At 34.9% G+C, this 53,322-nt stretch overlaps 2 protein-coding genes across 3 annotated transcripts; both read left to right on the top strand.

Annotated features, from left to right (window-relative positions):
* Positions 1–7,011: 7,011 nt before the first annotated feature.
* On the top strand, positions 7,012–16,209 carry LOC112289710 (E3 ubiquitin-protein ligase BRE1-like 2). Its single transcript, XM_024535184.3, has 19 exons — positions 7,012–7,850; positions 8,650–8,811; positions 9,172–9,259; positions 9,629–9,868; positions 10,386–10,553; positions 10,854–11,062; positions 11,356–11,439; positions 11,645–11,764; positions 11,897–12,083; positions 12,237–12,397; positions 12,728–12,799; positions 13,123–13,199; positions 13,365–13,559; positions 13,957–14,029; positions 14,139–14,225; positions 14,646–14,783; positions 15,069–15,271; positions 15,470–15,635; positions 15,765–16,209. The coding sequence occupies exons 1-19, from the start codon at positions 7,737–7,739 to the stop codon at positions 15,894–15,896; spliced, it is 2,676 nt and encodes an 891-aa protein (XP_024390952.1). The 5' UTR covers positions 7,012–7,736; the 3' UTR covers positions 15,897–16,209.
* Positions 16,210–38,662: 22,453 nt separating this feature from the next.
* Positions 38,663–42,641, top strand: LOC112289742 (uncharacterized). 2 transcript variants are annotated; one of them, XM_024535243.3, is made up of 4 exons: positions 38,775–40,020; positions 40,202–40,511; positions 40,702–40,985; positions 41,133–42,641. In XM_024535243.3, exons 2-4 carry the CDS (start codon positions 40,307–40,309, stop codon positions 41,928–41,930), a joined length of 1,287 nt encoding a protein of 428 aa, XP_024391011.1. In that variant the 5' UTR covers positions 38,775–40,020; positions 40,202–40,306; the 3' UTR covers positions 41,931–42,641. The 2 variants fall into 2 exon arrangements, with proteins under 2 accessions (XP_024391010.1, XP_024391011.1); XM_024535242.3 differs by having other exon boundaries at positions 38,663–40,511.
* The last annotated feature ends 10,681 nt before the right edge of the window (positions 42,642–53,322 follow it).

The following is a 53,322-nucleotide window of genomic DNA, read 5'->3' as shown; positions in this document are numbered from 1 at the left end:
TTATTTTCTCTAAGATAGATCGTAGTTTGGTCTTTCGATATGGATAGCCAAGAGATAGATACTATGCCAGTCAGAGTATCGCAACCGACTAGCTCACGAAGTCGACCCCGAGATGAAGAACTACATGTATCACGACGACGACGGAGGATACCGAGTAACCGATCACTGGTGATCGTATTTGAGATCGAGCCTGCTTACGATGGTCAGCCAAAAGGCGTGTTTGCAGGACAATTTCACAATGAGGACACGGAAGTTCATGCTTGGTCAGAAGTCGAAGGCGTGGGCCACTACCGTTGGCTTCAAAGGTCGATGAACCACTTGCCTCGTGAACAACAGTTGGAGTTCATAGCAGAAGTTATGCGACAGATCTTCATTTTCTTGCGTTGGTACTGATCAACAACATTGCTTCTCAGAGACCTCGAAGCTAAAGGAGGGGGTGATGTTAGGGACATATTCCTTAGAACTTTCTAGAAGAGAAGCCTCTGGAATCTTTTAGAGAGAAGTTTCTAGAAGTTTCTAGAAAGGAAGTCTCTGGAACCTTATAGAAGAGAAGTTTCTAGAAGCTTCTAGAAAGTAAGCCCCTAGAACTTTCTAGAAGCTTCCTAGTTAATAGAAGTAGCTCGAGAAGTTTCTAGAACCTTCTAGAAAAGAAGCCTCTGGAACCTTCAAGAAGCTTCGTAGTTAAAACAAGTAGCTCGAGAAGCTTCATAAGTAGGAGTATATATAGGGATTGAGGCTGAAGAGTTTTTCAGTCTCGACAACACATCTCTTGGAGTTCTAGCTCACCTTTCTGGTGTTGCTCTTGTACTCATCTGTTTAATCTAGTTCTGCCACTTCTTCTTGAACTTCTTGTTAGATTTCAAGTGTGTATTTTGTGTCCGTGACATTGAGTTTTTGCGGAACTTTCAAAGTTATTGATGTTCTTAGTTGGTTTAGATTTTGAGAAATAAATATATATTTATAAATTTAAAGGTTTTTTAAGTTTTGTGGTGTGTATACAAGAAAATTTTGGACAATGTGTTGGTGAGCTATTTATAAATATGTGTGCAAATTTTAAGATCAATTGAACAATTAGATCAAAGTATGTAAAGGCTTTTATAGGTTAAGGTCTCAAAAATTGGAGTTTGAGGGTTAGTGAGTATTTCTAAGATCTTTAGTAATCTATCAATTGAATTGAAGTGAAATTTTTTAATATGAACACTAGACTTGATTTTCAACATTTAAGTAAAATTTAAATGCAATTCAACAATTTAAAAAAGAGATATTGATATTAGGAGTTTAGCATTTAGATTGGAGTATGAGGCTACGTAATATCTGATTGGATTATCTTGCATTTCTCTCAATTGACAAATGTAATTGATTTCATCTTTCTTATACTTGTTTCTATCTAAGATATTAAAAAGTGCACAAATTTTGAATTTATATCAACAATTTGATCATTAGTTGTTGAGATTCTATTTTGCTATAGGATTTGTTAAGAATTTGTTTAAGATCTATGATTTGATTAGGATTTGGTTTAGGATTTGGTAAAAAATAGAATTTTCTTAGAATTTGGTTTAGAACTTATCTAGGATTTATCTAAAATTTAGGATTTTATTAGGATTTCATTAAAATTTAACCTAAGATTTGTTTAAGATTCAATTAAGATTTTAATTAGAATTTGACCTGAGATTTGATTAAAATTTAATTAGTATTTTAATTAGGATTACATTAGGATTTTTATTTTTATTATTTTTTAAAGATTCTTTGTATTTCTTTTGTATTTTTTTTTAAATTTACTTTAATAGGTTAAAGTTTGATTGAGTTATTTTAGATTACTTGAAGTTTATTTAAGGCTCTATTAGACTTGGTAGAATTGTTGTTGCATTGTTACTTATCTTCCACACCTAGATACTTGGTGCATTCTTAAACAAGAATACATGTAATATGACACTGTCATTATTAAAGTTTAATTGAAAATGGGTAGGTTAAGCATTGTATTGTTTATTGCATACACACAATGCAATTAAAAGTAAAGTTTGGTCTTTGATGGAGAAGAAGACATAATTGTAGTTTTTTTGTACTTTCTTGAAGTTGCACTCTACAATAGCAATAGGCATTTGTCAAAAGTTTTTATTTTTTATATCTCAGATATTTGTGCATTGTATTTGAGCTTTATTCAAAGAATTTTTTGAATAATTCGTAAATGAGAGTACATAATGAAGGTAAGTTTATAATGTGACTTGAGAAAAAGAAAAAAAACTTAACAAAACTTGAAAGATTTCAAAAACTATACTCTCTATTCTTTTTAATCATGTTACCAAGCTTTATATAGCAAAATAAATGTATTTTTAGATATTTTAAAAGATTCAAAAATTAATATGTATTAGCATTGCATTGCATTTTAAAATTTCATTGTGCTTTACATTATATAATATTATATAAAAAATTATATAAAAAAAAATTATGTAATTTTTAAAATATACAAAAAATTCATTATACTTTGCATTATGAAATGAATGTATTTATAGAAATTTTAAAGTGAGTGTCTTAAGATGAAATGATTTGAATTTTTATAACTTTTTATTTTAGTAGTTAATTGTTTAAATTTAGGAAGAACATATGAAAAATCAAATGAAAGCTAATTATTGAAAGTCAGTATGACATTATATAATATTTTGGCATTGGAGAGAATTTGAAAGTTATTTGATTTTTAATTTAAGATCTTTTATTTGAGGTATTCAAATTAGCCTCAAGTCTTGTATCTTTTTGTGTTAATTGACTTACACAAGAAGTATAGGATTAGAGGTATTTCAAGGCATTATATGTAGAAGTGATTACAATGAATTTTATTCTTAAAAACTTATAATTTATTATTTTTTTTGTTTCTTTTTTTCTTTTTTACTTCAATTTTTGTATCATCCTTGTAGAATTTATTGCAAGGTAAGGAAATTCATTGTTTTGTCATCGTAAGTAATGGGCTATTATTCAAGAGTTGGGCAATCAACTTTGTTGGAAGTGGACCAATATAAGAGATAACATGCAACTCATTCAATTTGAAGGCACTTTTATTATCATTGGTAATAACATAGTGAAGGTGTAATGAAATAAGGAATTATCTAAAAATACACCAAATAATTGTTGTGAAGCAAGTGTTATTTTTTGGCTTGAATTCAATCAAGTTTACTTGATTAGACTGCGTTTACACCATCTAGATATTACTTTTACAAAGGCAAGCCAATTTCCAAACTTCTACATGTTTCCAAACTACTATAAATTATTCTTTGAGAACCATGAAATCTTAATTGTTTAATACTAAGGTGGATTCAATGGATAAAAAGACTCTCAATATATATATATATATATATATATATATTTATTTTCAATTTTTATAGTTTTATAATTTTATATTTATAATTTTATACCTTTATATTTATAGATTGAATTTATATAATAAAGTGATTTATTAAAGACATCATAATAAATTGCTTCATATCTTTTAAATTTGACTTTAATACATCTTTGAATGTCAACACACTTTTATGATTTTTTAATGTAATTCAATGTTTTTTTGAATATTTCACAAGTAATTCCTTGAAAAAATTAATTACTTTTTTTTGCAGATTATCCATGACAATGGCTACGTTTAGCTATCTTACTTTGTAGCTGAAAGCCTCATTGTTTTTTTTTCTTTTTTCTTTTTTCTTAAAAAAATTTGATAAATATTCATGGGCTCACAAACATATATTTCAAAAAAATACTTCATTTGAACCCTATTTTTTGTGATATAGACATAAAGGACCCTTCTTATCGGCCAAAATAAATAAAATAAATAAAATAAAAAAAAGTCAACAAACAGCTATGCATAACATGTAGAAAAATCTCTAGTTTACTGTATATACAACAAATCATTTTACTAGTTTTGCTAGTATGTGCATGTACATATATATATATATATATATATATACTGATTGCCTTTTTGAAACTTTAAGATGTGTATAATTTCATTTCAAAGAAAATTTTGAATTTGGTACTAAAAATAATCATGTCAGTGAAATGCAAAATATGTTTGACAATTAAAAACCAATATAAAATAAAGCAAAAATATTGTAACATAGTACATTTAGTTTTTTAAAAAACCGAAGAACGTCGTTTGAGGTTAGTGTAATCTACATGTACATTGCTGCAATTATGAATGTTTCAAGCAATATAAAATGGAATGTTACTGCTGAAATCTTTGACTTTTATTAATATCTTTTTCATTCAAGAATGTTTTGACTAGAACGAAATATTTCTTATAAATGATATTGAATAAGAATACCTAAATCTTTAATTCAAAACCAGCATATGTCTTAAATGGGTTCTTTAAGAATTGAAATAATTTTTTATTCCTTAATTTTATATTAAATTTAGAAACGTGTATAGTTTTTGAAATTATAATATTTTTGAATACGATTTAAATCGAGATTATCTTCTTTGAAAGTGAAACATAGATAATCTTTTAAAATTAATACAATTTATTAGATTATATTATATTTTAAAATGCAGGCAAGTTTGGTGCTTGTCATCTAATTACTGAAAGTTATAAATTCATTTAAATACATGATTCAAATATTATCCAACTACTTACAAAAGAAACAACATTAATTATGTGGCAAATTTTTATTTGATAATCTAACCAACAGAATGTTGTATTTAAAATGTTCATTCTTTGCACAGATAATAATACGTTAACTAATTTTGATTTATACAATTTTAAATATGTTTTTTTTTTCAAAATAGCTAATTGTAATCAAGAAATTGATTATACGTGATTTTTATTTATTTATTTATTTATTATTTTGAGTTCATAATATAATAAGAGCATTGTGAAATATAAAAATTTTTGATGAAAGAATTATTGCCATTTCAAATAATTATTTACCTTTAAGCTGTCTTCTTTAACTACAAAAATAGTACAAATTTTGTTCAATAATACACCAAATAAACACACAGATTTATAAATGTTACAATCTAATAAAGTATGATTATATATATATACCAGTTACTCTTGCAAACAGTTAGGATTGAATTTTAAGAGAGGTCAAATAATTCTACATCTTTTACAAATTGTTACAAAATTATAAATCATGTCCTTTTAATATAGAAAATAGACACTTAACCCTTTTGATACCTAATTTGTAGCTTCAGGATGTTTTTGTGCGAACTTGTTTATAGTTTTTAAACTAATAGAATTAAAATGCATATGCTTGATGTTAATCTATATCAATTTTTAAGATGTTGTTATGTAGATTATTCAAAATCTATATGACCAACAAATAATTATAAATTATTAGACATGTAAAAAATCATGTTCAAGTATAAAACATCTTACAAACAATGATGCACATTTTAGTGAACAAAAAGAATTCAAAATTTAAAATACAAGTCTAATATTACATCTTTTAATATGTTAAGCTTCTACAAATAGTTTTAATTAAAATTAATATATGAATAATATTTTGAATTAAATTCAGTAATTATAAAATACAATCATGTCAAATTATTTTATGTTTTACTGAAATTTTAGACAACTGAAAATGTATAATTTAATAAATTTGATATTTTTCATTGTAACAATTAAAATTTAAGTTTGAATGTAATAAACTGTATTTTTTATTATTTTTTTAAATTTTTGTGTGATATACTTTTTTTACCTAAATAAATAGTTATTTACCTTGAAGGTATCATTAATTGATATTTGATTAGTTTTACAGTAATTATTTTGAATCCATGCACAAATTTTCAAAACACCTATACAAATTAACTGTGGCTTAATATTAATGCCCTTTTCAGTAGTGTGTTGATTTTATTTATTTATTTATTTATTTGTATCTATTCCGAAGTCAATAACACATGCTTCTATGGATTTGAAGGAGCATGATTTGGTTTACCTACACAATGTACATTATGCAAGGGTTTGTTTAGGTACAAGTGTTCAGCGATTTGCAAATTTGTTCTACACAATAGTAAAGTAAGCTTTGTTAAAAATCTAATTTTGGTATAAATACTTTGATGGAACTTATAATCTAATTGTTTCTTTCTTCATATCCAAATATTCAAATAAAAAAATATAAATGAAAATTTCTTTCAAACTTTTTTGATTATGGTTGTTGTCACCATTATTGAAGACAGTAAGCAACCTCTCTGTAGATTTTGTATATATTGTACACCACAGCACAATGGAGATTTAAAAAATGAACCTAGCAGAGTGAATTGTAAGAAATTGAACAATATTTTTTACATTATTGACCATTTTGAAAAAAAACTTACATGTAATTACTTAAAAGTTAAAAACTATGCTATGAAGTCATAAAGTTATCTCTATATATATGTATAGGAATTCAAGAATTGTATTTATCACCACAACAATGTTAGTAATGTGAAAAATTAGTGTTTATACTAAATAAATAATAAAATTTAATTGTAAACATTACTGACCTGATTCAAGCTTTTCTGATATTTTTTACACCACCAAGTTCTATTAGTTCACTCAACTATCACCACAGCAAATATAAAAAGTAAAAGATTGCCCAACTAAAATTTAACTCAGCTCAAAGTTACGACACTACTCAAATGGTGCTTCCAGAAGCAACACTAAATATTTTTACTGTGTATCTATAAATGAAGCGAGAAATTATACTACTGAAAACCAACTAATAACTGACCAAGAAACCAATTATTTTCTCTATGACCTTCTTCGTGCACCTCGGAAAAACCAACCGTGAATGTACAGTTTCGTTCATTCATCCATACATGCACCAATCGAAGTTACATCCGCGAGACAACGAAGATTCTCCAGGCCGAAGATATTTATCCATTCGTTTAGAAGGGGGGATTATTCGCTTTTCGGGCAAACTTTTAGGCGAGCACCTTTTTTCAGGGGGGGACTTCGAAAGGAAAGGAAGCGGAAGTCTCTCAAGGGTGGAGAGAGGGGGGGGGGGGGGTACGACAGAAACCATGGCAGGAGGGAGGAGGGGGCCCTGTTGGCGAACTTGGGGCCGCCATAGCCGTCGTGGACCTCTGTTGCATTCTCACCCTCCCTCGTTGCAGCTCCACGCCTTGCGCCACTTTTTCCTCCTTCTTCTCCTCCACCTCCTCCTCTACCACTCCCTCCTCTTCACCTCTTGCTGCTGCTGCTGCTTCCTCTATGCTCATTTCCATAATTCTTCGCCCTTCGTTTCCTTGGAGTGGGCGCGGGTGCAACGGGGAGCTGTGGCGTTAGTGGGATAGCAAGGTGCTTTGCTTTGATGCGTGCTGTGTTTCGAGGCTTGTCGGCGGCGGTGGGAGTTGCGGAGGCCATCGGAGGAGAAGCTGGAGCGTGCATTGATTAGGTTCCGTGGTGTGGTGATCATTTCCCATACTTGGTGTTGGTTTGGGACGGGGTCGTGAACGTGTTTGTTGTTTCTGGAAGGGGCAGGTCGGTTAGGGTTTGTAGCAACATGCGGGTGAAAAGGAGAGTGGTCATCCTTGGGCATGAGCAAAGTGGCGTCCAGGAAGGGGAATTTCGTGCATGAAAATGCGCGTGTAAGGGTATCGTTCGTTTAGAGAGTGTTTGTATGAGGTTGGCGGAGTTTGTGATGGCTTTTGTGCATTAGAGAGGGTTTCTGGCACTCGCAGTGTTGCAGCCGGTCGAGGCGGTCGCTGCTCAGGCTGTGAAGTTGCATTTGACGAAGATAGAGTCTGATAATGTGCCCCAAGACCTGGGCGGGGGCAGCATGGGAAGCACAGAGGAGCTTGAGCGCAAACGGCGCCACCTCAACCACCACCACCATCCTGTATCCCCGCCGCTCAAAAAGCCGGCTATTACTTCCGTCTCAGATGAGAAGAAGGTACTTTTTGTGGATTACGCGACATGCATACAAGGGTATAATCTTAATATTTTCCTTTTTTTTTGGGGGGGGGGGAGAACTCTCACGGTTCTGTTTCGGGTACAATACGCGTACGCCGGTACAATTCTTTACCACCTTTCATAAAGTTGACTAGCGATCTAGCAGAAAGAAATCGAAGGTGAAAATAACACAGCTGCGGTTTACAGAAGGATTTTCTACACCTCCATTCTTTTGGAAAATTATCACTGTTGCTGATTTTTGATTCCTCTGCATAGCGACATTACAGAATGAATTTCAGTTTAAGAATGGCGGGTTAACGCTGAGTGAGTGGGCGCTGATCCAGTTTCAGAGTAGGACGGGTCTGTTGATAGAGAGCCGAGTGAAAAATCTTGAGAGCTTTTTTTCACCATGAACACTTTTAGTTACGTTAAAGACGTGAATCACAAATTTTGTGCACACAAACGATTCAACCCATGATAAGGGACTTGCTACATTCTTCACAGCAGGCGTTGATAATCCTAGTTAGGCACGGCTAACTATATTTGTCAAGCACAGACGAGCATTTTAAGAACTATCTGAGTTTAGGGTTATTTAAAGAACTTCTGATACATGCAGCACCAGGACTTCCACACTTGCCCTAAAAGTGGTGTATATTGATTTACTTAAGATACTCTACGCGTGATGACAATTCTGTATTTATTACAACTTTTAGGTCTAGTACGCTGTTAAATCGGTGTGTGTGTGTGTGGTGAAAGAAAAGAAAAAAAATGAAAAACTTACAAGTTGAAAACTCTTGCAGGCGGATGCAGGAATGCTCCAGTTTCAGAATCAGAAGTTGGCACAGCAGCTGGATCACCAGCGTTCAGAGATTAGTTCTTTGGAGAACAGGTGTTGTCAGTTGAAGGGCAAGCAGGCTTCTTACGACGACACTCTAATCACTGTGAACCGTACATGGAATCTGGTTCGTGCTAATTTTTCTCTCCGTTCCCGACGTTTTAGATGAGTAGTTGCTTATACGAAAGGATTTGTTTGGGTCAAGCATTTGCAGTTCAGCTCTCTCAGTAATGATAGGAGACAAAAAAAGAAAAAAAAGAAAAAGAAAAAGAAAAGGTGCATTTAGCAACACAGCAACGCTCCCCGTAAATGTGGCGAATTCGTGATTATGTTGAATGCATCAATTTTTCATTTCATTATTTCATGCAGCCCGCACATGCTTTCAGGTAAGAAGTAGCAGTTGTGTACTCGAAAGCTAGATTACTTTGAAGATTTTGTCTGCATTTGGAGGTACACTTGTATTGAATACCTGGGAGGTGACCTACAGCTTGAGGACGACTTAGAGTTGCTTGCAGTGCGCGCAAACGCCAACACGAATGGCTTGCGAGTGCTTGAACCTGTGCCGACGAATAAGGGTATACTTTTTTCGAAATCTCATTTTTGTTTGCCTGTGAATGAGAGAAATGCTGTAATCCTTTTTGTTTGCTTGTTATTTATCTTTCGCCGTCATCGTGAAAAACAAGGTTCATCGTTATCCTCGTGACAAATCGCCAGAAAATGGATAGTAGGTTGAAATTGGGAATGTGGAACTGTTTGAAGTGCTTGGAACGCGCCGTGTAGTAATATTTTGTTTATTTGCAGTGACACGTTGGCGATGTACTTCAATTCAGTCTAGTCCTCAACTACAGAAGATTGCTATGATCAATTCAACGGCTTATGTTCAACTAAAGTGTCTTTAAACTAAAGCAATCTCCTGAATCTCACGCGGTCATTGTGTTTTGCAGATAGGGCAGGTCCGGCTGTTCCGCCTGAAGAGACTTTCCTGCAGAGGCTCTTGGATAAAGGGGCTACTGAGAGTAGTAATTGTGAAGGAAGTATTAGTCTGTCTGCAGTGGAGGCTGGGCTAGCTTCTAGAAAGGCTGCGACTATGAAGACCATGAAATATCTCCTGCTAGCTATTGAAACTCAACGGTCAAAGAATGACGAACTTGCAATGTCCTTGCAAAATATTGTGAGTCCTCACGGTAAGTTCGCGTCCGACTCTTGAGCTAGTGGATATGGTGGTTTTTAGAACTCCGATTACCGTGGTTCTAAGTCACTAGTGCTGGACTTTGTAGATGGAGTTTTCGATGTTCTTTGTATTTAGTTAGAATTTTCTTTATTTACATTCAGCATCTCTCCCTGGGGCTTTTTTGCCTTCTTTCTTGCCTAGCCTCTTATTCTACAGGTGAGTTCGGATCCGATTATGTTTCAACACCAAATATCTTATGGTCGTTGCCTGTCTCCTCTCGTGGAAGAAAATCACCCATGCGGATCCTATTTACAGGATACTGTAACTTATTATGTCATATTTTCGGCAGATCTAATAGTCATCGGCATTGCTGTTGGCGGTTGTTCAATTAGTTACTACCTCCTAGGGCGACGAGTTGAGCTAGCTTCTGCTTTAGAAATTTGACTATGAATCTGCCTTTTATGAATATACAATTGCACTTTGAGCAGTGTTGGAAGTTAACTTGCTCTTCGGATTATGATATGTAACAGAAGCAGGACGAATATTGGAGGAATCAAATGATGAGTTACGTATGGAAATAACAAATATACGTGGTGTTATGGATTTATTGCAATTGAATCACAAAGAAATGTCGGCTGAAATTGGGATTGCTCGGGACCTTCAAACCAAAGACCAATCTGACATCAAACGCCTAACTGGTACGTATTTGCTTCATTTGTTCCTGTTGATTAACGAAGTGTTATCATATAACTTTACAACTTCATGGTGGACATCTCTCATGACGATTATCTCTACATATTGGCTTGAGGCTAAGTAGGATCCATAGAGCGTGGATTCTCAAGTAGTAGAACCCCTATATTTCCCTTAATACTGGCTTTTATGGTATCTGGAGCTTCTCAGGATGAAACTTGGAGTTGTACCTCAGTGTCATTGTCTTTGATTACAGTTTTGTTTGTTTCTACCCTAATGTTGTATTGTGCGTAATCTCGGTGATGTAGGGGAACTGGAGGAGACAGCAGCTGATCTGGAAATGTGTCGGCGGAAGCTAGCAACACTTCGCAGTCAAAAGGAAGCTGCAGCTGTTGCACCGCCTACTGTAGGTACACCTAAGCTAGGTGTCAAGAATGAGGTTGGAGATCGAGTTCCAGGCGCAGATAAAGCTTCAAGAGAGGCTCGTGAGCTGGAAGCTGCTTTAGAAGAAACAAAGGTGCAGCTTGTGCTCCTGCTTGTTAGTAGTATTATATTTGTAGCTCATACCTGTAAATCTATATGACAATGCCTATCTTATTCAAGTTAGAGATCTGTTATTGAATGAAATCCCTTTTACTCGTGTAGATTTTCTTAATTTGTCTGCACCATCTCTGTCTTTTTATAGTTTCCTGTTTACTCACGTGTTGATTGTAAGCTGGATGCGTTTAGTAGGCTGCCTTATAGTTGTGTTTTCTATCGCATATAGGATCCTTAGCTAATTGTGGATATGCTGGTGTGTTTTGTATGCAGACATTGGCGTCGATAAGGTTAAATGAGCTACAAGATGCGTTGCAAACGCAACTGAACCTCTCACAGCGGTTGCAACACATGAAGGTAAGTTTGACTTCCTTTGTGCTCTCAGTCTATGGATCCTATATCGTAGTTGGCTTTGGTTTTCCCAGGATTTGAATGCATTGAAATTCATACGATCTAAATTTGCACTGTTCTCTTAGTAGGCATTTTCGCTAATAGTTGTGGACCTATTTGATTTTTCACCTAATCTAACTTTGTCTCCTGGACCTGGTTATGGTCGTTACAGGATGCGCTGCATGATGAGCACAGGATCTTGTCATCTCGTCCCTATTTATTACTCAACGACCAAGCTCAGTTTTTAAAGGGTGAGGTCGAGCGCTATCGAGGTCTGGCCGACAAGCTTCAGGTATTTTCTAGATACGATTCCCTATCTTTGCGATTTCATCACCTAGCAGTTCATATTTCCTACTGTATATTTAATGATCAACGCAGTCCTTTTATGGCATGTCAGCCTCAATGCTAGCTTCAAATTTTGCAGAGTGATCGTGACGCAATGTCCCGAAGAGAGAAAGAGGTTTTATTGAAGGCGGAGGCTGGTGAAGCAGCCCGTAAGGCAAGTGCCATTGCTGATGCAAGAGCTGCAGAAATAGAGACTAAACTTCAAGAGTGCTTGGCAGATCGGGACGTTTTGCAATTCAGATTAGAGGAAGTCGGTCAATCTTCAGGTAGAATAGCTGACATCTATTTTTCTGTGCTTTAAGGCTTGTACGGTGTTGTATTTCTGGACGCTGAACTTGATTTTATGCACTTATTTTCATTGAAAATGGAAAGGCTATACATCCCTTTTGTTCGTAACTTGTCTTCAAATTCGTCTGTAGGAAGGAAAGATTCAGTGCCTGAATTACAGGTGATGATCTCCACATTGCACAAGGAGATGGGCATGATGCAGGCACAATTAAATAAATTCAAGGAAGCCGCTTGCGAGGTTCAGTCTCTTCGTGCAGAGATACACTCCTTGGCTGGTATCCTTGAAAGAAAGGTATGGGACAACCATGTACGTTTGGGTGCATTATAGTAGGAATCTGATTCAGAATTGCCGTTATGGATTATTGAACAAGTCAGTTAGGCGGAAAGAAATGGAGATCACCCTTCTTCCTTTTTTTAAAATAATAATAATAATAATTATTATTATTATTTTCTTCTTCTTCTTCTTCTTCCTCCTCTTTTTAGGTGCGTCGTTCATTTCAAAAGTCCTTGAGCAGAATCGATGTTGTTGTCATGATAGATTTTATGCCAATCGGGCGAACTTCTTCTCAGTCACCTCCGAGTTTCTTTCTTTACCTGATCCTAAATATGTTATGCTTTGCAGACATTGGAATGCACACGCTTGTCAGATCAATATGTCTCCCAAGTTGCTGATTTGATAGCCTTGAAATCTGAGGTTTGTCAGGGACTGGGTGTCGGACATTGTACGACTTGTGATTTTAAACTTGTGTTGTTAAAATGATTGCATGTCTGAGTTATTATTTTGTGTTTCTCTATCTTGCATTGCAAACTATCAAACCTGTTTCTCACTTTCATTTACGATTTAGTTGACAATTTGATGCTGGATGTATGTAATATGTATTTATCTCTCCTACATAGTCTTGCATATTACTTCTCTGCAAATACCTTGACGTTGCATCAGACAAGTAGGGATGGACAGATAGGTCTTTTTTTTGCTTATATTGCACAATTTTCTCTGAATTGTTCAATTCTATGCAGGTGGAAATTTTGAGACAAAGTGATCAAGAACTGCAGCTTATTCTGGAAATGTATGAGAGAGAGTCGACTGGTCCAAGGTGTGTTACAGGATTTATTCAGGCTGGAATTGAAGGGATGCTGGGTTTCATCACAGCCTTGCTACTCTTGTTTTCTCTCTTTTTGAAACATTTATTTTTAGACATCTACTACAAAGTTGCAGGAGCTTAGTGACATGTGAATGATTATTGGGAGTGGGTATGTAGGAATATGATGGAGTTGCAGCAGGATCATAGCAGAACATTAGTGCAAGTTGAGCGCTTGAAGAGAGCACTGGATGAACACAACTTAGAGCTTCGGGTGAAAGCTGCCAACGAGGTCAAGGCTGCATGTGAACAAAGACTTGCAGCTGCTGAAACTGAGATTTCTGAGCATCGGCAGAGGCTAGACGATTCCGAAAGGTTTGTTCTTTGTCCTTCGGATATCAGTTACGACAATGCCGTGTCTTCTTTTCTTTTCTTTTCTTCGTTTATTTTTTTTCGCCCTATTGATGTGGTGTGTGCGGTGTATTGTGTGCTTACTCCTGCTCTGATTATAGCTATGTTGTCCTTGCTGTTGGTTCTCCTTTGACTGTTTCATTATTTGTTTAGAGAAGTTGTTTTATTCAGGTTTAAACAGTGAAGCACACGCTATTTGGAAGTTAGTGTCACATCCTTCGAATCTGGCAGTAACCTCTTTCTTTAAAAGGGTTGCTGTGTTACAGGCTTCCGTGATCAGATGCTTATTGTTGAATACCAGAATATATTCATCTACAATTTGTGGGGATGTGTCGATTCATGAAAATTCTATTTTTTACAGGGTTGTGATGGAACTCAAGGAGACGTTAAAATCCAAGAGTGAGGAAGGGGACACATACATCGCTGAAATTGAGGTTTGTTGGATGTTTCTCATGTTAAAACTCTTCAGAGAATTTGAATTGTTAAGCTCTCCTGATTCTGAATGATTTGGAAATTTACTCCGTGTATTGTTTGACTGAGCAGACTATCGGTCAAGCATACGAGGAGATGCAAACACAAAATTCTCGATTAATTCATCAAATCACTGAACGCGATGATTACAATACCCAGGTATTTTTGGTAGCTATTGTACATTTGAGTTTTTTAGGTGCCATCACCATACTTAGGTATGAGTTTTAAAATGTTAGGCTTTTGGGTGAAATGTAAACGTATGATTTAGGAGATGCAATTTTTTTCGTTTGCGAAGGGTCCAGACGCAGGTGGTTAGGAGAATGCTTGAGGTTGCAGGTAGCACGAGTATACAGATGTCCCTTGCCATTAGGACTGGGCAGGGACTATTAATGCCACCAATGTGGAGCGTGTAGGAAAATATGCGACAGTACTGGGAGTTGTAGGAACGTGTACTTTAGAGTTTAGGGGGCTTTTCCAATTTTGTTATGCGGATTTAAATTTATATGAACGACATCTAAGTTGTTTTTTTTTGTTTTGTTTTGTTTTGTTTTTTTTTTTTTTTTTCCATATAATCACCAGCTTGTGGCAGAGAGTCTGAAGGCTAAACAGCTGCAGGCCTCTCTTCAGTCAGAGAAGCAAATATTGGCTAGTCGTGTGCAGCATGCAAATGCTACTGCTGAGCATCACAAGCAGCGTGTAAGCCGATTAGAAGATCAGGTATGATCTCTCAATGATCCGACCAGATTGTATGTGAAATTTTTTGTAGCAATTAATTCTTGAAATTTTTCTGGGTATGAAGAACCTTAGGTTTTTGAAAAGCTTTCCAGTGATTAGCGACCAGATCTATCTCAGCCAACATTTTATAGCATTTTAATTTTGTCCAAGTTGTATAATACGAAAGTTGTCAGCTGTCAGACGACCGTCACAGTGTGATAAATGTGGTACTAGATGTTTTCAGGTTTGGCTATATTTCAACATGATGGGTTTGGGTGTATTGTGCAGGCCAGATCATACATAGAGCAAATAGGCAAGGTCATGGACAATGGCAGGCAACACACATTATCCATGGAGACTCTCAGACGAAAGACGGCTGAAACTGAGAAAGAACTTCTCTCTGTAAAGACGTCACTAGAAGCTACAAACAAAAGGATTGAAGATCGTGGTCACAAACTCGCTGAAGCTCAACAGCAGCTTGACAAAGAAAGGTGAGTCGTAGCATGTGGTGTCGAGCCACTTATTGCATGTACTAAATATTTATTTGAGCTATGACCTTGTGTTAGACCGGAGCTATTATTGTGGAAAATGTGAGGCGCGTGATATTGTGCAGCCATTTTTTGAATAAAAATCTTGTTAAGAACTCTTACAAAACTAGTAATCTAAAACATTCGTTTCATGCGTTTCAGATTTGAGAAACGAAGGGTTCAGGATGAGCTGGAGGCGCTGAACAATAAGTTGTCACGGTTGCGATCACATCATGAGAGAGGCCCTGCTATAGAAAGGCTTCAGGAGGATATAAAAGAATATAAAGCTATTCTGAAGTGTAGCGTCTGTCATGACCGTGCAAAAGATGTAAGTATTTTTACACCTTTTTCGTGGATAGATCGTAGACTGCAGACACTTTGTTATTTCAATTTGTCAAGACTTGTCGTGCAAAGTTGACTATTTCAAGGTTTGATCCAACTTCTATCCTGATTGCAGGTCGTCATCACAAAATGCTTCCATTTATTTTGCGGCCCCTGTATCCAGAGGAACTTGGAGATCAGACATCGAAAATGTCCTGCTTGCGGGATAGCATTTGGCCAGAGTGATGTTCGAACTGTCAGCATCTAGTAAGAAACTGCCATTTAATTGATATGGTCTAATCGCTGTTGTCTTCATTCCCCTCTCTACTTTGAAGGTGGGTATCATTCATGACGCTCATTTTCAAGGATAGATTTGTACACGCTGTTAGATTAGATTTGAATTTGGAAGAACACACGAATTTGTTACCAGGCCTGTTTCAAGTGAAATATTTCAGTTTCCTTCAACAGGCATGTAAAGTCTTAGTCGTAGGGATGTCGTAGTTTTTTTCAGGTCCTCGGTTTATTTTGTTGTTTCTTTCTGGAATTATAAGACTGGTTCAGTCTGAAATCTTTGATGCTCACTTCTCTCCAGCTTTACCAGGATTTTCCTCTCCTGATCCTTGTAGCAATTTCGAATTTTCCGTATAGTTCTCATCTGGCAGGAAGTGGACAGAGTTGAGAAGGGTTTAAAGGGATTATCAGGGGTTCAAAGCCTACACCTCTTTACACTATGTTCTCATCAGGCAAGGTACATATTTAAGCTCTACCATTGAAAGGTTTACTCTGGCTAGACATTCTGTTAGCGCATCCTAATAGCAGGTAACATGCGAGAATGTCCAGGTCATCGCCAGTGATGGTTCTTGCTGCCACATGGAATCTCACTGGATGAATAGATGATTAGAAGCTGTGGCTGAATATCTTCCGTCTCAAAATCAGGGAACTCTAAGTGCTTCACATCAAAACAAAGGGGTGTGGTACTCAATGTTACAGTACATCATCAACATTGAAACATACCTTAACATTGTACATACTAAATATGCGTTTTTACATAGCATCTTGAGACTTGGATTCCCTGGTAACTATGCATTGGACGCGGCACCCCATTGTCCGTGATGAAGATCACAATGCAATTTCTTAGTGTGATTATGGTCGTGTCGATTTACAACAGCAGTGCTTGTCGGTTCAAACTCAATCTGAGCTTTCACACAGTTAGCCTCCCGGACCCGATCTCATCATCGAGGTGCCACAGTCTGGTCAGATTCTGCAAAGTGGGTGACGCACCCCGGTGCTTTCATGAATCTGTATCCGAAATCTACAGAAGAAATGCCGAAACTTGGTTGAAGACAGCATCCACCTGTGTAATGCATAATTATGCCATGCATTTGTGGAGATGCTTGAAGACCCTTCTAGAACAGATAGAGCTCAACCTCGAGACCCATCTGGTGAGCGTAGAGGCCTTACATGCAGTATCTGGTGGATCATAATCTAAAAGTTTCAAGGCCCCGTTTGCATGCATGAATCTATCGATCCATTCCTCTTCACGCTGCCTCTGACCTTCTCACAGACACCACCTTAATACAAACGAATTCACATGGACTGCACCTTATTCAAAACATGTTTCCTGTCCACTTCTCATTTCAAGAGGGCCAATGTAGAGCTTTCTAGATTCAAGGAGGAAGTGACTGGAGTAAACGACCCGAAAGAACTCAAGGTTTGTTGAAATGCGTGCTGTGACTCTTGAGAACGCGCAGAAGCTTTGTAAGAACAGAGAAGGATACTGCAGAAAGTTGAAGAACAACATCACGAGGTTCCGGAATTGAAAAGTGCGCGCAGTCTATAGAAACTTGTGTTTGTGTCGATGGGGTCTCAAACTTAACATGGTGCCCACATCCATGTATACACAGCGAGATGACACCCACAAGTTTACATTCAATGAGATAATTGTGATTGTCATGAGACAATCAGCTTGAAGGTGAGCTGGGCGTGGGATGTGGATATGGCGTTCCTTCTCCAGATTCGCTTCAGTCAAGCGTGCCGCAAGTGAGTCAGTACATTGTTGCAGTGAAGTATTCGATGCTTACATTCATTACCTGGCTCTACTTTTCGAAAATGGATCAGATTTTGATTGCAGATTCAACGTGACAAAAAGGGATGTTTTTGCAGAAAGACGCGACTTGAACTCGGTTCACCGGTCTCAATAATATTAGTTAAAAGTGTAAATCGTTCACTAGAGGCTTTCAGTGGTTCCCTCTGATGTGATCCATGGACTTGTGTTCGAGTTTCATGTCATGTAGAGTTCACAGAACTAACATTATGTTTTCAAAGCAGTCGTTGGTGACCTAAGTTTAATGACTTGTTGCATTAAATGTGCTTCTTGTGTCCAATTCTTTTAGTGGAGTTTCTATGGCAACTCGTAGTTGTTGAAACAATAATGACAATGAGATCAGGATCACTAGCCAAAGTTGGACGGGGGCATTCAAAACTCCGACTCAATGTCCACCCTATCAACATTCAGCGTTTTGAAAATCTTCGTCAACATTGAAAGCCTGTAATGCTTCACCCCACTCCTGATGGAAACATCAATTGTAGACCACATCCTCAGATTCCTTTTATGGTTAAAATTTTGCCTGACAAGACGACTTTTGGGAAATGATAAACATTACACAGTTGACATTTAAACGACGATTCATCGCAAGATAGTCCAATGGGTTGAGATAACACAAACACACCCACATTCAGAGGTTACCAGAGCTATAAATGTATCTTCCGAGGGTACAATGTCAAAAGTGTGAGCAAGATCATCCAGATCATCTAATCTCAACTAGTTTAGCTTCTATATCGAATAACTCGGTAGGCAAATAAGGAAACGACAGAAAATTCTGATGGCAACTAGATAATGCCCAACATTGGAAGGAAAGGGACACACTTCCATATTCATGGTAGCTGGTGGAAAAAGACAGAGAGTCCAGTCACCTGGTGGTTCATGGAACAGGTAGGAGTGTTGTTATTCGTCCAATTGCAGATATTTAACACCAAATCAGTTAATCCTTCCTATTTCAGAAGTTAGTTTATTCTGAAGCAGAAAAGGGTTATTCGTTTGATTCGGAAAACTGAGAAAATAACAGAAGTGCAGATACCACCACTGTTTACACACTGCAGGTGTTGAGCAAAATGCAGAGACCGCGATGCCGCGGAGCCATGAACTCATGAAGCGGTATCGAGGATTAGTTGGCTCTTCAACCTTGCAAGCTGTTGAAGTTCGGACCTGGTCACTCCAGGAGTTGATCGAATGACCAACTTCAACGTATCTACTGCAACGAGCTTGGTGTTGTATTCCTTCTTCCAGACTCGATACGTTTTAGTTTAGTATTCTCGAAGTCTGTGGGATGCGTCGGAGGTCAATCACTAGTTTACGATACGCTGTAGCTCAGTCATACAGCAAATGCGAAATTCCTCAGCAACAAGGAATAAGGAACAACTTACTGCAGGTTCTTTGTCTGTCAGCCGATGAAGTAGTTCAGCTTTGTTCTGATGCACGTGGATGAGTATATTGGAAGCAGGAGAACACAAGACAAGCAGAGCTAAATGGTGATCTTCAGTTCGGCGACTTTCACTGTGTGAAAGGTACCAACTCTGCAGCAATTGCAGAAGGCAACGCCTTGTGAAACGTATTAGATCAATCTTTCCCCGAAGCGTCTCCATTTAAGTTTCCTAATCTCCCTTCAAGTCATTGGATTGCTGATCGTCGACATCTGTGAACATTTCTAACCACAATGTTGACGAATCTGCGACTGATGATGCGTAGCGGCGCAGTTTTGACTGCTCTGGACTGATTCACCCAACTTCACACGATCTGATCAACTCTCTCTCTCTCTCTCTCTCTCTCTCTATATATATATATATATATATATTTGTGTGTGTTTGTGGATCGCATCTACTGCAGCAACATCCCAGCTCATCTTTCCAGACATCTTTTCATTTCTTTTTCCAAAACAGTGGATTATATCGTTGTTTTCTGCTACAAGCAGTGCCGAATATGGAGCCTTAGGCGAGTGGATCTGGAATCGGGAAGTAAGTCCTTTCGTTGTGGGAATGAGCTCGAATCTTCTCATGTTTCGAATTCCATCACATTTTCGTGATAATGTGGACAGTCCACTACTGTGAGTTTATTGTGATGTCGATAGCAGACTGTTTTTATCGTTGGTAGCATCTTGTTATTAGAATGACTTGGAACTTTTTTCGATATTACAATTATTCTGATTATCTAAATAAATTTAAATAATTTATTTTCACATTAACATTTGCAATTTGAAAATTTGTGCATGTAAAGAAGCAAGATCACTTACAAAAATTTAGTTTGATGAAACCAATGACACTAATTTTGAAAATTGATGTGTTTTGACATAAATTAAATTATTGGCTTCTTCTTAAGTATATAAGCATATTTAAATGCTTTGAATTTTTCAAGGTTTATTTAACGTGTGTGATTTATAGATATTGTTTATTTATTATAATTTCTCCTTTTTTTTGTAAATAAATTTTTAATCTTATTTCAAGAAACTTGAAGTTACATGTGGAGATAATAGAAGTAGAGCATATTATGAAATAACTACATTTAAAAAATGAACCAGTATATTTATAAAATCTCAAATAATTTCTTCCCTGTGACATCATTTATAATGGCAATTATTTTTTAAAAAAAATATTATACAATTTTTATTTTTATTTTCGTGTGTACAATTTCTAATGTTGGTAATAACACCTTTTAATATATTTTTATTAAAAATATATATAATTACGACTGTATAAAACATTCAACTTCAATAAAACTAAGTCACTTATAGAGTGGTTTTTAGTTCTTTCATTTCCAAAATTTATTAAAAATAACTTAAACTCAGCTGGATTATATAATTTAATTATAAACATCTTGAGCTATAATTGTCATTAGAAGCAGTTTACAGTAAGATTAAGGGGTCTCTAATCTATTTGATATTTTTGTTCTGATATTTTGATTTCATCAATAATTGTCTAATATCAATCAAAATATTTCAAGTTTTGTGAGTACTTGAATTAATAAAGTTGCACTTTTTAGTCAAAATTTTAAAAGAATTATGTGCATAATAAGAAAAATAAAAATAAATAAAGATACGTTTCTATTGTAAAAAAAAATATCATTTAAGTACAAAGTTACACATGAATTAAAGCATAAGAAACAAGAAAACATGGATGTTTGGTGGTAACAAGAACTATGTTGTTAAACAACACAACATCAAAAGGATATTCTGTGGTATTGTTTGCTCTATATGTCAATAAAAAAATAAAAAAATCACTACTCATTGTGTGTTAAATATTACATGAAAAGACTTACTATTCCACACTTTTCTTCGTAGTCAAATTTGAATGTTAACAACATTTTAAATCATGATTAAAGACATGGAACAGAATTTTATTCTTCTAAAATTTGTGGAAATACTCCTGAAAGACCCAAAATATTAGTTATCATCAAAAATAATAATAATAGAAATTATAAAATAAGTAAAATATTCCAATCATTTTATTTATTTATTTGTAAGGGCGAATACAATCCTGATGAAGCCTCCCCCTCGAAAGCCCAAGTGTCTGATAAAGCGTCTCCGAGTGAAGTTCTGATAAGCCCCTAGATCCTGATAAGGCTGTGGGTCCGCGTCCCGAGTGAAGTCCTGGTAAGCCCCTAGATTCTTATAAGGTTGTGCGTCCGCGTTGCCAGCGGTGGCGGAGATCGCCGAAGCAAAACGGTCCGTCGCGACGAGAGGCCGTCTTTCGGGGCAAGCACCGGAGATGATCGAAGACCATGAGAAACAAGTCCATACATCCGTCATTCGAGATTCTACAGTGGAGGAGAAAGCCAAAAATTAACATATTAAAACACACACACACACACACACACACATGAACAAACAAACAAACGAAGCAGCAGGAGCAGAAGAAGAAAAAGCCAAAACACCCCTCGTGAAGCAAAGCGGTGCGTGATGGTGGGCGCCCACAACCGAGGACACGCTCCTCGTGATGGGCGTGCGCCCACATGGGTCACCGCAACAGATTGCATTGATCAGATTCCCCCGGAATCAACGAGCTCAGCTTCCTCGGCGATCCATCCCCTGATCGCTGTTCCACTTCGGCCGAGCCCAATGTGGGGTCCTGTACGAGATATCTTTCGTGTACTTGATGTTCTCTCTCTCTCTCTCTCTCTTCCTCTCTTTGTCGTCTTCTAGCCACAGTCTCGAAGAATCCGTGCCGAATGGAATAGTTAGGCATCCCCAATAAATTGGCCTTGCGGGGCTTGTAGTATCGTGACAACGTCACAACTTGGATTCTCCATGTTTGTTTGTTTGTTTGTTGATGTTGTTGTCGTTGCTATCGTCCTTGGCATGACCATCTAGACTTGGGTTCGTATGAAGCATGTCTGGCTTTCGAACTGGCAATGTTCACACCCCGACATAAAAACTTAAGGAAGCGCCGACTGATATCGGCTTTTTTGTGGGGTCAGCGACGTAAAGAAGACTCGGCGTTTAAGGCTTCATGTCGTTTAACTTTTCTCGACCTTGCAGCTTCGTAAACAATTTAGAAGCTGAAACATTATTTTCTAAAATATAAAGCTGCTTCACAACTCATCAAGGGTTATATCACTTCATCGCAAGCGCGCCCAGAGCTGTTGTCAGATGTCCTTGACGATCTCGCAGCACTGAATGCGATATTCCTTGACGTCCCAACGCCCATGTTTCAAAACCCATTGAACCACTCAGTCTGCTTTCAACTGGGCCCCCTTAGACTGTGTGGTCTCTCAGATCATAAAGCCAACGAGCGCAGACACAATGATAATGCCACTGTGTCAGAGTTTGCAACTGTTTCATGATTCCACTTTCGACATTGTGGCTCCATTCCATAAATATTCGCGATGATTGCACCGGATGTGGCTTCGTACTCATCACGCTTTGAGCGAGGCAGGAGATTTCCAGACTAGTTGAACGAATTCTCTGCATTGTTCTGCACAGTCTTATGTTGTTCGTATCTTTGCTGCGCTGCTGGCTTTGTCCTGCCGGATCCATCCTCCTCCATGTTGCAGTTTGCAGCACCAATAATCGCGGTTAGTTTTATTTTTCATTTTTATTGTATTCTCTTTCACGATTTCAATCGAAATGGGATCATGAATCCGACTGTAATTGAGTTTACCAGGCTAGCATGTGCGGTTCCAGTGGCGACAGCATCAAACCCTCAAACACTCATTCATGGAACAAACATTTCACTTCCGGGAAGCATCGGCATTTAACACTGCGACTGTAAGATCTCTGCAGAGGAAAAATTGTGAGGTCAAAAGAGGAATTCAACGTGATCACGAGAATTCCGTTCACGATCATATGGAACAGTGGCATGCAGCGATACTTGAGGAAAGCCCCTGTTTACTGCGGGGACTGGAACACCGCAACGGCGACGAATTCAGAGCGTCGGCACCTGGAACTATTCTCATGGCGGACTTTAACTCTAACTCTGCAAAGATTACACCACCTTCTGTCCATGAATTGCGCCATCGTATTTTGCCAGCCATCCGCCGTTTCCTACTTAAATTCGAATTCCTCCTCGACAAATACGCCGTCGTGACACCAAAACGAAATCGTATTTTTCCGTCCATTCTCACCGACACCGATCCACCCCCGTCGGCTCTCCTCAACCCGATTTTCTTCACGGATTCAATCCAAACCAAAAAAACAAAAAACAAAAAAAAACAAAAATAATTGTGAGTCTGACGCGCCAGCGTGGAGGCGTGTTGATCGAGGCGCCGAGTACCAGAAATGAAGGGACCAGAGCTCGGCCCAAGGCTTGAAGTTCCTCCTCCTCCTCTTTCCCCACGCCATAGCCATGGATGAAAACGCCATAGCCAGCCAGCTCGATGGCGCGAAAACACACTCGGACTAGCCCACTTTTAGTTAATCTCTATTGCTCTCTCTCATTTAGGGGGCGGCTCATTAAACGTAGGCCACTAACTAGAACCAATTTTCAACGATCTTAGTTAATTCATTCATTCAGAATACTTATCATTCATTCGTTCATTCGTGTGCAAACTGCTCCACAATGTCATTATGGGATGGGCATCAATGGATGGATGTAGGTAGGGTAGAGAAAACCAACAGCTAGTTTGTCAATTATGGGATTTTGATTTATTTTTGTTGATAGTTTTACTAACCATTGAGAAGAGGTGGGAATTTATTCTCGTGCGCATAATTGTTTGCTTGGAAAGGATAAAAGGCAATTATGTAGGTGGTTTAGTTGTCCTTTTGTATCCATTATGGTTCAAAAGCTACCCAAAATGAGATACCTCACTTGTAATATTGATAGTTGTAATTTTGTAGATTATATTTTACAACAAGGATTTGGTCAAAGTTTGTATAGGTTTATTTTTTTATTTTAATAAATATGTTATTGTGTAAATGAAACTTAATCTCACATACATATGTCCATTTAGAAATTATTTCTTTTAATAAACAAAAACTATTGCTTATGAGTAATGTATTCTTTGAGTCAACTAGATTATATTATTTCATATTCAAAATTGCATTGTGGTTTTTTCCTTTTCTCTTTTTCATTCCCAATTTATTGTAATGGTGTGTTTAAATCTCTTATATAGGATATCTGCATTAACTATGTTGTTAGATTATGAGTGTGATTTATATTTCTTGTTGACTTTTATTTTTGGCTCATCTTGTTAAATTATTACTTTTTGGTTATATGTATATATATATATATATATATATATAGGTATATAAAAGTGTGTGTGTTGTGTCAATTAGTAATATTCTTTTATTCATGTTATTGAGAACTCTAGTTTTTTTATATAAAAAACATCTAATAAAGCATGTTGTATACTAGACACTATACAAAAATCATTGTGCATTTGTAAGAAATGAAACCATCATTACTTTGCTCACTGTGCTATTGTTTGTACTGTAATAAACCATCTCATACATATTATTCACTTCTAGTACACTTGTTGCAATATGTGTGTTAAAGTATGTCCAATAAAATTATCATTAATGTCATATTGCAAAGAAAATTTGACATATATTTTAATTATAATAAATATAAACTTGTGGTTGTTGAAGTACATACATTTTTTTTATTTAGTAATTGACACCACAATGCAAAAACTTTGTATTGAATAAATTTGTTATATTTAACTATTTGGGCATATTTCTTATACAAGTAAATATTGCATATTTGTTGTATAGATCAGAACATATCCAAATGTGATTGTTTGTATATATTATGTGTAAGATGTATTACACATGTGCATCCAGATAGTACAATATAGATTACACTTTACAAGATTCTATGTCTATTATAGATTAACAATATAGATTTGATAGTTTCTATGCTTGTAAATTCCTAAGTCATTGTTAAATACTACAACTAATACATTCTTTTTCCTTGGTTGTACCTTTGTACTACCATTCTTTTTATTTTCTTCAAGATTTTGCAGTAAAATGTTTTACTCTATTTTAACTCTGCAATAAATTTCACTTTTATATTACACTAATTCCCTTGAGTTGTACTTACATATATATACTATGAACTTTTGTATTATTTTTTCTGATACATACATCCATATTTGATAGCTTAATCATATTTCATTTCCTTCACATATTATAAATGTACACATGGTTTTATATTTTCAACTTCTAAAACTTTATATTATTCTAAATTATATCTCAATTAATGTATATTACATGTTGTTTTATTTTTTAAAATAATACAATTTTTTGTAAAATTGACTCATATAATAATAATATAGAGAGTTATTTTCGAAGATATACTTGTTAGACATAGCCAATGCTACAACCTAAGCACGTTTCTTTTTTATTAGTATTTCTCTATATATTATAGAACCACTACTTATTATATATAAATACTTAAGAAACATCCATTTTAGTAGATTCCAAAGTAATGTTACTAATGTGTTGTCAATAAAAAGTTTAAAAAATATCTACTATAGAATTTGTATCTTGTAATTTTTTATTTAAAATAAATAACACACAAATTTCTATAGTGGATAAAGATTGTGAAAAAAAAATACACATATATAAAGTGGTCTATTTGATTAGTTAGAAATATGTAGAAATTCCATATATATTACATATATTGGTTAAAAATAACAACATCTATGCCAAAATGTAAAAGATAATATGTATATTTGAACATATATATATATATATATATATATATATGAAATTTTATTTTAAATTTTATAAATGTTTTTATTCAACATAGAATATATAACATTATATGCATGTGGTCAAGAAAATTGTGTACAAATTATTCAAACTTGCATGAGTCAGATAGGGATGTCGATGAAAAATCTAAAAAGTTTCTCAAAACAAGTAAATGAAAATGACCTTAAAAACAAAGTCCAAGTTAATAATATCTTAACAATAGTGTCTTGCAAAGTAATTAGCAGGCCATAGCTTAATATTCTTAATTTTTTTCCTCTATATATATATATATATATATATATATGTATATATATTCACATTCATATTAGAACAAATCCATTAAATATTATTACAAACCAAAAAGAAACAAAAAAAATGAGCGATAAGTGCCATGATGAAGAATTTATGATATATGATGTGTTTTTTTGTATCATTATTAAAAATGGGGCTCTCAATCAATACTTTAAAAATGACACATACCGTGGGGGCCTTGTGACAAAGCCTCACACCCAAGGAAATTTGAACGAATGAACGAATGAACGAATGGATGGATGAACAGGCGTTGAGAAACCCCCCTTCCTGGACAGAAACCCCAGCTCAACTTCCTGCCACATCACCGCGCCAGCTCAGCTGACATTGCCAATACATCAGAAGTACGCTTCCCAGCCTCGTTCCTCTAGAGGCGGCAGGCTGGGAACCTGGAGAGCTCTAAAGGGAACGTAAAGTGGCGAACATGGAACAACATTCAGGGAGGAAAAGAGAAAACATATTCATCCATCCTAATATCTGCACTCAATTCACCCACATGCATCCACTGACAGAAGTGGGAAGAGACAGAGTTTCGTAACTCACGATAAAGTTCCCGTGCACAAGCAGGGAGCCCCATTGGGAACCAGAAAAAACAAACAACAAAATAAAATAAGAATTGCCCCCCCCCCGACTACGGCTCTGGACCAGCCTATCCCTAGCTCACTACCTCACATTCATCCATCCTTCCACCGATTTATTCGTGCATGAATGTCCCTGACTTCCACGACCGTCCACTTGCAATGCCTGAAGAGGGTTACGGGAAAAATAAGTGGATGAAATACTTGCGAAATGAATTAGGTAAAGGCGAAGGGAGAGGATGGTGGGAGCCTCCTCTTGGTCTGTCTGGATATGCTCTCAGCCATGTGCTAATTTGTATTTTTGTGAAGCTATATTTCAATGGAGAGAGAGAGAGAGAGAGAGAGGGTGTGTGGCAGGACTGCAGAAGACAAGAAAAGAAAAAAGAAAAAAGGCGGGTCCACATGCTGCTCCCTTCCAACATGGATACAACACATTCCCACGTGGCTTCCACGTAGGCACGAAATGACAAGTATCAGGTTCTCCACTACTCTATCCCCCCCTTTTATTATTACACTCTCCTTTCTCCAAAGGGAAAACAATACGATCTCTCTTCATATATATTCGTATACAGATACGCTCATATAACACGAGGAGGAGGATTACAGTAGATAACAGCTAACAAAGGGATTGATTCGTTTGTTTTTCTGAACGGGAACAGACCTGCCCGAATAGGACACAGAGGGCTGGGGTACGGGGGAAGGGTGATGATGGGAGCTGTTGGGAACCATGCTCCAGTCATTGGAGTACGTGTTCTCCTGACTTAACTGCCCTGCCTAATGGCCAGAAGAGGAAGGGGTACGTCTTGGGATAATCGTGACACAAACACCCTCCCCCCCCCCCCCTATTCCCCCCATTCCTTTGGCACGAGGCGCGTCGCCTTTGGGAACACTGCGATGAACAAAGAAGATACTGTGTGGATGGATGGACGGCGTTCTCGTTGTGTCTGCGATACCCGGACACGGTGACCGTCCAGTCACACGCTGGCGTTACGACTGTCGGTGCACTGTTCAGTACCAAAGACCCCCCCTCGGTGAACCATTGTTGACCATTTTCCTCATATCCACGTAATTACTTCTTTCTCATATCCACGTAATCACCTCTTTCTCTGTTAGGATTTGGCTCATCCGATGTGATTACAACTTAATCGTACTACTTAAAATAAAAATAATAAACAAAATATAGCTTCAAAAACGTACATAGTAAATGGAAATGTGGCACGAATTAAATGTAGAAAATGTTTGCTGATAGAGTAAAATCTTAAAAGAGTGTAGATTACATTCACCAACCAGGATTTGATTGCCATCGTTTATACAACTGAAAATTTAACTTTTACGAATTAAAAAAGAACACACACACATGTATATATATATATATATATATACATTGTACTCATACGAAACATGTGGGTAAGTTGAAATTGTAATAGACCCTGTAATTTAATTACTTCCTAGATTTCATCGGATTGTTCTTTCTATTTGCAAAGTGTAAATGCAAGGAAATCTATAGATTCTGATTATATTCTCTTATACTACGTGTGAGTTCTTCTTCTTCTTCATCAAATCACGAGTGACTTCTTCTTTTGTTTTTGTATAGTTACTTTACTTTTAAATGTAAACACTTGATAAATTTGTGTGTATGTGTGTATTTTTCTTCCTTTCAAGCATTTTTTTTTTTCTACTAGACTATTCCAATAAATCTATACCAGACAAATCTTGGTAAAAATTCCTCAGAGGAGGAACATGGAACACACTTCAAATCTATCAAATGAGTTTTTTTTTTTTTTTGGTTCTCCAAAAATGTAACATAGTTGAACTGTTTTGAATACAATTTGATAAATGCCATTCAAACTAGCAATCAAACAATATGCATGTGTGTGTAAATGGAAAAATAATAGTAGAAATGATAATACTAATAATGATAACAACAACAACAACAACAACAACAACATTATACTAACTTATTATAATCCATACAATAGAAAGGTTTGTTATTGACTTATTTATGTGATCTTTATTATGATAAATGTAAGCTGATTGTAAGTTGTTTAGAACTTCATTTGCATTAATTATTATTATTTGTGATAAATAGATATATATAGACAACGCTTTACCATGTATTTTATTTTATTTTATTTTGATTGCAATAAAAATGAACTTTACTAAAGATATTATCTCTCAACAAAATTACTCCAACCAATCATTCCAATTAAACATGGCCAATAAATATTACATATTCCACAAACTAAACTTAAAACGAAAATTTTAACCCATGTTTTTTTTTTCATTATTTCATGATTGATGCAAAAAGTATTACTAGTTCAAATTCAGTACAAACAACAAACAAACAAACAAACAAACAAACAAACAAAGTTACTGTTGTTAATAATGTGATATTTAAGTAGGGACAAAAAGCATTATTACATTCCGAAAAAATACTTTGAAATCTTATATATCAATCTAGTTTGAAAAAGTGTGAACAGATTTTTCTAACTTGCATACAAGCAAGCTAGTAACAGATACATGTTATGATAAATTTCCACATATAATTTTAAAGATCAGAACAAAAAATTTAAAAAATAAAAAATCATACCAGGGTAATTCATATGAGACCATAACACTCCAGAGCACAACTTTCAAACCACTTAGAAGATTTCCTGCCCCTTTCCCGTCCTCCATTTCCCACCACGAAAAAAGCAAGCCATGAGCTCTAGTCATGGTGTGGGGTCAATGCCACGTAGGATCCACGTAGGGAGGGGCGGAATTATAATAGCAGAGCCCCCCCAGGATTTAGGGACCCAGACACTGGCTCCCATAAATGGTAGGTCCTCTAATTATATGCAGCCACTCCCCACCCCCTTCCCCGATTTAGATATATTGCATACCGCTCGTTGCTGACGTAGGATTATCTGGCCTATGAAGTTCCCATGCAACCTGTGCAATCCAGTTGTCATTCCTCTGACGTGGATCTCACGAGTCCGACTAGGGGTTGGGGTTTGGGAGTGTCTTTTTCCCAATCCCACTCCATTTGAGAGGTTTTTAGTGTGGGGAAGGATATGCTCTGGCCTATATTCTTATCAAACTATGCATCACTTCAATAGTAATAGAAGAAGAGATTACCTCTACTCTTCAATGTTAAAATTCAATTTCAAGCCAGTGATCATCATAATAAAGTCAGTAAGCATGAATAAATCATAAAAGTATTGGACTTGCATGTTTAAAAATGCTGTCAAAACAAGTCTTTATGATTAATATATTTTTAGAGGTATATTTTTCATTAATTTTTTTCTATGGGAATAATAATGAGATAAAAGAATCTTCACAATATCAACATATATTTTAAAGATTAATCCTTAAGTGATATTTCCAAATATTTTATTTACTTTCATTATATGCATTTGCTTGTTTGTTTGAGAATTTAAAATCGTAAGAAAATCAATAATAATATTAGTATGTGATTAGCGATTAATTTAAAATATGTAAAATATACATATAATAAAAACAACATTGCCACAAAAATTTATAGAAACTTCAAATATGTTCATAAATTACAAAATTCTATTATGAAAGTGTCCTACAACATATACATTTTTTATGCATGCCTTGTGGTTCTTAAGAAGCTTTCACATGGTATTTATTCATTAGTATGCACAAAAGCAAGATGAAAGCCAAACTTGATTTTATCAAAAATAAATTTCTTACACACTAATTATTTTATTTATTGTAAATATCAATGCTTATTATAATTATAGTTATATATATGTTTCAAATATTTATCTTTAAAAAAAATCAATTATATGTATATGAATTACAATTTTTAATGTATTCTATAGATTTATATAATTAAAAACTATTTCATGTGTGAAAAATTAGAGAAAATGGAACAATTTCAAAGAAATTAAATAATAATAATAATAATAATAATATGTTATTTGGAAAATAATCTCTAGTAACTAAAGTTTTTAAATTTTATTTGGAGAGCATGAAGAACATATTTGAGTGGTACAAAATAAATCATCAAAAAACATGTATATTTATATATAAATCAAACTTGTCATACATGTTATTTGATTGCATTGTACGAAGAAACCAATGTGAGTAATTAAAGAAACATGTGCATGTACATATACAATGCCCATACATTTGAATTTATTTCTTATGGTTTATTTTTAAATGATTTTTTTGTTGAAATGTGAATTATCTTCACCAATTGGATGCTAAGCATATGATTTGAGCCTATTCAACTTATTTATATATATTTAATGTTACTTTAAAATATGAAGAAATTCAGCTGCCCAATTTTTTCTAGTATAAATAAATATACATATTATAGTATATCCCTGCATACACATGTACATCAGTCACAGAACTAGCCATATTGTATGGATTAGATCTGAATTTTGTGAACACAAAGACATCATACAACAACACAACTTTGCTCAGGCTTCTACAACAAAATCACTATTCGTGCATCTACTATAATCAAAATGAGGAAGATAAACAAGGGAGGCAAGAGAGACATAGCAAACAACAACAAGCTCCATTTGGGTCAAAGTAAATAAGGAATTCAGCAAGGCAGCCATAAGGGGGTATATCTGCTCTGCTTCCTGTCAGACAGAAAGACTAATCCATCACCCCTCCTCTTCATTCCTAATAATGCCACACTCACTTTACAGGGGACATGTGCATTTTCATACCCATCAATCAATATAAAAAATAAGTTAATGTAACACAAACATATCAGCATAAAAATCTTAACAGTTCAAAAGTATATACACAGAAAATGAAGGACAAAAAGGATCTGTACAGTAGGAAAGAAAACGGTAACAATGGTGGAGGCTGTGATATATATATATATACATGTATACATACATACATATGTATGTATGCCCCGAAATAGCTCTCTCTCTCATTAAGAGGAGGAGAAAAGGGGGGGGGCTGAGTGTTGCTGTAGAGAGTAGTAGTGACAGGGTGGTGGTGTGGATACTAGCCAATAGAATGCCTTCTATGATGTCCCCACTACTTCCTCAGTCTCCCCCACTTTTCTACGTTGGGTTCTATTGCCGTGGGACGGGCCGGGCAGGGCTGGGCTGGGCTGACATCCCCCAGCCCCGCTCGTTCATTCTCCTAGTATCCATCCATCAATGTTTCATCCATTTCCTGCCTTATGCTCAGTTATTATCCATTTCGGCCTCCATGTGTGTCCATTGACCCCCCTGAATTTAATCCATCTAATTTGTTTCAGCTGTGTGGCTTTAATTCCTCTAATCACTGAAACTGCCGCTGCATTTCTCTCTTCATCTGTTTGCTTTTTGAAAAAAAAAACTAAAAACTAAAAACTAAAAACTACAGATTTTAATGTCATTATTTGTGAGCATTAGTTGAGCATCAAAGTCAAAATCAGCCAAAGTATGGAAACTATAAAAAATAAAATATTAAAAACCCTCTTTGGGAAAATCATGATGGACAAAAGGCTCTCGTTTCCTAGCGTGGAAATTCACAATAAGAAGTATTGCATGTATGAATGAGTGAATGTGTGTGTATATGTGAATGTGTGTGTATATGTGAATGTGTGACTCCCAACCACCTTGACCAATGTTTCATCCATCCTAATGTGCCTCAACTTTTCCCACTGGGGGAGATGTTGGGAGAACCCACATGATATAATAGTCTCAATTTTTGTTGGTCACACTGTGCTATTCTTAAACATGACTTTTAGTTTGAATATGGCTGTGAATGACAATAAGTAATCTTTAAAAACTCGTTCAAGTGTAACTCGCTGTGAGACAAAATGCTGATTTTCTTGTGTAAAATTTTGTGTTTCTTCTCTTTTGTGGACCATCACTGTTCCTAATTTTTAAAGAGCCATTTTTTCTGTAATCAATGATGTGTCGAGTCTGGGTTGAGGATTGAATTATTGCAACTCTTTCTTAGAAAAATATTAAAAATTAATATACTACTCTATTTAGATAATTCATAGTCCATGTGAATTTTCCAAATTTAGACTTTGCACAATATTTGTGTTTATTTATTTTTAATTTTAACTTTAAATTTTTTTACCATGATACATACATACACACATACAAGGATAGGATAAAATTGTATGGATTTTATTATACATGCATACATACATACATACATACATACATACATACATTCTACATCCTGGGTTGTATTCATGTCTGCAAATTTGCTGGTTTATTTTTCACTTAACCAAAGTAATAAATATTCACATGGGATTGCTTGAATGGGGTTTTAAAACAATTGAAATATGGAATAAAATGAACATATATCAATAATATTTTTTCTCATAATTTAGAATTGTAAAGTTCATCAAAAGCCAAAAACACTCTTGCTAGACACAACTCTGATCAATACCAGAACCCCTCACCTCCATTTCTTCATACATACATACATACATTTTGTGGATAAAGTTAATCAATTTTTGCCATATTGTTCATGGTTGCATTCTGAATAAGTTTAAAAACACTCAATAACATCAGTAGTATACCATCATTACCATAAAATTCATTTATTTAATTTATTTTTTAAATCCATATTTGGTAGTCATGAAAATAAGTATTTTAAATAACAACAAGATAATCAAATCATATGTAAATATATTCCTGTACTTTCTTGGGAAAAGATAAAGAGTATTCATATTCAGTATTTATAACTGTGTATGTGTGTTTGTATTTATATTCAGATTTATCATCTAGAAGTAACAAATTTGCAGATTTTATATTTAGCCCACTAGGATTCACTGTAAAGCAAAACTGAATCATCTACTAGCAAATTCAATAAATGACAACAAAATAAAATAAAATTGTATAAAATTGATTACTTCAAAGTTATATTTAGTTGGAGAATTATAATAAAAGTAGTAGTGTTCCACAGGTCACTTTTGTTATGTGTTATTTATATTCATCCATTTAGGATGAGATGTGGTCCTCCCCTGACTTTGAGATCAACTCCTTGCCCATTGCAAAAAAAAAAAAAAAAAAAAAAAAAAAACCATTTTCTGTTCTCACTATTATTGTAATCATTTTTATTCTCCTTCAAAGGTTGTTGCAAACCTTTGAATGCATGATTTTCAACCATTCAAAGAGTTAGACATATGATTAGAAAATATGAGAGAATGTGTTTTTTATGCTAGAAATTAAAGTGCTCATCACTCGATTGATTTTTCAATGCAACGAGTTAATGATTTGGAGTTTGAACTTTTCAATGCACACTTATTATCAACTAGAGTGACTACTAAATTTTAAAATTTTAAAATTTAGACAACTTTTCTCATTTTCATACACATTTTCGCAACCAAGATGAATTCTTGATAAATTGGTGAAACCTTACTTGAATGATTACTAAAATAATATAACAGTTAACAAATTATGACCAAGTGATTTGGTGTCAATTGTCTTTGTAAAATATCATTGTAATGCTTTGTGATACTAATTGTAAATGAATACACCTATCACTGTATTTCTCAAAATACACATGATTCTAAAAAAATGAAACAGATGAACTGTATTCTAAAATTAAAAATATACAGGGTGGAGTAAAGATTCTACAGTAGCAAAAAGTACTGGACCCCGCTTTAGATGATGGCTTGACTTTTCTTCTTTTTTCTATAACACAAGGAAAGAAAAAGGGAGGGTGGTAAAATACATGTGTGCATACTTCATCTTTTTTTTTTTAAATTTTAATTTTTTTTTTTCTTGGTAGAAGTGGTATAGTAGAAGACATAAAAAAAGAAGAATGGTCCAAAATTTTGTGTTCACAGAAAGGTATGGTGCATGAGAACATTTCATATGCATTTTAATTGGGGGGGAGAGGGATATTAAGCTGTGTGTTTGCATTTGTTTGTTTGTTTGTGTATGTGTTTGCTTGCTTGCTTGCTGCAGCGGTCATGGGCATTGCCACTGTCTCACTCTTGTGGCACTAAAGTGGAGGTGGAAATGGTGCTGCAGCAGTAGAAGTAGGAAGCAGGAAATGGAGGGGAATGATCATGATCATGGTGGAGGGAGGCAGTAGTACTACTACTGGAATTGGAAACTCCTCATCATGGGATAAGCTGATCTCTGACTCTTTGCCTGGCAGGCAGCCTAGCCTGACTGAACTGAACCCCCCCACTCCTCACTCCCCACTCCCACCTCTGCTGCGCCCCCAGTACTCTCTCTGAACCCTGGCTGCTGATCCAACTCCACACACCTACAGTAGTAGTATTGGAGCAGAAGCCTTGCAGCAGTGTGCAAGTATCTTTTCAAGTGATGAAGAGCAGGGGAAGGGAGGGAGGGAGCAGGGGAGATATCTATCTACCTGTCTATCACCAGGGTGACTGGGTGGTTGCTTGCTCACTGAGTGAGAGAGAGAGCGAGAGAGATTGAATGAATGATAGAAGGAGAAGAAGACCCCCCCCCCCTGCTTGGTATTAATTCAGAAGGGAAAAGGAGGAGGGAAAGAGGGGAAGCTGAGCACTGCTCCAATAAACTATATGCCTTGCCTGACCTTGACCAGCAGCAGTGGGAGTGGGAGTAGTAGCAGGAGGAGGAGGAGGACAGGGTGTTGCTGTTGTGGTGGGGGTTGTGTTATACCACCTGGCACAGCCTTCCAGGAAGTATGGAGCTGACAGTTACAAAAATGACACTAAACAGAAACACAACAATGCCCCACCGCCACCCCCACCCAATTCTCTCATCACCCCAAGCCAAGCCCAGCCCAGCCCAGCCAAGCAGAACCCTCCCATCCTTTCCCTTTCCCTTCCCATTACAGGGGGAAAATATGAAAGAAAGTGGGGAGTGGAGGGGGGGGGGGGATCTGGCTCTGGCAGGGCAGAGCATCAATTTTCCCTTCGTCCCCCATTCATTCTTTTTTCTCTGTGTTGAGATTGCTCCCCAGCGTAGACTGGATTGGAGCTGGCATTGTGAAAATTGGGGCCAGGGGGGTACCAGGGTGCATTTCATTGTTCTCAGGGGAACAATATCCCTTTAGTTTCCAAGTTGTATCAGAAGCACACCTGTTTTTTTATTTTTATTTTTGTATATTAAAATTCTCTCTCTCTCTGCCCCCCACCAGGTGCCAACTTGGTGGGTTTTCTTTACCCTTGGCTTCTGCATAATCTCATAGGGATGACCTCCTATAGAGGGAACTTGACCCAAGGAGAGTCTGGAGGAAAAAGCCTTGAAGTTTGCAGTAGGCTCATACTGTGCCACCAATTTCTCAAATGCATTGGCACAACATCCAATGCAGGGTTTGAACAGAACCCACCCTCCCCCACATACACACATGGCATGGTCCTTTACTACTTCCAAGGCATTACATCACTTCTTCTGCTCTGTTATCATTAGTATCCCTACTCCAAAGCTTATCCATATGAGGTTTGGCGACTACCTATTTGTGTTCATTTACTACAAGGTTCTCCAATACATAAAAAAATGATGTAAATAATTCACTTCAACTAGCTACTTTTTCATTATTGTTATGATTATAATATCCCTTTTGCTCCAATTTTCAATCCCCACCTGATCAAATCACACTAAAGAGCTTGATTGAGGGTACAATTTTGGCCTTAATACCAGCCACCACCTCAATTTTGTCAACTGGTATCAAACAAACAACCCTTCAAGCTTTTGAGAGAATAAAATCAAGGACAAATCACTTTTTTGTAAGTTAATTGACCCACAGGCATGGAAAGGGGGCAATACTAGATTCATGAAGCCACATGGTCCATGCTTGACAATTAGCTGTATCCTATCATTTGTCTTCTTGATATGAGAGAGCTCAATGCAAAAATCCTCCATCAAAGTCACTCTTTCTTCACCTTAAAATCTTGTACAGTCTATCTACCCTCTCAAAGCCCCCTCCTCTCCTCCCTAGTCCCCCTTCTGTTAACTGCTATAGAATACATATGCTCATCAAGCACTGCACCCCCACCCACTCCTCTCCTGCATAATGTATGGCCTCAGTTCAGGGGATACAATTTCAATGTTGAAGACAAGGTAACCCCCCCCCCCCAAAAAAAAAAAAAGAAAAGAAAAAAAAGACTTGCCACTACAAACTCATATGGGATATCTAAATGCTGGAATTCCCAGCTGGGTTACTTCCAGTCTGGCAGTTAAAGAGAGGGGAAGAATCAAGCAAATCAACAAACAGGCATCATGAGCCTGAGTCCCAACAAGTTTTGATGTACAGTATAATGCTGATGAAAACTGGGAGTACCTTTGAACGTGTACATATATATGCATTCTTTAAAAAATGGGATTGACTAAGTCTGTGGTCAATGAAATGTGACAAGTGTGGCAGTTGGGTCAAAGGAACTTGGAGGTTTAGGACCATAAAAGAATATTTATATGCTGTCTAATTGTATGGAAAGGACTTTTCAGTGATGAGCCTGTTGTAAAGGAGGGTATCCCCCCCCACTTGGACGGTTTTACACAGGCTTTCATAAGAGATTAACTGTTGAACCCTAATTTTCAACTTGGGTGCCAGTTACCACAAGTTGGAGTGGACTGGGGGTTTGTTCAGTTCATATGAATGGGAAAGAGTGGTGTTATGTTCTGTGTGGCCTTTTGGTGCTTTTCACATGTGTGTCCCAAAGTAATCACAAAGATTTATTTATTGCTTTTAAGAGGCAAGTAAAGTTGCTATTTTATTCCTTTTCTATTGATTTTCTTTTTACTATTTTATTTGGTTTTTTCATCTCTGTTGCTCATCCACTGCTGAACAATACAGGCTTTGCCTTGAATGATGTGTACTGCCTGGATGGATACCACACATTGGTGCTGGGATTGGCAAAGCTTTAACACAGTCATAACCTACATATAAATTAATAAAAAGTAAACAGACAGCACCTTGAATTATTCCTGAATATTGCTTCCCATTAACCATGATAAATTTAAATAAGTTCAGAGAATATTGTAGGGAGGACAGTTTCTTATTTGCACAGGCACGTGCTCTCTCTCTATTTTAAGAAATGTGCATATGTACGTATACATATATATATATATATATATATCACTAGGATCAAACACAGTGAAACCAGCATCAGCCTCCTCAAGGTCTCACTTACAGAAAGAGGTTTTGCTCTTCTATTGGCTGTCTACTGCATGTGGGTGTTAGCTCATTACACTAAGCCATGGCACAACATCAGAGATTTCTAACTTCACACAAAGTTGGTGTCTGTGACTTCACAACATGACAAAACTTGCTTCTCATCACACCCAAATCCTCCCTATATTCATCCAAGAGACACATTACAGTGGATAATGTACAGTCCAACAAAACAGAACAGCTTGGCCTAACACACCCACTCTAAATCTCAGAGCATGCAGGTTTGCATTCTTTAAAAAGAACACACTTCATTTCCCACTACAGGCCAAGTTTTGTCCCAACTGGGTTAAAACTTTTCACCCAATGTCCTCTGTCAATGTCTCTCCTTCTCTTTCTTCTCCTTCTTCTTCTTCTTCGTCTTCTTCTTCTTCTTCGTCTTCTTCTATGTGTACAAATGTGAAACAAAACAGCAACAAAGGAAGAGGGAGCATGAGCAAGCAAGCAAGATTGCAGCAGGGTCATAAACTCAACTCACATGGACCACAGGGATCTTCAAGGAACTGTGTAAACCGCTCTCCTCCAGCCTTTGATTGGGGTGAGCCTTGTAACGCTCCAACGGCAGAAGCTCTCAGGCCCGTCCCGCGGTACATGCACGGAGCGAGGGATGGAGGGAGGGCGGGTGAAGAAGTGCAGCAGCGGAGGCGCTTGTCTCCAGTCAGGGATCCGCGCCGCAAAAAAGTCTCGGGGGCCAAGGGGGTGGGCCGCCCGACGGGCCGGGTCGGGCCGCGCTGCCCGGAAAAAGAAAGTTTCGGCCCAATATAGGGAGGTTTGTACCCACGGTGGTTTCACACAGCCCCAGCCCCAGTTGGCCCCACTCGCATCGCAGCCCCTTCGCATCGCTTTGCATTGCAGCCCCCTGCTCCTTTCCTTCTCTAAAGCTCCACTGTTTCTGCGCCTCCTTGCTCTTCGCTCTTTGCTCTGCCGGGATCTTCCAGCTTTCATTCCTTGTGCTTTTCTTCCATGCCTTGCGCTCCTCTGCTTTTTTCTTCTTCCTCTTCTTCTACTTCTTCTTCTTGTTTTCTTGCTGGCCTGCAGCTTCGTTCGATCCCTCCCTGTCATGTGACGTCCTTCTGTTGTGAATTGTTCTCTGCTGTTGGATTGTAAGCGTTTGTGTTGTTGGCGTGTTTGTTTGCGCGTGTCTGTCCTGAGTCCGTGAGTGCAGATTATTATTATTATTATTATTATTTTTTGTGCTGTTGTTGTTGTTGTTACTTGTTGTGATAGTTAATTGTACTTTTATTTTTATTTTGTTGTGTTTTATTTTTTTGGTTCGTCGTGAGGTGAATGTGTCGTTGAATTGAGGCAACGTTGCACTGGATTGCCGTTGTGAAGTGGTGTTGACAGTGTTTCTGGGAGTCGTAGGCTTAGTTTGCGAAGCTCAAGTTGTTGTGGATCCAATAGTGTCGTTCGAGGTTCGAGAAATAGTTGTGTTGAAATCGAAGTGGTGATGGTCCGGGATTGTACTCTTTATCTTCGCTCTTGCCAGCATCTGATCTGTTATTCCTCCTTTATTTGGAGAGTGCTACGTTGAGCTACAGTCAAAGAGGTGTCTATAGTCATACTTTGTTTAGGAGGTTCTGTTCACCAGCTCCGCAATTCGCTGCAAATTCGATCGCTATTTTTCCGCCGCAGTATCTGTCATCAGTATCTTGTTTTTGAAGCATTGATTTCATATTCGCACTTTCAGTCTCGCGGCGGTTTCTTCAATTCTGTTGTCCGTGTCCACTGTGAACAACCTCCTCTCTCGTGCTTTTTCTCCGTCTCTTGCTCTCTTTATATTCAGCCTTCATCCCAATTTTCACGTTCGCAATTCTTTATTTGATAGGTAGATGATGTATCTGGTGCTCATGTAAGATTCTACGACCTTATTTGTTATTCTCAGGGTGTTATACGTCAAATGACGCTTTGAAAGTCTGTAGTAATGAAACTGGAGAGCGTCTTTGATTTTGAAGTATAATCGACGTGAACAATCGGCCGCTCACGACGTAGTTCAGCACCCGGTGGCATGAAGAGGTGCAGCACCAAGGCCCCGCACACAGCTTTGCGATGCAAACACCTTAGTCACTGGAACCTAGGATTATCTTTCACGAGAACTTGCAGCTAGTTGCTGGTATTCCTGAGGGCCTCCACCATCGAGTCCTTACGCAACAAAAATCAGGTATGACATACGGAGGGTCAAGATAGGAGTCATGGACTCTTCCGTTCGAGGATACCACAAACATCTCTGCTGGTAGCATCGTGTCCCCGACAAGTTAAACTAAAAACGCTTCAATTCGGCAGCCAAACTTCATGTCTATGATTTGACTTTTCCACGTCCGTTCCATGTCTACAATCCGCAGCACGCCACCACAACTCAGGTAGCAGTTACACAAAGTCCTGCACAGCTCCGACTCCACTCTGAATACGAATTTGTCTGCGGACCTATCTAAGAGGTCAGTCCAACCATGGCTACTGCATGTCTCCAGGGGCCACAAGGCCAGGTGCAAAGTCAGCATGGAGAGCCATTCTTGCCTCCTGGCTTCCGGTTTCACCCGACGGATGAGGAGTTGGTCAGCTACTATCTGACCAACAAGGTTCTTGACAGCAGCTTTGCTGTTCACGCCATTGCGGAAGTGGACCTCAACAAGTGCGAACCTTGGGACCTTCCTGGTTAGTAAAACTCCGCCTCCTCAAGTTTCCAGAGAAACTATCTCCGAGGAAAGTTAGTGTGACACTTGTAGTTAGTTTACATAGCCATCTCGCAAATACGTGATAGAAAACGTGGAGTCGGTTCTGCCTGTCAATTTCTGGAGTAGAAACGGCTGAAGTGATCTGAAATTTAATGTGGTGTGGAGCGCAGAGAAAGCTAAGATGGGGGAGAAGGAATGGTATTTCTTCAGCCTGCGTGATCGCAAATATCCCACAGGCATTCGCACTAACCGAGCCACAGACGCAGGCTACTGGAAAGCGACTGGAAAAGATCGAGATGTATTTGCACATGGCCGGCCTCCTCTGGTGGGCATGAAGAAGACCCTGGTCTTTTACAGGGGCCGCGCTCCTAAGGGTGAGAAGACCAGCTGGATCATGCACGAGTATCGGCTTGAGGGTGATGGTGGACATTCTCTGTCTCCTCGAGTCAACAAGGTATGCAGCAATTGCCATTTCGCATCCCGTTTACGAACTTGAGCGAGTGCACGTCGCATGTCCGAACATATCTGAATAGATTTTAGGTGTGTTGAGGCAAGTCTCTGCGCCCGAAATATTGAACAACATCGATGTGTTTGTGCTCAGGACGAGTGGGTGGTGTGTCGCATTTTTCAAAAGAATTCTGGAGGGAAGGGAAGTTTTTTGTTCTCGGATTCCTGCATGCGCAGCCATGCGGTGATGTACCAGATTGAGGACACAAGGTCGTCTTTGCCACCAGTCATGAATAATAACTCACCAAACCCAACTGTCACTGATGGAGGGACCTGCACAGATTGCGAGACATGTGCCGGCACTGAGCAAATGCCTGCTTGCTACAACTGCGTTGACGACTTTGATCATGGTAAGGAAACCAATAGCGTCATGTCGTGGATCAATGCGCAATCGACTGGAATGGACATCCTGCAACAAGTAGGAGATTTGAACAATCTCAGCAACATGCTTTCAAAGCAGTACCCTGTGTACGATGCTGCTTACGAGAAGGGCATGAGCCTGTCAAGGCAGCTAGGGTTTACCCCACAAGTGCTGTTGCAACCCGCCAACATGACAACGCCTACAGGATTACGAGTTACGAGCTTGCGGCCGAAGACTGAGCCATCATCCTTCAGCGAAGGCGAAGACGAAGCACAGAGCATTCCGGAGGGGTATGGCTACGACGGCTGGCAAGCTGAGGACGCCGAGGCTTCTCTATACAATAATAATGACGGCACAGCGGACGATTCGTCATCACCATTGCAAAGCTCCACTGGAGGCACCGAGTTGTCTTGCTTGAGTGGGAGCTTTTGTAGTGGCGACCATATGAATAACTTCAAGTACCGATTGCAGGACATTACTGCGCTAGCCGACTCTGGCCTTGGGACCGAAATCTTAGGCTGGTGTTGCTGACGCAAACAAGCGTTTCTCCAGTGTACTCATTGCATCCTATGCAAGAGTGAGGGTCTGGTGCAAGATAACCTCAGAAGGATCTTTCTCAAACTGTAAAGGAAAAAGGAAGGGTGGTCCTCCATACACTGATCCTCTTCTCTCATTGATGGGTATGCTGCAATCCTATACATAAAGCTGTGCAGACCATCTATATTGTACATTATCTACGGTGCGAGTTTGAAGATTGGTCAAGAGCTCGACGTGGTGGCGCGTCCACGATGTGGACTCCGAGGTGTCACCGACAGTAAGAAGGATGTCACTCCCAATCCGGATACACTTGTATATACTGATGTAATATAAGGTGTATTTTTTTGGTAGAAAAAAAAATCATGCACATATGTAATTCTTTTCATCAATGATTACACATTTAGGTGCACAGGATGATTAGCGGCAAGTTCACCACACAAAGAAAGGGCCGATGTGTGCCGCTGAGGATAGACTCCGCGATGATTCAGGTCTGTGAATTTAGACAGGTATTATAAGGGCAGGCGGAGTGCACAAGTCAGATCAAGAAATGTGATGGTGCATATTTTGGCATTGCTTTTTATTGGACATCAACAGAAATTGATTGGTTAAATTACCGCCGATATTGTAGACGCAGGATTTCTCTAGCAACCCGTGTTTAGGCTGACTATTTTTCATAATTTCAATTCTCCACCCCTTTTTCCCGGTTATGCTTCTATATTCCCTCCACCCCACACTAATACCTGTTTCATTTCACTGCTCTGGTGCATACCTGATTCCTACTGTTCAATTCGTCTTCCCATGTCGACAAGGTTTGCGCTTTGCGAGGAAATCCTTTTCATAAATCTCCACGATAAGTGAAACCCGTCGAACTCTGAAAAAAACAGCTTCTCAATCCCCTTTCCGTTAATACACACCCTAGCACTTGGATCACATAACAGCTACAGTATTGCTGTATATGTTAATTTTGGTAAATTCTTCGTACCTATCACCATCTTAAGCTTGGCATGACGCTCTGGTTCACAGATTTCTTTCTACATGAAAGCATCGCCAATTGTAGCCGAGATTAGAGCTGCAGAGATTCCTCAGATTTAGTGAGAAACTTGCGACAGCTCCACTCATGTGATGAATTTATGCAAAACACTGCTAGAGGTTGTAAAATTTGTTAACCGGCCATGACCCAGATCTGGTCCATGCATGGTTCTGTTCAAACAGCGGAATGATTGTTGAGAGGAGAATGATTGTAGAACGAAGTTATTGGCTTAAATTCTAGTTTGATTGAAGCAGATTTGTCGACAGTGTGGCAACCATCGTTCTTGGATTAGTTGGAGCTCCACTCGCTGAAGTAAAGTAGCTTTGCCATTCTACAGTGTTGCACAGTGCTTGGGATGTTACAGCTCTATTCATGTAATATGCCAGTACTTTATTTTAATTTTATATGTTGTTATTATGGACTTCGAAGCGATATGCACACCCTGTTTAATCTATTTCTGGATAAGTACTGGATGATGACAATCATTGAGATGATGCTGTCTATTTGCTGCTTCTACAAAACAGTCTGGAGCAGAATAAGTATCATTCTACAGCAATCTGACTTCAACTTCTTCGAGAAGAATTGAAAGTTTTGACATACTCTTGAATATGGAAATATGATGTGGGAAAATACGTGCAAGCAAATACAAAAGCAACTTGACTTTATAGATTCATTTTTGAGAGAGCCGGACCAGTAATGGATGTCAAAAAGAATATTGAGATCTAAAGAAGAGTTGACAACCCTCTTGAACAACACAGTTTTTATTTTTATTTTTATTTTTTTTCATAACCATTTGATTTTACATCCACTAAGAAATAGGCAGATAGGTACGATATCTTCTACTCTAAAGTTTGCTTTGGTAAGAGGTATTAAAGCCTTTGTAGTTTTGTTCTTTTGTTTTCCTCATCAATTAATATAACTAATGTATTTCAATTGTATTAAAATATTTTAAAAATAAATAAAAGAAGAAAATCTTTAAATTGCACAACATATTTATAAAGTCTTTAAAATAGTAGATCAATTAATTTCTAATGAACTAAACTTTGTCAAACGATTTAAAATGCTTGTTTGTAATATTGCTAAAATATTCCAATAAAAATTATTACATTATTTTATTTTTAGAATTTTAAAAATGTGTATTTTGAGATATAAGACTTGCTATCATTGTGTGTATGTATATAAATTAAAATTAAATATTAAAAGATTTAATACTGTATAAATTTCTTGTTAGAGGTTGACAAACATGTTTGGATACAAGATAGGTGATGTAACATAGAATATTTTTTTTCCTATCTGTAAACAGGTTTAGTAGTCAAACAATTCTAAAATGTATATATGATTTTTTCTTATGTAATAGTAAAGTGTTGACCAATTATTGAATTTGAAGGCTTAAGGTATCTGTTGCAAAATTTATATTTAATATTAGAAGATTCAATGCCATATAAAGTTCCATAGATATTGATTAAATTTAGAAAAATAAAATTAGTTGAGATATTCTCTGTAAATCAATATGCTTTGCTTGTTTGTACCAAAGATCTTTGGTTTAATATAACCTAATCTTACATAGATAGGTTATAGTTGTTTGTAACATGATTGTATCTAAAAAGGTTTAAATCTAAATTTTTCTATAAAAATTAATATAAAATTTTCAAAAAAATATTATGCTCAAAAAAATTTGCTAATAGTTTTTAGACCTTAAATTTTTTTATTTAGACCTTTAACTTTGTAGAATATTTTTTGAAGACTTAGTAATTTGATGCAATTTTTGAAACTATCTTGGTATTTCTTTAAAACTTTGAATTAAATTAGTTTTATTTTAAATGATAATAAATTATAAGTATGATATGGCATAAATGCCTTATGTATCCACCAAAATCTAAGGAAATATAGAGCCATTTCAAAATTTAATAGTATAGCTATAAGACTTCAAGATTGTTTAGTATTATAGACCAATTGATTTCTATTTGTTTATATTAAGTCTTAAAGACATAATAAAAATTGCATCAAGTTACTATTATATGTTTATATATATATATATATATATATATATATATATATATTTATTATTGCATAAAAATGAATTTTTGGATTTTCTTAAAAAATAATAAAGTCATATGCATATTAACTAATAGCAAGGTAATCTTTGTTCTATGATGCAAAGAATCATTTTAATAATTAAAAATAAATTTAATAAAAATAACTCATCTTAAAAATATATATATATATTTAGATGTATAAAAAATAATTTAAAAGATAATAATAAGTAAAATACCTATACATATTATAATAGAGTTTTCTAAATTTAAAATAATAAATTTATTTTTTTAATATAAAAATTTGGAATTTTCATATAAATACAAAAATTACATATGTTAAGGTTTTTTTTTACTTAATTTTAAGAAAATTAATTTTATTATTTATCTTTTTATCTTTTATAATATTAGATATAATAGGTTTTTCAAAAAATAAATAAACATTAGGGATACAAATCTATACAAACTTATAAAAAAATTAACACACAAATAATTAAGAATAGAATAAATTTAAAAATATTTAATATGTATATATATATATATATATATAACTTCAGTGGCCAATGTTAAATAGTAAAAAACTACACAACTTTGAATCAAGAGTGAAGTACAATAAGGGCATGAATAAGAGTAAGAATGCCTTTAATCTTAACTTCATATTTGTGAGCCACAAAGAAGGCCATATGGAAGTTTCCAGAGACCACAGGGTTTGCATGACAAGTATCTAAGATGAATAATACTTTTATAGTAGCTTTTGAGAACCAAGAATTTTCAAGAAACATTTTTTAAGGCAACATGGTGCATCAAATGACACTTCTAGATTCAACTTGGATTTATATAATTATTTTAATGTACTTCAAAGAAGATTTTAACTGCTTGAAATATTTCTATTTATTTATGTTTATTTCTAATTACTAAAGCAACATAGATATTTGTAATCAAAAAAATTTCCTTATTTTTAAATTTTAAATTTTAAGAATTTATCTTCTTCATTTATAATATTTTAAAATATTTTATAAATTTGTAACAAGTTAGAATATCTTTGATTGTAAAGAAAAATACTTTAAAATAAGTAATTTATATTCATTTAATTATTTAATGATTTTTTTAAAAATTAGAATTTTTGTTGCATTTAGACTTGGAATTAAAACCACTACTTTAGCTATAGCTGCAACATTGATAAAAAAAAGTTATTTACTGGTCATATATCAAATGCAAGCCATTTTAGATGTTGAGTTCCAATTTATATTTTAGTTTTTTGCAAAAAAATAAATTCTTAAATACATTCTAAAATATTTTTATATTATTTTTAAACTATCTAAATTCAAATATTATAAGAGGTGAATAAGTCATTGACTAAAATAATACACCGATAATTTGTTTTAGCAACAACTAACCAATTAGATGCATTAACCAAGTATAAGTCTTTCATAAATCATTTTAAGTTTCCAAAAATAAACAATAAAGACATTATTTTACAAGAATTTTGAATTAATTTAACATGGTAATTTAGCAAAGCATTGTAAAGTGATAATCTAAAATACTTGTGACATAATAACGAAGGAGATTTAAATACAAAATTTCAAGTATAGATAATTTTTTTTTTTAAAACTTAAAAAATTCTTCTATCTTATAATTCTTTATTGTTATATTAGTTTTAAAAATTAAAGAAAAAAGAAATTTTAGTATGTTCAAAGGATAAAATTTTAAAAAAGTTTTTATAATGAAAAATAAAAAATATTGAATATGCAAAGAGCAAGTAAAGAATTTAGAAAGTAGTAATTTAGGTGTTCTAATTTATCATAGAATCTAAAGAATTTATGGAAGTTTTTAAAATCAAAATTTAATTATTATACAATTCATAAAAATATATTATTTAATTATAAAAGTGATAATATAAATAAAAATATTTTGTAAAAATTTATAATTTAAATTTTAATTTAAAAAAATTATAAGTAAAATATTATCTTATAAGTTTTTATAACAAAATTAAAAATACATTAAAAAAAATTTATTATCAATATTATTATGTACTAATAGAATTTTTTTAAAAAATTTATATCTTTTGGCACAAAGAGGTATTTGGTTGAAAATATATATATTATAATTTGGCCACCAATAAGAAAAATAATGTTTAAAATAGATTCTACAATATAATATATAATTAAGCTAAAAATGAGGATCATATAGTCACTTTATACACCTTGACATATAATTGATGAAATTAAACATACTCAAAAGTATTACTTTTAATATATATATATATATATATATATATTTACATACATACATAGCTTGATAAAGCCAATTTTGAGTTTAAAATCAAGATAAAGGAATTTAAAGTACTAATCATAATTTTGAAAAAAAATCATTAAAATTGAGATTAGAAAACTTTAATAGATAATCAAATCTAAAATATTATAAAATTAATGTGGCTCATTTTAATAGAGTTCATTTAAAAAGATAATGTATTTTGATATTTTTTATATTATCAAATTTGATGATTTTGTTATAAAATGAATTCACTACATTAAATAATTTGAAATAAAATATATGATAGAAATTGATATTTTAAAAATGATTGCAGACCAAAGTTTAAGTTTTTTTTTGAAATTTCTTAAATATCAATATTTTGATATATAAAAAATGGCATATTAAAAGGAATTTCAAAAAAAATCCACGAAACTTTATTTGTAATAAGTTTTTTTTTATAGAATTTATTAACAATTTTTATAACATCATGTTGCCTCAAATTAATTTTTAAAAATAAATTTAGATTTTTATGTTGTAATTATAAAATATGTTTTAAAATAAGTCATAAGATTATTAATATTTAAATATATACATAATTAAATAAATTTTCTTCAAATATTTTTGCATACACCTTTGTATTACTAAAATTCTACTCAAAATTCTTATATCTAATATTAAAGATAATAATAGTTTTTTATTGATAATATTATTAGAATATCTTTTAATAATTTAATTTAATAAAATATTTTAAAAATATCTATATTTTTTTCTTTATAACCTTTTTGAAAAAAATAATCTTAAGACTTATACAATTGGCATGTAGAAAAGAATTTATTCATTACATCAATATATTATACAAGTCTATATAATTTTCAAACTCTACTTCTATTTTTTAAATTAAAATAAAAGAATCTAAGTTCTATATTTAAACTTTGAATTATATAAATATAGAATATATCATTTTCAGCCATTTCTACTAAGATAATTATTTAAATAAAGTAATCTATATTTTAAATTTTTTGATACTAATACATTATCAATAATGATAACAATTTATTTATTATTTTTTATTTTTAAGCTTTTTTAATATGTATTTTTTATATGCATCATAAATACATGATATCTTTGATTGTAAAATTTTAAATTATTTCTACTAATATTTTATAATAAGAAATATTGCTTAATTATATATAAATTGTAATCATTTGCATGACTTGCAAAACTTTGATATCAACTAAAACAATAAAGAACATCTTATCAAAGTCTTTGTAACATAAAATAGATTTAAAATATTTTAGATGGCCAAAAGAATATTATTTTGGTTACAACTATACATAAAAATAATTTGGCAATCACATGCATAATATATATATATATATATATATATATATATATACTTCTTTATTTAATATGGTAATTGTATTCATATCATTGACTTTTAATAATTATCATCCACCAATATAAGACACATGTCTACAATACTAAACATAACTCTATAAAATTTTACATGAATATATAATCTCTACAAGATTTTAAGCTTACATCTTTGGAGTATGATTTTTGTTAATAAGAATTCTAATCATATACCAAATACAATGAAGATATGACTTATGATGTTAAAGTAAGAATTAGATACTATATAGAAGATATTATCTTAAGTAAGTTGCTAATGGTAAAAAAGTAGCAAAAAAATGAAGATAAGTTACTAATGTGGCATCTAGATTAAGAAGAATCTAGGATTTATTTAGATGAAGCAAAGAAAGATGAAGATGGTTATAGATGAAGTTCAACTATAATAGATGTAAACTCTTCCTATAAGTAAAGGATGTTGGAAGTGAAAGGCATTTCATTCCATACTTCTTTTGTATGCAATATTTTTTATTTCTACTTACTTGAGTCTTGCTTGTTATATTTTTTCAATAGATTATGGGCCCACACACACTTTATTGTACCATTCAAGTAAGTTGATGTCATTTTCTAGTGGTTGTACTTGTGTAAAATAGATCTTATGGTATTTGCTGATGTTAGGATATGTAAGATCTAAACTTGTATTTTGGCATAAAGATATGCTGATTTTGACCTTATAGATCTCTAACATTGCTTTGTGGATTTTTAACTCCTAAGATTGTGATTTTAAGATCTTATAGAAAGACCTTGATAGTGCTTTTTTGTATTATTGAAGTTGTTTCACTTACCTTGTATATATTATAAAATAATTAGTTTGAAAGAATAAAATATCTTAATAGTAAGATTTATTGGAGTATATATATATATATATGTTAGAAGCTTCAAAACTTGAATTGAGAGTGTTTTGAATGAGAAAGCATTCAATTATTTATAAAAAGACATTTTGAGGTTTTCCTAGTATAAAATTGTTTTGATAATTTTGAGTTTATAAAGATTTTTTTTTGATATTTTTTGATAGAATTCTTCTTAGACATGGCTTTTAGTAAGGATAAATATTTCAGAGTGATTGAAAGTTTAGAAGACACAACTTCTACTATTATAAGATCAAAATAGAGCTTTTATTGGTATTTTTGGATCTTTGGAACATTGTAGAGGAAAGTGAAGAGTCTCAAAGCATATATGCAAATGCTAAAGAAAAGAAAGTCTTAAAAAGGCGTAAAAAGAAGGCTTTTGGCATAATTTCTACTAATTTGGATGAAATCAATTTTTTTCACATTATTTCTTATAAATGACTAGCGGAAGTATAGAAGACTCTTTGCAACATATATGAGAGCAAGAACTTCTCCAACATCATCTTCTTAAGGAAGAAATTCTTTACTTGCAAGATGGAAGAAGGTAAAGACCTCATGGCTTATGTCAATAAGATAAAGAATCTTATAAACCAACAAGCAATTGTTGACAAGCCTTTAGAAGAAGGTGATATTGTCATGACCTTGCTTATGAACCTTTTTGAGTCCTATAACTACTTCATTATAGTATTGAAGTCCATCAAATCAAAGCAACTTATAATGGTTTACATGACAACAAGACTTACCTATGATGTAACTAAGAAGAAAGAAAAAGAGCCTTAAAGTGAAGAATTGCCTCTTTTTTTAAGGCAAGACAAGGAGAGTTATTTTAAACAATGTAGCAATGTGAGAACTTCCTTCATTTGTAGAAAATGATATCATTTTGCATGAAATTACTACAAAAAAAAGAAAAAATATTAATAATATACATGAAAAATTTAGAAGTGATGCTTTTACATTTATGACAAGTGAAGGCACTTCTATAGCTACCATATTCAAGTAGATTGTTGATTCAGGTACCACCAAACACATAACTCCATTCAAATATTTATTTAACACTTATGAAGAAATTTTAGTAACAAATATTTTTATGGGAGATAATGGTATGGTATAAGCCATTGAAATGGGCTTCATTTTAGTGGAGATTGTTGTGAGATGGAAAATCAAAAAGATCAAATTGAAAAATATCTTACATGTACCTAAGATCAAGAAAAACTTCTTTTTGATGAGTAAATTAATTTCATATGATTACAAGGTACAATTTGATAAGAATGGATGTTTTGTATAGACATTGAATTGATATGATATTGCTAAGAGCTTTAGAGATGGAAATCTCTACTTCATCAAGTATAAAAAAGTGAATAGAATTGAAGTGGTTGTATTTGCTAAATTTACACATGATCAAGACAAATTTGGTATTTGACATCTTTAGTCATTTGAATACGAAGAGCATGAAGGAACTCCAATCCATAGTAAGTAGCTTGGATCTTAGACCATCATGCAATAATGCCATGCTTCTTGCTTGTGAAGGTTGTATTTTAGACAAATAACAAAAGGCCTCAATTTCATATTGAATTTTGTGTAGAAGTCATAGTGAATGCAATGTATAGAAGCAATAAGTGCCTTATAAGTGCATTTATATTAATTACTATAGAAGAAATATAGTATGGAAAGAAACCTTATATTTTACATATGAGGACTTTTGGATGCATTGTTTATGCAAAGATACCAAATTATATGAGATCCAAACTTAATACAAAAGGTACAAAATGTATATTTGTTGAATATTATGAAGGTACCAAGGCATATAGGCTAATATGTTTGAATACCAAAAAAATCATTAAAAGTTGTGATGTTGAATTTTTGGAGCATAAGAATGTTTGTGAGCACTTAGAGATGTATCTAAGTATGAGTAATGGTATGTTTGTGGATACCTCTTTAAATTCAGCAAAGAAAGAAGAACATAAAGATAATGAAGATGACAAAGGTATAAATGAAGATGAATAGACAAAGAAGATGAAAAAGAAGGCATCTACAATTCTTAAAACTAGTAACGAAGATGTTGAACATAATTATGATGATGAAAAGTACCAACCTTTGAGCGAGAAAAGACAAGCTTTAAAAGAGAAGAAGCTTGAAAAAAAACTTGAAGTGCAACAATATGAATCTTCTTCAAATAAAAGAAGATATCTTTTGGAAAAAAGAAGACCATGTGGTGAATGGTGGAAGAACTACATCTTTAATAAAGTAAGTGAAGAACATGCTAATATTACACTTCTTGTTGATCCATTGAATTTGTGTAATATAATGAAATCCACAAATACTATAAAGTGAGAGAAGGCCATGGAAAAAGAGTACAAATCAATCATAGACAATGAAACATAGAAATTGACTCAACTTCCATCAAATCAATCTTCAATAAGTTATAATTAGGTATTTAAAAGCAAAAAAGATGTAATAGATAAATTTATGAAATATAAGGTAAGATTAGTTTCCAAAGACTACTCACAAGTTTTTGGTGTTGATTTCAATGCCATTTGCTCTTGTGGCCAAATTCACCACTATTAAAACTATTGTGGCAATTGAAGCAACAATAGACTTTGAGATGCATCAAATGAATGTGAAGATAGTTTTTTTGAATGAAAAGTTTGAAGAAAACATCTACATGGATCAACCTCAAGGATTTGTTGAAGAAGGCAAATAACACCCTATTTGTAAGTTGAAAAAATCCTTGTATGGACTAAAACAATCATCAAGAATATGATATCAACATATTAGCACATTCTTTGTAAATGAGAGATTTGAAAGGAGTGAGGTTGATCATTCCTTGTATGTGATGCAGTCAAATGAATTCATATTGACTATTAACTTCTATGTTGATGATGTAATCATATTGAATAACACCATAAACAAGATAGATTGGTTAAAGACAAAGTTAAAAAAGAAATATAAAATGAATGATTTGAAAAAACTCTTTAATTATTTACGAATGGAGTTTGAAAGAAATTGTGGTAAGAAGACCATTACGATGAACCAAAGCAAGTACATTGAAGAAGTGTTTAAATAATTCAACATAAAAGAATACAAGTCCATTAAAACACCTTTGGAAGCAAATTTGAAGTTGATGAAGGTCATGGATGAAGAATTTATTGAAGTTAAAGATGAAATGAAAGATGTTCTATACAAAGCATCAATAAGTTCAGTTGTGTATGCAATGGTTGACACAAAGATGGATCTTGCATATGCAGTGAGTGTTGTGAGTTAACACATGTCAAAGATTAGAGCAATCTATTAGATAACCATAAAGAGGATTATGAGGTACTTAAAAGAAAGTTTGAACTTCAAGTTATATTTTGGAAGAGATAATATTATATTATGTAGTTATTGTGATGCAAATTGGGCTAGAGATTCAAATGATAGAAGGTCAACAATGAGATATGTATTCTTTGTTGGAGTGGGAGCAAAGTCATGGAATTTCAAGAGACAACCAAGAATTGCAAGATCTATAATAGAGGTAGAATACATAGTAGCAAGTCATGATGCAATGGATGCAATTTAACTAAGACAAGTTTAAAAAGACATTAGACTTGTGCAATTGGAAGCAACTCTAATGAAGTTTGATAACCAATGATGTCTTGCTTTTGCAAAGAATTCAAAACATTACTCAAAAACCAAGCACATTAATATTCAATATTATTACATAAAATAGAAGATTGAAATGAGAGTAATTGACATGAAATATTGTGTAATGAAAGACATGTTTGTTGATTTACTAAAAAAAACACTAATGAATGATAGGCATGAGAAGTTGAGAA

The sequence above is a fragment of the Physcomitrium patens genome, chromosome 12, assembly GCF_059467195.1.
Source record: "Physcomitrium patens ecotype Gransden chromosome 12, ASM5946719v1, whole genome shotgun sequence".
In the NCBI taxonomy this organism is placed as follows: domain Eukaryota; kingdom Viridiplantae; phylum Streptophyta; class Bryopsida; order Funariales; family Funariaceae; genus Physcomitrium; species Physcomitrium patens.
Note: the sequence above shows the minus strand (reverse complement) of the source record. Positions and strands in the feature narration are given on the sequence as shown.

Bases quoted from the DNA above. Each gene is read 5' to 3' on its own strand.
- LOC112289710 (XM_024535184.3), top strand. From the start codon at position 7,737: ATGGGAAGCACAGAGGAGCTTGAGCGCAAACGGCGCCACCTCAACCAC. The intron at 11,440-11,644 runs GTAAGTTTGACT...TGGTCGTTACAG, and splicing joins AGCGGTTGCAACACATGAAG to GATGCGCTGCATGATGAGCA. The intron at 14,030-14,138 runs GTTTGTTGGATG...TTGACTGAGCAG, and splicing joins CATACATCGCTGAAATTGAG to ACTATCGGTCAAGCATACGA.
- LOC112289742 (XM_024535242.3), top strand. From the start codon at position 40,307: ATGGCTACTGCATGTCTCCAGGGGCCACAAGGCCAGGTGCAAAGTCAG. The intron at 40,512-40,701 runs GTTAGTAAAACT...TGTGGAGCGCAG, and splicing joins CGAACCTTGGGACCTTCCTG to AGAAAGCTAAGATGGGGGAG. The intron at 40,986-41,132 runs GTATGCAGCAAT...GTTTGTGCTCAG, and splicing joins TGTCTCCTCGAGTCAACAAG to GACGAGTGGGTGGTGTGTCG.